The sequence below is a fragment of the Hevea brasiliensis genome, chromosome 10 (assembly GCF_030052815.1).
Source record: "Hevea brasiliensis isolate MT/VB/25A 57/8 chromosome 10, ASM3005281v1, whole genome shotgun sequence".
In the NCBI taxonomy this organism is placed as follows: Eukaryota; Viridiplantae; Streptophyta; class Magnoliopsida; order Malpighiales; family Euphorbiaceae; genus Hevea; species Hevea brasiliensis.
In genome coordinates, this window is record NC_079502.1 from 99,034,062 (window position 1) to 99,106,150 (window position 72,089).

The following is a 72,089-nucleotide window of genomic DNA, read 5'->3' on the forward strand; positions in this document are numbered from 1 at the left end:
TTTATGGTCAGACTCTATTCATTTGTCTTCTTGAAATTGGATTACAATGAAGGGCCTTAAGTTTGGGCTTAGAATAGTTAGGCTTACTATGGGCTTTGGGGGCCTTATGTTGACTCAAGTTCTAGTACTAGTCCAGCCCATACTTTCAGTCATGACAAAGTTGGTATTAGAGCTTAGGCTCTAGGTTCTTGGGAAAGAGTGTATTTGGGAATGTAAAAGGAGTTTTATTAAGAGTCACATGCAAAGTATAGGATCCATATTCGTCCTTGCACTGTCATCCTTGCATATAGTTTCTGCTTTTTGTACCTGTATGTGATTATGAGTTGTAGAGATGCTTAGTATACTGTTTTGGATTTTTGTGGGCCAATGTTGCTAAATTTTAGAAAAAAAAGGTGTAGAGGTAAGAGAGCTGCCACAGCACCAGAACGAGAAGTGCCAGATGAAGTATCGGCAAAAGATGAGGCACCTGCCCCAAGTAGATGAGCAGTAACCACTAGTACAAGAACAATCCTTTATGACCCAGGGTCCTATGGATCCAATGGCAACTACCCTAGTTGGTCTACAGAGGACCATTGACATAATAGAGTAGTATATGGTCTACCCTCCACAACAGCAGCAACCCTTAGTATAGAAAGTGAAACCTTATAAACAGATAATAAATTTCAAGAAGTTAGTCCCTGATACTTATGATACTACAGATGATGCATATCAGTTTCTAGACTCTTGGAAATAGGCAAGAGTGGTGCTGCAGTTAACAGACAGGAGACTAATAGAATGTGTGCAGCATGCGATGGGACCTATGCCTAGACAGTGGATGATAGATCATGTGCTCCCTCGCATTGAGGGGTATCTTGGGCATAGTTTGTTGAACTATTTATAAACAGGTTTGTGCTAAAAAGTTTCAAAAATTAGAAGTAATGGGCCTTTAAAGCCCTAAAACAGAATTGTAAATTAGTGGATGAGCATGCTTCGGAGTTGTTGGAGTTACGCAAGTATGCCACTATTGTAATGGCCACAGAAAGCATGAAGGTAAAGAGATTTTTGAAGGGGCTGGACAGGAGGTATGCAAACTTGGCCATATTGTCAGACCAATCATTTGATGTAGTAGTTGATCAAGCTCGACAGATTGAAATTAGTTATATAGGAGATGTTAAAAGCAGAGCAAAGAAAAATAGAGCTAAAGGGTCATCAAGTATGCCACATATAAGCACCATGGGAGGTTGCAGCTAGAGTCACCATAGTGGAAAAAGCAAAGGGAATAAGAAAGCAGGCCTCAAACATAGAGCTAGAGGGTTTAGGTCGAGCTATGGTTCTACTAGTGGACAGAGTTTGGGCTATAACAGTTTTCAATCTGGTTTAGGGTCTTCCTCGGCCCCATGCACATAGTGTGGAAGAGTACACTCAGGGCTTTCCTTGGTGAGCTCTAATGGGTGTTTCAGATGTGGCTAGTAGGGCCACTTTGCCAGGAAATGTCCCATGTTCAGTGAGCACATGATGGGGTCACAAGGTTTAGTTGCTAATGTAACCCATTAGATACACACTAGTACTTCCAGCATGGCGGGAAGCCAGTTTAGTGGCCAATAGAGCCATGGTAAGGGAGGATGCGATTTTGGAGGTAGATCTAGAGGCAGGAGTCAACTTCAGGGTTCTACAACTCAGGGCAAAGGTCAAGCTTGGGTTTTCACCGTGTCACACTAGGATGCTCAAGCTTCAAATGCAGTGGTGGTAGGTATTCTTCCAGTTTGTTCTTTTGAGGCACATGTTTTGATAGCCCCGGGTGCTACGCACTTGTTTGCTTTCCCTATGTTCACTTTAAGATTAGGTAAGAATCCTACAGCTATAGAGTGTCCCTTGTCTGTAGCTACCCCTCTTAGTGATAACATAGATGTAAGTATGGTTTTTTCAGGTAGCCCAGTGTAGTTAATGGAAAGATCCTCCTGACAAACTTGGTTCCTTTACTAGTGATGGATTTTGATGTAATATTAAGAGTGGATTGGCTGTCAACTTATTATGCCACATTAGATTATAGAAATAAAAAGGTGTATTTCCATATACCTGGAGTAGAAAAGTTTAGTTTTGATGTTGATAGAAGCGTAGCTTTGTACAACTTAGTGTCAGCTATTAGCGCTAGGATGATGTTGAGGCATGGATGTCAGGGTTATTTGGTACTAGTAAGGGACACATCTGTTAAAGGTGTCAATGTGGAACATGTTCCTGTTGTTAGGGAATTTGTGAATGTATTTCCTAAGAAGCTTCTAGGGTTGCTGCCAGATAAGGAGATAGAGTTTTGCATAAACATTGTGCTAGGTACAAATCGCATTTCTATGCCACCTTATAGGATGGCACCAGCAGAGTTAAAGAAATTGAAGGAGTAGCTGCAAGAGCTTTTGGATAAGAGTTTCATCTGGCTTAGCACTTCACCTTGAGGTATTCCTGTTCTGTTTGTGAGGAAGAAGGATGGATCTTTGAGGTTGTGTATTGATTATAAACAGCTGAACAAAGTGACTATTAAGAACAAATATCCACTTTCTCGGATTGATGACTTATTTGATCAGCTATAAGGGACCAAATACTTTTCAAAGATAGACCTACGATCGGGCTATCACCAGCTGAGGAACAGAGGTGATGATGTGCCAAAGACAGTGTTTAAGACTAGGTATGGTCATTATGAGTTCTCGGTGATGTCTTTTGGACTCACTAATGCACCAGCGGCCTTTATAGGCTTAATGAACAGGGTGTTTAGGCCGTTCTTAGATCACTTTGTCATTATATTCATAGATGACATTTTGGTATATTCTCAAATCGAGGAAGACTATGCATGGCATCTGAGGATGGTGTTACAAACACTAAAGGAACATCAGCTGTATGCTAAGTTTTCAAAATGTGAGTTCTAGCTGAAAAGCATTTTATTCTTAGGACATGCAGTCTCTAATGAAGGAATTCAGGTGGATCCTAAGAAAATTGAAGTGGTAACTGATTGACTTAGGCTTACTACAATCACAGAGGTGAGGAGTTTTTTAGGCCTAGCAGGCTATTATAGGCACTTTGTGCAAAATTTCTCCAAGATAGTAGCTCCTCTGACCAAGTTAACTCGAAAGAATGTCCCATTCTTCTGGTCAGACGAGTGTGAGGAAAGCTTTCAAAAGTTTAAGGAATGCCTAATCACAGCCCTTGTGTTAACATTGCCTATAAGTGGAGAAGGATATATGGTGTACTATGATACTTCCAAAGTTGGGTAGGGGTGTGTCTTAATGCAACATGGTAAAGTAGTGGCTTATGCTTCAAGGCAGTTAAATAGGTAGGAGCAGAACTACCACACTCATGATCTAGCGATGGTGACTATAGTTTTTGCATTAAAGATTTGGATGCACTATCTGTATGGTGAGGTGTGCGAGATGTACACAGACTATAAGAGTTTAAAGTATATCTTCTAGCAGAAAGATTTAAATCTAAGGCAAAGAAGATGGATGGAGCTTCTGAAGGACTATGACTATACCATCTAGTACCACTCAAGTAAGGCAAATGTGGTAGCAGATGCTTTGAGTAGGAAATCTTCTAGCAGCCTAGCACATATATTAGTGGAAAGGAGACCATTGATTTGAGAGATACATGAGTTGATGGATCAGGATCTGATCTTGGATATGATAGATGTAGGTGCACTTTTGGCACATTTTAAAGTAAGGCCAGACCTGTGGGATAGGATTAGAGTTTCACTGCATAGGGACCCTCAATTAATGAGGATTGTGGAAAGGGTATAGTAAGGAGAAGACTATGAATTTGGGTTTGGTACAAATGGTACCCTTATGTAAGGCTCCAGGGTATGCATGCCTACTGTGGACAACCTCAGATTTGAGATTATGCAGGAGGCACACCATACACCTTACAATGTCCACCCAGGCTGCACCAAGATGTACCATGATGTAAAAGATAGGTACTGGTGGAATAGCATGAAAAGAGACATAGCAGATTTTGTATTCAAGTACTTAACTTATCAAAAGGTGAAGTTTGAACATTATAGGCCATTAGGAAAGTTGCAGGAGATTCCCATTCTAGAATGAAAGTGGGAAATGATTACTATAGACTTCATGACTGGGTTGCTTTGTACCATACGGGGATATGATTTTATATGGGTGATTGTGGATTGTCTGACTAAGTTGGCTCACTTTTTGCCTGTGTGGACCACCTATTTTATTGCCCAATACACCAGGCTATATATTCATGAAATAATCAGATTGCATGAAGTTCATGCTTCCATAATATCTGACAGGGGGCCTTAGTTCACTTCTCGATTTTAAAGAAAGCTGTAAGAGACACTTAGAGCACAGTTGAACTTTAGTATTCCTAAAGGTCTCCCTTATGAAAAGGGTCATGAGGTTTGGAAAGAAAGGCAAGCTGGCACCCCGATACATTGCCTGTGTGGACCACCTATTTTATTGCCCAATACACCAGGCTATATATTCATGAAATAATCAGATTGCATGAAGTTCATGCTTCCTTAATATCTGACAGGGGGCCTTAGTTTACTTCTCGATTTTAAAGAAAGCTGTAAGAGACACTTAGAGCACAATTGAACTTTAGTATTCCTAAAGGTCTCCCTTATGAAAAGGGTCATGAGGTTTGGAAAGAAAGGCAAGCTGGCACCCCGATACATAGGGCCTTTTGAGATCACGGACAGAGTAAGAGTAGTTGCCTACCAGTTGGAGTTACCACCAAGCCTTTCTCATGTCCATCTAGTATTCCACATTTCGATGCTTAGAAAGTATGTTCTTGATCCTTCTCACGTGCTGCAGCCAGACACACTGGAGTTAAATGAGGATTTGACCTTCGAGGAGCAGCCTGTTGCCATAGTGGAGTATTAGATGAGACAGCTTTGGTCAAAGCAGATCCCTATGGTTAAAGTTTTATGGATGAGCCAATCAGTAGAGGAATGCACCTGGCAGTCAGAGTAGGGTATGCGCAGCAAGTACTCGTATTTATTTAATATGTAATCTTGTATCTTATTCTGCCTTATGCAAAATTCGAGGATGAATTTTCTGTAAGGGAAAAAAAATGTAACACCCTAAATTTTTAAATAATTATTTTATATGTAAATTATAATATTTTATTTTATTAAATATTATGAAAATTGAATTGGAATTTTCTAGATTTTTAAATCGGGTTTGATTTTCTTAAGACAATAAATTTCATCAATTTTTAAAAAATTAATTTAAAGACCATGTGGTAAAATTAAAAATATATTTGGATTTCACAAATTTTTCTGAGTTTTTGGTAATTTTTTTAGAATTTTTGGGTCTTGTTTTAGGTCCTAAGGCAAAGTGAAAATTTAATTTTGGGTACCCTAAATCGAATCGGCTGACTTAAACTAGATCGAATCGGACCGATCGAATCGAACCAGTCTATTTCTTCTTTTTCTTCCCCTCACTCACGCGTTTCTGTTGCCCCTCTTCTCCTCTCATTTTCTCTCTCCTCTCCCCTCCCCATCGCCAGCCACCACCTCCCCTGTAATGCCCTCACTTTAGGTAGTTCCGCACATTCTACTGTTCCGATGACTAATGTCCATTCGGATAGCCAGAATGTCTGGAACCACACTTAAATTAGAGTGAGAAGCCATAAATAAACTAAATAATGATCAAGTAAAGTTAAAGAGAAATAAAAGAAATGAAAAAAAAAAATGAGTATTTTTTTTTTGGGCAGACTATTTCACAACCTGTGACACAAGGCGCGACACAACCGATTCAGCTTGTGTCATTTTACTGAAGATGGCTGATGTGGCACTTTCGTTCCTCTGATTTAATACATCACTTTCTCTAGAATCTTCTGCCTTTTTACCCATTCTGGGATAGACCTCTGAACCATATAAAGGCTTTTTTTTCTCTTCTTTCCATAAGGAGAAAGAGGGAGAGATTTTTGGCAAGAAAGAGAGAGACGAAGAGGAGCACGTGAGACCATTTTGTAGCAACAGCAAAAGATGTTTTCTGCAACTCTCCAGCAACAGAATCTTCATCATTGTACTGGGTTTTTCTGTTCCTTAGCTTAGATTTTCATTATTTCTTCATTTCTATACTTGGGTTTGTCTTGAAATCATGATTTGTGAGTAGATCTTTGAGATTCTAGAGATGGGTTTGTAAATATTACTTTGTATTGTGATTTTTGAACTGATTTAGTCATTTAAATGAGATTTGCTGCATTTTGATTTATTGCTTGTGAGCTTGTTGCCTTGCTTGATGAATGGGCCCTCATTAAGTTAAGTTTTAATCCTTGACAGATGGACTGAAAAGTGAATGTTTGGGATAGATAATCTTGCAATAAACTTAGTTTTCTTGGTGTTAGAGATAAGCTAAGAGGATTAAGAGGACCTTCAAAAATCAATTAGAGCTTTAATTGGGTTTTTGTTAGGTTTGAAATACCATGAAAACAGGGTTTGATTTGATGAATACCAACTTTGAAATGCTTGAAAAAGGTTTCAAAGAATAAGAATTGATTTCCCTCAAAATTGTAATTCTCATGTGTTTGGCTAAATTGGGGATAAACCACATGCAAACAATATTGAAAATCCTATCTCTAGAATCACTTTAATTTTTATTGAATTTAGATTTAATTCCTCCCAATTTCATAATTAGCAATTTCAATTTAAATTTTGGTAATCTAGTTTAATTAATTTAGTTAATTGTTTGATTTAGCTTAAATTCCTCAAATACCAATCTTAAATTTTAAATTTCATTTTATATCTTTAAATTTTACCATTCTAATTAGCTTATCCTTTTATTTCCAATTTAAGCACAATTCGCTGTGAAAACGATATTATTTTTAAAACTATACTACTGTGACCCGTGCACTTGCGAAAGCTTTTTCATAACAAGCACATCAAGTTTTTGGCGCGTTGCCGGGGAATTATTTGTTTTTAAGTTGGATTTTAATTGTTTTAAGCTGATTAGAATTTTTATTTTCTTTTATTTTCACTGTTGTTCCTTGTGTTTTTCAGGTACTTTTCTTGTTTATGAGGAGATCAAAAAGCACAAGTGATACTGAATTGTTGTTCAACCCTGAAATTGAAAAATTCTGTTGAGCCAACAAAAAGGAATACAATAGAAGAAAGGAAGCAGAAAAAGAAGAACAACAAAGATTTGAGCAAGAGGAGACAATTGAAAATATGAAGAATCAAAATAGAGCTATTGGTGGAGACAATGGAGGAAATGAGTAAAACAGGAAAAATGAAGTTGTTAATCAAAATGATCCTCAGAGAATATCCATGTTAGATTATGCTTTTCCTAGATGTGCAGACGTGAAAGATAACAGACCTATTATTGGAGCTAATCAATTTGAGTTAAAGACTAGTCTTATTCAAATGGTTCAGAATTCACAATTTGGAGGTAGTCCACTTGAAAATCCTCATTCTCTTTTGAAGAAATTTTGATGATATGTGGTACACAAAGACAGCCTGGAGTTTCAGATGAAGTGATTCAGCTCACCTTCTTTCCATTCTCTCTTTGAGATTCAGCATTAGAGTGGTATGACTCACTTCCACAAGCTACTATAGCTACTTGGGAGCAGCTATCTCAAGCTTTTCTATCTCAGTTTTTCCCACCTGGGAAGACCACTGATTTGAGGAATTTGATGGTAGCTTTTAAGCTAAGGGATGATGAAACTTAGTATGAATCTTGGATGAGATTTAAGGAGCTTGAAAGGCAATGTCCTCATCATGAAATACCCAAATGGATGATTGTTCAGAATTTCTACACCAGAGTTACTCCAGCCATAAGAAACACAATTGATTCACAAGCAGGAGGAGATTTCATGAGAATGACAAGTGAAGAATGCTATGATTTATTAGAGAAGATTGCTCATAGTACCCATTTGTGGGGAAATCCTAGAGCACTTGGGCCAAAAAAGGCTGGGATTTATGAACTTGACTCAGTTAGCTACATGAATGCAAGATTTGATCAGTTGACTCAGCTTCTTAGTGATTTTTGCATAAAGGCAATAACCTCAACTCCTACAACTATGCAACAAGTTGCCTACACAAACGGAACCCAAAGTTGTGGAGTTGATTACTCTTCTTATGGCGATGATTATTTGCAAGAACAAGCTGCTTATGCAGGAGGTTATCAATAAAAACCTATGGGAAATTCTTACTCTAATGTAAACAACTCAACATGGAGACCACAAGCAACTTTTGCTCAACAAGGTCAAAGCTCAAATTATGCTCATAACCAGCAGTATATGCAGCAGAATAGGCCTCAGTTTCAGCCTCAATTTCAGCCCACAAGGCAGCCACAACCTGGATATCAAGCAAGAGCACAACAATCCCTTCCACCTCATGAACTGAAGCCAACCTTGGAAAGCATGATGGAGAAATTTTTTGCTGAACAAAGCAAGATGAATAGCAAATTGGAGGAAGAAATGCAACACATGAGACAAACCATGGATCAATTACAAACCCACAATCGTATGTTGGAGACTCAATTGGCTCAACAAACAAGCTCATCAAGAAGTAAATCCTATGGCAAACTACCTAGCCAACCACAAAACCCTCATGAACAATGTAAAGTTGTGACCTTGAGAAGTGGTAAGAAAGTTGGTCAAGAGAGTGAAAATAAGAGAGAAGAAAAAGAAAGCATAAAAGAAGAAAATTCAATTGAGAGCAAGAAAAATGAAAAAGAAGAAGAAAGCAAAAGTGAGCAAGATGAGGGAGAGAAACCATACATCCCACCTGAGCCTTACAAGACCACCCTTCCCTATCCCCAAAGATTCATCAAGCATAAGCTAGACAAACAATTTGGCAAATTCCTTGAAGTGCTAAAGAAGTTGCATATCAATGTGCCATTCACTGAGGCACTATCCCAAATGCCAAGTTATGCCAAGTTTTTGAAGGAGATTCTTACCAACAAGAGAAGGCTAGAAGATTATGACACCATCAACTTGGGAGAGCAATGCAGTGCTATAATTCAGAAGAAGTTACCTCCCAAACTCAAAGATCCGGGTGTGTTTTCCATCCCTTGTCATATAGGTGATAATTGTGTGGCAAATGGCTTATGTGACCTTGGAGCTAGCATCAGCCTAATGCCTCTTTCAATATATGAGAAGTTGAATATGGGAGAGTTGAAGGCCACAAACATGTATCTTTCATTGGCTGACCATTCAATTAAGTATCCAGAAGGCATTCTAGAAAATGTGCCTATCAAGGTTGGGAAATTCTACATTCTGGTGGACTTTGTTATTTTAGATATGGAAGAAGACACAAAAATTCCTATCTTACTGGGAAGACCCTTTTTGGCAACAGCTGGTGCATTAATTAATGTAAAGGGTGAGAAATTGACACTTAGAATGGGAGATGATCGAATGATATTCAACATCAATCCAGCCATGAAAAGGAAACATGAAGAAGTTGAGTCTTATTTGCGGGTAGACATTATTGATGAGATTGTTCAAGAGCATTTCAAAAAAAGCTATCTACAAGACCCTCTTAAAAATTGCTTAGTCCATGGTAGGAGCATTGATGATGACAATCACAACATAGTTGCTTTTGCACAACACTTGGAGAGCTTTCCACCACATCCTGAAGCCACAATTTTTCAGCTTGAAGAAGTGCAAACTTTGGAGATTAAACCACCATCATTAAAGGTAGACGATGCCCCAAAGGTAGATCTTAAAACTCTTCCTTCCAACCTTAGGTATGCTTTTCTTGGACCCAATGGAATATATCCTGTTATAATTAATGCATCTTTGACTGATATTGAGAATGAAAAATTGTTGAGAGTTTTGAGAGAATATAGGAGAGTTTTGGGTTATGCAATTGATGATATAAAGGGAATTAGTCCAACAGTCTGTATGCATAGGATTTTCCTAGAGCCAAATAGTAAACCTTCTATTGAAAACCAAAGAAGATTGAATCCTATAATGAAGGATGTTGTGAAAAAGGAAATCCTGAAATTACTAGCTGCTGGAATTATTTACCCCATTTCTGACAGTGAGTGGGTGATTCTTGTGCATGTTGTACCAAAAAAAGGTGGGGTGACAGTTGTTAAAAATGAGAATAATGAATTGATACTCACTAAAACTGTTACAGGCTGGAGAATGTGCATAGACTATAGGAAGTTGAATAATGCTACAAGAAAATACCATTTTCCCCTTCCTTTCATGGATCAAATGTTAGAGAGATTAGCCAAGCATTCTTACTTTTGTTACTTAGATGGATATTCTGGTTTCTTTCAAATTCCAATCCATCCTGATGACCAAGAAAAAACAACCCTTACATGTCCCTATGGCACCTTTGCCTATCGAAGGATGCCATTCGGATTGTGTAATGCGCCTGCCACCTTTCAACGTTGCATGATGGCCTTTTTTTCTGATTTTATTGAAGAAATTATGGAGGTCTTCATGGATGACTTTTTAGTATATGGCACTAATTTTGATTCATGCTTGACTAATTTGTCTAAAATCTTGCAGAGGGCGCTGATAATGATCTGGTGTTAAATTGGGAGACATGCCACTTTATGGTCCAAGAGGGGATCGTTTTAGGGCATTTGATCTCAAACAGGGGAATAGAAGTAGATAAAGCCAAAATAAAAATTATTGAAAAAATGCCCCCTCCAACCACTGTCAAAGGAGTACGGAGTTTTCTTGGACATGCCAAATTATACCGGCGATTTATTCAGGATTTTTCTAAACTTGCTAAACCCTTAACAAATCTTTTGAATCATGATGTTAAATTTTATTTTAATCAGGATTGTATGGTTGCTTTTTGCAAGTTAAAGATGGCATTAACAACAGCTCCTATCACGCAACCCCCGACTTTCCCATTCAAAATCATGTGTGATGCAAATGAGTTTACTGTTAGAGCTGTCCTTGGCCAACAAAAAGATAGAAAACCTTATGCCATTTACTATGCAAGCCGAACCCTTGATGAAGCTCAAGTTAATTATGCTACAACTGAAAAGGAGTTCTTTGCGGTAGTATTTGCGCTCAATAAGTTCCATTCTTATTTGGTCAACTCAAAGGTAATAGTTTTCACTGATCATGTAGCAATAAGGTATTTGATGAGCAAGAAAGAAGCTAAATCTAGGTTGATTAGATGGATTTTGTTACTTTAAGAATTTAATTTAGAAATAAGAGATAAAAAAAGGTGTTGAGAATGTGATGGCTGATCACCTTTCTAGGATAAAAACTGAAAAATAAAGATGATGATATTGTGCCAATTAATGAGTTTTTTATGAATGAGCAGTTGTATGTGTTGAAATCTGCACTTCCATGGTTTGCTGATATTGTGAATTATTTGTCTTGTGGTGTTTTGCCACCTGATTTATCTTGGCAGCAAAAGAAAAGATTCTTGCATGATGTTAAATATTATTCTTGGGAAGAGCCTCTTTTATTTAGGAGATGTAATGATGGAATAATTAGGAGATGTATACCAGAGGAAGAAATAAATGATGTTATTTACCATTGTCATTCCTCTGAATATGGTGGTCATTGTGGTGTCTCACAAACTATTGAAAAAGTCTTGACATCAGGTTTCTATATGCCTAATATGTTTAAACATGTGAGAGACTTTGTAAGCAAGTGTGATAGGTGTCAAAGGGTAGGCAATATTTCCAAGAGAGATGAGATGCCCCAACAATCCATATTAGAAGTTGAATTGTTTGATGTGTGGGGAATTGATTTCATGGGGCCATTTCCATCCTCTTATGGGAATAAATATGTCTTGGTAGGGGTGGACTATGTATCTAAATGGGTAGAATCTATTGCTACACCTACCAATGATGCAAAAGTTGTGGTGAAATTTCTGAAAAAATTTATTTTGACCAGATTTGGTGCCCCATGTGCCATAATCAATGATGGTGGCAACCATTTTTGCAATCACCAATTTGAAAAATTGATGAGAAAGTATGGGGTAAAGCATAGGATTGCCACACCATATCACCCTCAAACAAATGGCCAAGTAGAAATCACAAATAGAGAACTTAAGCAAATCTTGGAGAAAACTGTCAACAAGTCTAGAAAAGATTAGTCTCTTAAATTAGATGACACTCTTTGGGCATATAGAACAGCGTTTAAAACCCCCATAGGAACTACACCTTATAGGTTAGTTTTTGGGAAATCATGCCATTTGCCCATAGAGTTAGAACATAAAGCTTATTGGGCCATAAGAGCAATCAATTTTGATTTATAAGCTGCTGGACACAAAAGATTTTTGCAACTTGATGAGTTAGAAGAATTGAGACTTGATGCTTATGAAAATGCTAGGATCTATAAAGAAAGAACTAAAAAATGGCATGATAAGCATATCAAGAAAAAGGACTTTAAAGAAGGACATTTGGTGCTCTTATTCAATTCAAGGTTGAAATTTTTCCCAGGAAAATTAAAATCAAGATGGTCAAGTCCATTTAAAGTTGTGAAAGTTTTCCCTCATGGTACTGTGAAAATTTTTGGTCAAAAATCTGATAATTTCAAGGTAAATGGGCAAAGGTTGAGGCATTATTCATTCGGTGAGCCAATTGAGAGGATAGCAACCTGCTATCTCTCTCATTCTCCATAAAATTTTGATTGAGTAAGGTCAAGCTAAAGACCTAAACTTAGCATTTCTGGGCATAACCCACAATTTTTCATTAATTTTTTATTTATTTCATATATTTGTTTTAAGTTTTTCTATACTCTTTATTCAGAGTTTGACATTGTTCTAATTTTCTTATGCAGATGGGATACAATTCATTACAAGCAAATGAGCATTAAAAATTCTGTTTTAGTTCTAGTTTTAAATTTCAGCTTTAAATTTTAGTTTTAAAATTTGTTCACTTATACTTTTCATCTTTCTATTGTTGATTATTTACTAGTGGATTTTGCAGGACTCATTGCCCTTTGTGTTAATTTTAAGAGCAATTTTTTTTTTCAAACTTTGACATCTTGGTTTAAAAAGAAAATTATTTAAATGTGGATGTGTGAATTGGTGCTTTGAAAATTTTTTTTTATGAGTGTTTGATGAACATAGCAGGTTGAGCAATTAGAATTCATGTTATGAAGGTCTAATCACTTGAAATCTAATTTGTTTCAATTTTTTAGGTACTATATAATTTTGTCAAATTTGGGTAGAATATTTCACAACCTGCAGCACAATTGATTTTGGTTGTGTCGTAGCTTGTGTTCACTGGGCGCAATTTGGGCAGAATATTTCACAACCTGTGGCACAATCGATTTTGGTTGTGTTGTAGCTTGTGTTCACTGAGCGCAATTTGGGCAGAATATTTCACAACCTGCGGCACAATCTCCATTCTTGTGTTCTAACTTGTGTTGTTTATTTGATTTTACAAGTTGACAACCCAATTCACCAGGATGGGCCCGCAACAAACCCCATGCTAAAAAAGCCCACTAACCCATGATAAAAAAAAAGCATTTCATGTCTTTATTTTAGTTGTTTAATTAATTAGTATTTTTAGCGACTTGTTTAGTTAATATTTTGCTTGTGTTGCTTTTCTTTTATTTGAAACATTTGCTTATTCAGTATTTTTTTAGTTGCTCATAAGTATATTTTTCTTTTGAATCTTTAATGCTTTGCTCACTTGCTTTGATATGCTACTTCGGAATTTCACTTGATGAGTGGATATCTCATGGTTATATTTTTGAGCTTAACCTCTCTATTTCAACTTTTTGAGTTTAATTGCTTTAATGGATTCCATTCCATTGTTTCTTTTGCAATGAGTGCAGCAGCTGTCCAAATTTTATTTAATTAAATTGGCTGCACTTTCAATGAGGTAACAATTCTTATCTCAGCTTGTGTCATTTTCAGCACAAGTTGTGCTACCACTTATGAAACAGGGTACCCTTTATCCACTTTAGGCTTACATATCCATTCTTTATGCACGAATTAGTCACCTATTTTCTGCATAGTATTTGAGTGAGCCCATTGAATTTATAGCCAAATTATCCCATTCCTTACAATCTTTTAACACTGAGGACAATGTCCAATCTGAGTATGGGGGAGAGGGTAAATTTTTTGCAAAAATTATTTTTCCTTTTCATTTGCATATAGTGACATACTCATTCATTACTTCATACTTGTACATATTCACTTATATATACTGCATATAGCTTCATGTACTTAGTTATGCATACTTAGTTGCATATAGGTTGATTATATATTTATAGATTCATGCATTTCATTTATTCATTTAAAATTTTTAGATTCTTAAACCAGTCTTTGAATTCCAGAAGTTGCTTATTCAAGCAATCTAACTTGCCTTTAGATGGTTAGTGGAATGAAGTTTCCAGTTGGGTACAAAGTCTTAAGCATTATTCTTTCTCTTACTTAATATCTGAAAATTAATATATTCATCTAGGTATGCAAATTCTGATTAGTTATTTTGAGTTTTTGAGTGTCTGAATAAGCCTTTAAGGAAGAAAATGGTCATTGTCGTCTCACCATTCCTAGAACAAACATCTTAGATCTTTCAAAGCGAAATTTTTAACTTGTATTTGATAAGAATATGATTTAGGCATTCCTTCATATTTTAAACCTCATATTTAGCCTTAACCTACCTTAATTTCATTTCAACTCTTGCAAACCCCCTTGAACCTTAATTCCCTAATTTCTTTGGAACCCAAATCATTTACCTTGCCATAAAACCTAAACACTACCACCTATTTATGAGAATAATATTTTAGCAATTAAGTGCACATAAAAAAATAATAAAAAAAAACTTGAAGGATTGAAACATCTTGAAAAGTGCTAGAGTAACTGTGAAAAGTTTAAAAAAAAAAATTCACCAAAATATCCCAAAGGTAATTTTGGGTGTGACATAAAATAGGAACAAATGCAAAATCAAAAGAGTATAAAAAGTAGTTCCTTTATATAATAATTGTGATAGCACTTAAGATTCATTGTGAATTTCTTTCCTCTTGATAGAAAAAAAAAATTATTATAAAAAAATTAAAAAAAATTAAAAAAAAAAGAAGAATATTGGATGTACTTTGAGTTTTATGATTAATATTATTCTCATATTTTATTTTCCTTATTCCCTTTCTTTGTTAACCACAATTTTACCTTATTTGACCCCCATTACAACCCTTAAAAAGACCTAATGATTCTTTGAAAAATGTTTATTACATTAGTGGAGTTAGATCTTTTATGCTTGCATATGGGTTTGGCAATATAATCTTCCATACATTACTCACAATCTATTTGAGACACATTGGCTCTCTATTTCATTTAGGTTTGTTTAGGCACAATTAACTCTTGTAGCTGTTTGGTATTTGTTGCCTGGTTTGATTGGTTAATTCTTAGCTATTCGGTAATTGTTGAGAGTGATTGCTTCATTCTTTGTGCTTTGCTAGTGGGAAATTTGGAATGTTGGTGGCTAGCGGTAAGTTGGTGGTTTGAATTAATGATTTTGTGTTTTCAAAGACTGATTCTATTCCCTTCCAAATGAGTTTTAATGAAATTTTGCTTGGGGACAAGCAAGAGTTTGAGTATGGGGAAATTATGTACATTGTAATTAAATATTAAGTTTGTAATGTAAATTTTTAATTGTATAATAACTTGTACATTTATTTGTACATTATGTAAATTAATGAATTTAGTAAACTTCATGGATGAAATGAGTATGAAATGTTGATTTGGATTTTCATGAAGAAATGAGTGGAAATTATCAATTGAGATGAAATTTATAGATTGTCTATTATTGTGATAAATTTAAATAAGTAACTATTTTAACAGGTCAAATGCCAGTAAAACAGGAGAAACTCTGGCGGTTTCTTTATTTAAATATTATGATTTAATTAATAATGAGATTGAAATTAATAATGAATAAAGCAAGATAAGATAAGGTGCTTCGACACAAAATGTGGCATTCTTTGCTCGGCTACACTGTAGATCGGGTAAAGGGTGTTACATCTCCTTCCTTCCCCAGTCATTGGTGCCTCACCTGAAAGCCTCCCTACTGCCAGCCATCGCCTGAATCGTCAGAAAAATGTCCCCAAACCTCCCTTCACACGCAGTGTGATGCTTCATCTTCCCAACCAAAATTCAGCAAATCTAGCCAGCAATCAAATCAGGTTTAGTCCCAATCACTTTTTACACTTTAAGAGCATTCCAAAGATACTAAGAACATGAATTTTCTTCGAGCGATTTTTCCGAATTGAGCTCAGGAAGTTTTAGCCCATTTTGACTTTTGAGCTAAATTTCTTCCAAACTGGGAATCCCATAGAGATTCTAAGAGTACTAGCGTGCTCTACTTAGCGAGAGCTTTACGATGATATAAATTTCAAAAATTTTCAACACCGAGAATCCAACGAATCCCATGAACTTTGCAGTGCTTTGTTGAGCCTTTAATGAGCTTATTTAATTAAATAAAAATTATATTCTAACTCCTAGTGTTGTGGGCTTCGCATATGTACTTTTGTTTCACGAAAATTCCACCAGCGCTCGGATCTGTATTTTCGGACCGGACAGGTAAGCTGTTGGAATTACCTCAGAAGCAAGCCAATATTATAGTCTTTGCCACTATTTTCAAATGCTCTGAATGTTAGTAGTATGCCCTAGAGCATATCATTTAGTATGTATCTTGTACATATTTTATTAATAAAAGGCATTTTCACTTTTCCATTTACATAATATATTTATGTGTAATAGAAAAGGTCTTTTGATATTTTGTTAGAAATTCTATTCTTAGGTTGTTAAGAATATGAGTGACAGTATTTCTAGCACAAAGTATTATAAATAGGTTCACAATCGATGATACTTCACAATAAGGACACGACTTATCCAGAAAGATTGTAATCATGTTTGTTCCCAAGTTATTTATATGAGATGTAAATAAGATGGAATGGTGAGTCTCATGATATATAACAAACATGATAGGCACTTATTCATGATAAGTAGGTCGAACCAGTGACACTTATGACAAGCACATGGAGTTTACTCTTGTCAATGCATTGTCATAAATCATATCAGTGCATATAATCTTTAGACCTGAGATAGCACAGTTATCTTGTATATAGGTGGTTTGAGTTTGATACTGCTTTCATACTTGTACTGTGTATGGGTATATGGGCATGTGTTGGCTCCTACTAGTTATATATAGAGGTAGGTGTTGATCAAGATGGAATCTGTTCCTTTAAGTAAATAGGGATAAAATCCTATGTTCATTTAATTGTTCTTGATGTTTCAAGTTCCTGGCCAGGACAGATAGATTTATTCAGAAAAGAGTTTCTGATAAGAAAATCTTTTTAATCAAGAACTGGAATTAAAAGAGAACATAATATTCATAGCAAATGTAGTTTGACATAAACCATAACTCCAGCTCGAATTGGGATTTTATAACAGAGAGATTCTAGTGCATGGTAACATATGATTATAGGTTTATTTAAAGTAAACCTTATTACTAATTGAGTGGCCATGGCATGCTATGCTAGGTATTAACCATGGTCTATGAGGTGCATAAAATGATTTAGAGAAATCATTTATGGTAAGTAAGAGTTCTGATGATATTAAGAGTTGATATCATGTCTCATTGCCAATTAGTGATGAGCCTAGTAAGTCACACACATACACAAGTAATCACCAAATTAAATATGATTTAATTAATTAATTAAAGAGTTTAATTGATTAATTAAATAGGTTTAGTTTGCAATTAGATTGCAAAGTCTCTAGTGTGGCTTGAAACCAAATCTAGATTATTTAATGTATAGTATAAGTTAAATTTATATTTAAAGTGTTTAAATATGAATTTAATTAATGAGAAATTAATTAATGAAGATTAATTAATTAATTTATATTTGATATAAATTAATTAGAAGAAGAGAAATAATTATTTTGGGTTGAGAACTCAAAATTAAGACACAAGAGTATTTTGATCATTTCACAGGGGGACATGTGGCACCATGAGATGGTGACACATGGCACTATACATAAGCTTGACATATGTCTTTTAATCATGTAAATGATCAAAGTCAAGATTAAATAAAGGTTTGACACTTGGCACAATGTGATTGGGTCAATTAAACCTAGAGCCAATTAGAAGGTGACATGTGGCAAGGGTTTTATGTGGTGACCTAGCTATATAAGTGTAACGATGAAAGAACAAAATTATAGGCTGCTGTTCTCTCTTTGGTGCTGCCACCCTTGGCTGCCTCTCCTTCTCTTCTTCTTCATCTCTCATCATTTCAAAGAGATTAGACAACAATCTCTTAAATTAAAAAAATGCTAGAAATCGTTTCTAGTGTCTTGTTTATATCTGTAATCTCTCAAAAGGCAAAACCTGATTTTCTAATTGATTGGAAAAGCTTTAGAAGCTCTTCAAGGGGCTGCCAATGGTGATCTTCGTATGGACAAGCTAGAATCTGGTGTCCTAGGAGCATCCTAAAGGTGTCAAACACTCTGCAGTGCATCAAAAAGGTTAGTGCACTTGTTCTTGATCTAATCTAGGGTTCTAATGAATTAATCTATTAATTCTAAAATCTTAAATAGCAAATGTAGATCCAAAAACATATTAAAAGAGTTTTAATATGTTGTTTATCATTGAAATCAAATAGATAAAAATGAATCTTGCATGATGCATGTGACTGTAGATGAAAAATTCTTGAATTCAATGATCTAAACTTATATTTTTTATGCTTCCGCTCCTTCAATTGGTATCAGAGCCACTATATTTGCCATTTAGATTGTTGATTATATGATTTAATTGTGTGATTTGATCATGAGATGATTTTTTCATTGCTGTTTAGACCAACAAAGGTGGCGGCTTGAGGAAGAACACCATGGTGCGCATGGTTTGATCCTTTCAACCATGTGCATGGCTATTTGGGTTTGTTTGTGGGCTTGGTTCCAAGACCCATAATGAGGCCCATGACTAATTAAAGTGTTTAATTAGGAGTTTTAATCACACAATTAAATTTTGATTCAAATCTGAATTTTTAAATTTATTTGAATGTAATTCAAATCTGAATTTTTAAATTTGTTTGAATCATATTCAAATCTGAATTTTTAAGTTGAATATGAAATATTCAATTTAATTTAAGTATGTATGTTTTATTTAATTATTAAATAGTGATATGCATGATGGATGATCATGTACTATAAAAGACCAATGTGATTGGATTTTTTTCTTTTATGTTTCTTTGGGATGTAAATTAATTAATTTATTTTAATTTATTTTGGGCATGTATTATAAAGGTTGTCATATTTTTTTTTTGGTTTGTAATTTCATTTATTTAGTTCTTGTAAATTCGCCTTGGTATGCCAAGGATTACTATATAATTGGATTACAAGAAGATAAAGGAGGTCAAGAGCATTGGTGGGACCAGTGGGAGGAATTCAAGATCAAGTGTTGATTATGTACTCATTCAGTAACTCTTATAATATGAATGAATGAAATGCACCTAGAAATGCCCTGATTCAATTCTTAGTGGCTCAGAATTGAATCCCTTAGAAAGTCTATGATCATACCATATTTATTATTATCCATGAATGCATGAGAAGTATGGGAATGTACGCAAGTATATGATATATGCATGCTAATTGGATAATGTGCAAAGTGAGACCTTAATAGTAATTAGGATGACCACAAAATCTTCCAAACAAATGATTAAGTTGGAAATGGTATAATTAAAGTAATTATAACATGGGCCCTCCATTGAGGCAATTATTTTAAGAAATTTTAAATACTTGCATGAGATGCCATTAATTTAAGAGATTTTCTTAAGAATAATTATTAAGCATGAGATGTTGTAAATATGTAAATGGTTTGGTGGCCAATATTGGATGTACTTGAGGATATTAAAATTATTTGCATAATTACTGGCTCAATGGGATCAACTTAACTAATGGAAGATAAGTCAATAATGGATGTACCTGAGATTTTGAGTATTAGGGGCTAGGTAAAGGAATGAACCTCACATGAGATGTGATGGGCAAGGAGTTGCTCACTTATAGTTTATTGTAATTCCAATAATGGATGCACCTGAGGATGACCAATAGAATTATAAGAATTCAATCACCCACTAGAAATCCATCCAACTAGGATTTCCGTTTTCTACTTTGGAAGTGTAGGATTCGCTAAGTTAGTGGGAGGACCAATTTGATTAAAAGACCATAATCATTTTGGTTAATTACATGATACATTTACTAATTAATCTGGTTATTTTCTGCAGTTAATTTTCTGATAATAATGAGCACAGAACAACCACCACCATCCAATATCCTTGCAAGCATACTTGATCGCAATAGGTTGACAGGACCTAATCTATCTGATTGGCTAAGAAATTTGAAACTTATCATAAACCTTAAACATATTGGATATGTTCTAGACTCATAGGTTCCTGCTCCCTTACCTCCAGAGGCTACACAAGAGGAACATGAAACTTTGGACTAGTGGAAGGAGCATGATATGAGAGCCAAGTGTTACATGCTTGCTTCTACGAGTAATGAGTTACAGAAGCAGCATGAGAACATGCAAAGTGCGAGTGAGATCCTCCTTCACCTTTAAGAGTTGTATGGTGAGCACAGCAGGAATGCTAGATATGAGATATCTAGGCAGCTATTCCGCATGAGGATGTCTGAGGGACAGAATGTTGGGGATCATTTCCATAAGATGATTGGGCTGATTGAGCAGCTAGAACATCTTGACTTCAACATGGATTTCCAATTGCAAATGGATTTGATGCTTCAGTTCCTTCCTGAGTCTTTTGGGAATTTTGTGACAAATTTCCATATGACTAAGCAAGAATGCACCTTGGCTGGTTTACTCAACATGCTGGTTATTACCCAAAAGAATATACCAGGCAATAAAGGAAAAGAGGTAGCTTTGATTGCATCTTCTTCTGCTGGAAAGTCCAACAAGAATAAGGGCAATAAGAAAAAAGAAACCTCAGATTCCTGGTCCTTCCAAGAAAATAGCTAAACAGGAAGGGAAGACTAAAGCTGATGGAGGCAAAGGAAAGTGTTTCCACTACCAGAAGGATGGGCACAGGAATAGGAACTGCCTAGAGTATAGCAATCTAAAAGAATGCAATGCCATGATGAAAATCAACTCAAGTTCAAAATATATTTAGCACTTAAGATTAGGTCATGTTGCAGAAGATAGGATTGCAAAGCTGGGGAAAATGAGGATTTGATCCTCTTGGGTTTTGGACCTACTCCAACTTGTGAATCCTGCCTTCAGGGCAATATGACTTGATCACCCTCTGTTGGACAAGGACTAAGAGCTAAAAATATTTTGGAGCTAATACATTGTGATGTATGTGGTCCATTTAAAGAAATGGATAGAGGCGGTTTTTATTATTTTATTACCTTTACTTATGTTAAATCAAGGTTTGGGTATTTGTATTTGATGAAATACAAACATGAATCCTTTGAAAAGTTCAAAGAATTTAAATCTGAAGTAGAAAATCAAACAGGAAAAAGTATTAAAGCTCTTCGATCAGATCATGGAGGTGAATACTTGAGTACTGAATTTGATGAATACTTGAGAGAGCATGGCATTGTTTCTCAGCTGACTCCTCCAGGAACACCACAGCTGAATGGTGTATCTGAAAGGAGAAATCGTACCCTATTGGATATAGTACGTAGTATGATGAGCTATACTGATATGTCAATCTCTTTTTGAGGATTTGCATTAGAATCAGCTTTGTATATTCTGAATAGGATTCCATCAAAATCAGTTTCTTCCACACCTTATGAGATATGGCATGGAAGAAAACCAAGTCTTAAGCATGTTAAGATTTGGGGTTGTCCAGCTTATATCAAAAAGATGAACACTGATAAATTGGAAACCAGATCAGAAAAGGGTCGATTTGTTGGATATCCAAAAGATAGTTTTGGACACTTTTTTTTTTTTTTTTGCCTACATCACAAAAGGTTGTGATAAGTAGAGATGTCATATTTCTTGAACAACAGTTTGTTCAAGAAGGAGGCAAAGGAAGACAAATAGAGTTAGAATTAGAGAATTTTGACCAACCAACAGATCAGATGGATATAGATCCATCTAGTCAACCTACACCTATTGATGAAACATCTATAACTGTTCCTTGTTGAACAACCAGGGTATCTCACCCACTAATGAGATATGGTTTCCTTCATGAAGAAGAACAAGAGTTGTCTACTCATGAAGAAGTTGATCATGGAGATGATCCACTTACCTATGAAGAAGCCATATTAGATATAGACTCTTCAAAATGGATTGATGCCATGAAATCCGAGATTGATTCCATGTATAAGAATCAAGTTTGGGATCTTGTTAACCCACCTGAAGGTATTGTACCTATAGGGAACAAATGGGTTTTCAAGAAGAAAATTGGTTCTAATAGAAAGGTGGAGACCTATAAGGCAAGGCTAGTAGCGAAAGGGTTTCGCCAAAGGCAAGGAATCGACTATGAGGAGACTTTCTCACCTATTGCCATGCTTAAATCAATTAGGATTCTATTAATAGTAGCCGCATACTATGATTATGAGATTTGGCAGATGGATGTCAAAACAGCTTTTCTCAATGGATATATTGAAGAAAAAATTTTCATGGAACAACCTAGGGGTTTTTAATCCCAAGATGGTTCCAAAGTATGCAAGCTAAAGTGATCCATTTATGGGTTGAAACAAGCTTTGAGGAGTTGGAACATTCGCTTTGATGAAGCTATTAAGTCATTTGGCTTTATCAAAAATGAGGATAAGCCATGTGTATATAAGAAGGTTAGTGATAGTGTTATCACTTTTCTTGTCTTATATGTGGATGACATTCTATTGATGGGTAATGACATAGGTATGTTGACAACTATAAATGTATGGTTATCAAATACATTCTCCATGAAAGATTTAGGAGAGGCAACCTATATTCTTAGGATTCGCATCTATAGAGATAGAGCGAAAAGAATAATTGGTTTATCCCAAAGTCTATACTTGGAAAAGGTGTTAAAGAGGTTTAACATGCTTGATTACAAGAGAGGATTGTTACCAGTGAGACATGGTATCCACCTTTCTAAAGAGATGTCTCCAAAGACACCTGAAGAAAGAGATAAAATGGCCAGGATTCCATATGCTTCGGCTATTGGAAGTTTGATGTATGCAATATTGTATACTAGGCCGGATATCGCATATGCTATTAGTTTGACTAGCAGGTATCAATCCAATCTAGGTTTGGAACACTGGATAGCTGTCAAGAATATCCTTAAGTACTTGAGAAGAACTAAGGATTTATTCTTGATATATTGAGGTGGTGACTTACAATTGGATGGTTATATTGATTCTGATTTTCAATCAGATATCGATGATAGAAAGTCTACCTTTGGGTTTGTGTTCATTTATAATGGAAGTGCAGTCAGTTGGAAGAGTTCCAAACAGAGTACGACTGTTGTTTCCACTACAGAGGCCGAGTACATTGCTGCATCAAATGCTGCAAAAGAGGCTGTTTGGATATAAGGAACCCCGGTCTCACCAGAAATCCAAACACATAGAAAGGCGCTACCACACTATTAGAAAGATAGTTAGGCAAGGCTATGTAGCCATGCAGAAAATAACATCAGCTGAAAATCTAGCTGATCCATTCACTAAGCCTATGTCACAAACTCAACTAGACCGACATCTTGAAAAGATGGGTCTAAGATATTGTACTGAATGACTTTAGTGCTAGTGGGAGATTGTTAGTAGTATGCCCTAGCGCATATCATTTAGTATGTATCTTGTATATATTTTATTAATAAAAGGTATTTTCACTTTTCCGTTTACATAATATATTTATATGTAATAGAAAAGGTCCATTGATATTTTGTTAGAAATTATATTCTTAAATTATTAAGAATATGAGTGACAATATTTCTAGCACAAAGTATCATAAATAGGTTTACAATCGAGGATACTTCACAATAAGGACATGACTTATCCAGAAAGATTGTAATCATGTTTGTTCCCAAGTTATTTATATGAGATGTAAATAAGATGGAATGGTGAGTCTCATGCCATATAACAAACATTATAGGCACTTATACATGATAAGTAGGTTGAACCAGTGACACTTATGACAAGCACATGGAGTTTACTCTTGTCAACGCATTGTCATAAATCATATCAATGCATATAATCTTTAAACCTAAGATAGCACAGTTATCTTGTATATAGGTGGTTTGAGTTTGATACTGCTTTCATACTTATACTGTGTATGGGTATATGGGCATGTGTTGGCTCCTACTAGTTATATATGGAGGTAGGTGTTGATCAAGATGGAATCTATTCCTCTAAGTAAATAGGGATAAAATCCTATGTTCATTTAATTGTTCTTGATGTTTCAAGTTCCTGGCCAGGACAGATAGATTTATTCAGAAAAGAGTTTCTGATGAGAAAATTTTTTTAATCAAGAACTGGAATTAAAAGAGAACATAATATTCATAACAAATGGGGTTTGACATAAACCATGACTCCAGCTCGAATTGGGATTTTATAACAGAGAGATTCTAGTGCATGGTAACATATGATTATAGGTTCATTTAAGGTAAACCTTATTACTAATTGGGTAGCCATGGCATGCTATGCTAGGTGTTAACCATGGTCTATGAGGCGCATAAAATGATTTAGAGAAATCATTTATGGTAAGTAAGAGTTCTGATGATATTAAGAGTTGATATCATGTCTCATTGCCAATTAGTGATGAGCCTAGTAAGTCATACACATACACGAGTAATCACTAAATTAAATATGATTTAATTAATTAATTAAAGAGTTTAATTGATTAATTAAATAGGTTTGGTTTGCAATTAGATTGCAAAGTCCCTAGCATGGCTTAAAATCAAATCTAGGTTATTGGATGTATAGTATAAGTTAAATTTATATTTAAAGTGTTTAAATATGAATTTAATTAATGAGAAATTAATTAATAAAGATTAATTAATTAATTTATATTTGATATAAATTGATTAGAAGAAGAGAAATAATTATTTTGGGTTGAGAACTCAAAATTAAGACACAGGGGTATTTTGGTCATTTCATGGGGTGACATGTGGCACCATGAGATGGTGACACATGGCACTACACATAAGCTTGCCATATGTCTTTTAATCATGTAAGATGATCAAAGTCAAGAATAAATATAGGTTTGATACTTGGCACAATGTGATTGGGTCAATTAAACCTAGAGCCAATCAGAAGGTGACATGTAGCAAGGGTTCTAAGTGGTGACCTAGCTATATAAGTGTAAGGATGAAAGAACAAAACTATAGGCTGTTGTTCTCTCTTTGGTGCCGCCACCCTTGGCTGCCTCTCATTCTCTTCTTCTTCATCTCTCATCAATTCAAAGAGATTAGACAACAATCTCTTGAATTAAAAAAATGCTAGGAATCATTTCTAGTGTCCTGTTTATATCTGTAATCTCTCAAAAGGCAAAACCTGATTTTATAATTGATTAGAAAAGCTTTAGAAGCTGTTCAAGGGGCTGCCAATGGTGATCTTGGTGTGGACAAGCTAGAGGGACAACATCTGGTGTCCTAGGCGCATCTCAAAGGTGCCAAACACACTGCAGTGCATTAAAAAGGTTAGTGCACTTATTCTTGATCTAATTTAGGGTTATAATGAATTAATCTGTTAATTCTAAAATCTTAAATGGCAAATATAGATCCAAAAACATATTAAAAGAGTTTTAATATGCTGTTTATCATTGAAATCAAATGGATAAAAATGAATCTTGCATGATGCATGTGACCCTAGATGAAAATTTTTTGAATTCAATTATCTAAACTTATGTTTTTAATGCTTCTGCTCCTTCACTGAATGTGTTCAAAATCAGAATTGGTGTAGGTAAACTCGAACTCTAAATTTCCTTATTTACCTAGTACCGAGTTTAGAATAAAAATCCATAAAATATTTGTAGGTGACTAGAAAATTATAATTCCTTTTGCAAGCCTTATAGCATTGTTAAGGACCTCATGGCAAAATTTTAGAATTTTTAGAGCTAATTTGAATGATTTTTATGGAATGTCAGTTTTAAGGACTATAACTGAATTTTCTGAGTATGTGAGTTTTGCTTGGTTTATAGGGCCCGGGAGGGGCCATGTGATGTTGTTAAGATGTAGGTTTGAGACTTGTGATTTTAGAAGTATGATTTGAACTACTTTATAAGTTGAGTAGGTCTTAGGTACAGAGAAAATTTTGTTGGATTTTCGGCATAAATCTTGTTATAAAGTTAGTACTGATAAATTTATAATATAATTGTTTAGGTGATTAAGGTCAGCCATCCTCCTCCACTCAGCCACCACAGTAGCTTCTGGTTCATCTGTGAGTAGATATTGATTTTATATAATTTCAATATTATTATATATTCTAGGCATGCCCATGCATCATTTATAAGTATATGTATATAGCTATTAATAGACACGCCTTGTGTTACATTCTTACTTGATGAAATCGATGTGGGTGTCACCTTAGGGTAATTTGGAGCTCTGTGTGTGTGTTGACGTGCGTGTGGTGTGGTACTAGATATGGGTAGGACGGGCAGACTGGTAGAGCTAGTCTCACTGGGGCCCAATCCTTTTTGTGATAAGTCGAAGTGAGTATGGCTTTGAGTTGATCTCACTGACCCTCACATTTGGATTATTAAGGGAAAGTCCGGCTTAAGTTGATCTCGCTAGCATGCATTAGATTAGGAGAGCTGTATAAGGAATCAACTCCCATATGTTGATGTGACATACGGGTGTGTGAGTGCTCCAAATTATTCTTTGTGCAAATATTGTTTGAATTTGATTGAATATGTTGGTATTTGTTGCATTTTATCCTTAGGGATGCATTAGTCTTAGATAGTTATAGAAATTATATTTAAAATTAATATCTTACTCTATGAGTCGAACGCTCACTCCTATTCACTCTATTTTTCCAGGTTACAGGAGGATCTCCTTCTTGTGATTTATCTATTTCCTTCCTCACAGGTCTCTTAGCAACGATATCAATATTTCATAATATTAATTAAAAATCTAGAGCTCCACATATACTAAAAGTATTTTATTTAGATTGAAACTATAATAATTTATTTATTTTGAAATTTTAAACCTATTATTCATTGATGTGTAGATATATGGGATGGGTATTTATCTTGGATGAGGGAGCTGAGCTCCCTTTTGATTAAATTGCCATGTTGAGGATTGTTAGGGTGAACTGAGCTTCCCAAATTGATATATTTTGTGATTATAGGTCAAGTGAGCTAAAAACTCCCTGTTGGATAGTTCAATTTATAACCGAACTCTGTCCGTTTGTCTTCTTAAAATTGGACTACAGTGAAGGGCTAAGGGTTTGGGCTTGGAATAGTTAGGCTTACTAAGGGCTTTGGGGGCCCTATGCTAACCCAAGTCCTAGTGCCGGTCCAGCCCATAATTTGGGTTGTGATAGATCTTTCGCCTCATTCCACAATAAGTAAACACTCAATGAGTGTATTCTAGAATTTGTCATTAATGGCATTGCTCCATAGAAATTATCACGAATGATCTAACTATTATCGTTAATTAAATTTCAACATAATATGTTTGCTAATTATTATATATACTGAGAATATTAAAAAGTATTTTTTTTTTAAATATAAATTGATATAGCTCTCCAAAATATATATATAATTAATTCAATAACTCGAATTTTTAGATTTAATGGTTGAGCCATAAGATTCTTTTAATCAGTTCAACCGCTATAAGACCCACTTAGTAAAAGGAAAGAATATGGATTAAAGATAAACAATCTTGGTAGGATTGCCAAATATAACAATACTTGTAATTATACACTATAAATAAAAATATAATCCTATAATTATGCTAGTTAATAATATCTATATAATTACATAGCTGACTTAACATAACTAACCATTGTCTATATCTTATATAAAGAGATTAGATCATCTATAGAAGTATGTTCTTCTCCCAAATCAATCTGATAAACGATTCTCTCATATCAACTCTAACTTGAGCTTCGGAAGATTCTCATCAGGTGGTGGATCTCTGAATCATTTGTTATCTGTTTTGCAGGTCTATATCGACAAGGAATTTTTGTGAACCGCATCAGTGACATCGTCTGTAGGAATGACATAAAAAGTTGTGTCTCTCCCCTCTTTATAACTGCCAAAAAAATAGCTCCAACCACTTTTCTACTTTTTATGTTCAAGAGCTCAAAATGGGAGAAAAGCACCAAATAGTGGATAGTTTGAGGTTTTGTAACAACCCAACTAAAAATTTATTATCATGCTCAAGATGTGTTCTAAAACTTTTCCAAGATATGATCTAAAAAACTTATTTGCAAATATATAAGATTTGCTTTAGAATTTTTAGTTTTCAACATTCATGAAATATTGATTGTCAAAAATATTAAAGCAATATCATATATCGGAAAAAATTGTCCCGAAGCCCACTTGTTTGAACAGCAGAGTCAGTTGTGTGGTTCTGCATACATAATGTGGGTACAAGGGGAATAAGAAGGCCTATCTAAAAATATTATACCGTCATTATGTTGAGCCACTGGTTTGCTTTGATTTTATTAAAAATTATAAAAGGATCAATTGGTTGTCATTTAATAAGAATGCCTTTGTCCCTGATGAATATACATTTGCCTTTTTCTTGCAAATATAACTGCCTTAGTTTTATTTAAAATTATAAGTGAGCCATTGATTATAAGAGGACATAGTGTTTTCATCATTTTACAAGCATTGTCTAGAATTGCATGACATTACAAAAGCACCACCAATTATAGATTAAAAGAAAAGGTTTTTGATTTCGATCTTTATTACAAAAATATCAAGGTTCCCTTAATGAAAGAAAGAGTCCTAGAAAGTGACAACCCATTTTTAGAAATTACAATTATGACATCATTATTTGCCGCATGTTTTCTTTCTTGCAATGACAAATGCACTAATTTGTGACTAAAAGAAAAGCTTTAATTTTGGTTGAAAAGCTTTAATTTTGGTTTTACTTATAAATGTGCCACTGATTAATGGAAGTTAAGATTTTATTAAATTGGCACCATCTTTTGTTTTGAAAAAATAATTGCCACACTAAATGAAAATTTTATCATTTTGTATATGTTTGCCACCATTTAGTGGCTAGTTGAACTTTGTTTTAAATTACAAGAATACCATCTCTTCCCTACATTAAATGTCACCTGTATTATGACACTGGTTGTTGGAAGAAAAACTTTAGTCTTTACTCTTTTTATAGATATGCCATTGATTAAATAATGCTTTATTGGCACTTGCTTGCGCAATATAATCAACATGCCACCCATTGAAAATGGAGATATACAGATTCCTTTTGGAGCTAAATTCAAGTTCTTATATTTTGGAGAAAATCAATTATAATCTCATTTTTTTGAATTCAAATGGATAAAAGTGTTTAATTTAAGAAATTAATTTTTAGAATTAATTAAGGAAATTATATAAATTTAATAGGATTAAATTATTTAATTTAATATCATTTTCTGTGATAAATGGCAAAGTTGGGGCATTTAAAATTATTTAGAATTTAATTATTCAATTTCTTGTCCCAATATTGCCTTTAGTCTTTCATTTTACTTTTATTTATAAAGCTATAGACATTAGCCTTTGAATAAATTTATGCATGACAAAATATTTCTGACAAATCCTCATTATATATAAAGGCATTTATTATTGGTCAAAATTAGCATATAAACCTCCCTATGTAGCGTGTAATACACACTTGACATGTAATTTTATTAAGAAATCTTGGATAAATTTACAACATGCCTTATCTGGATTATCTTCACAAATATGTTTGTGTAAGAATTATTTTGCATATATCAAAAGCTAAACATGTTCAAAATAAAGGCCAAAGGCCTCTAGTCAAAGGCCAAAAACCTCCAAGGCTCTTAAGCCATGAAGACTAAGGACAAGCTCGGAGCCCTAGTTCCTGCCTCCATCATAGGCTTGGAGCCCTTGCTCCTGCCTCCATTACAAGCCTAAAAGAAGCTCATTAGAGCAATCTTCATTCATATGAGACCTGAATAAGGCACCAAAGACCTCAATGAGGCATCAAAGACCTGAATAAGGCAGTAAGATCTAAAATATGTAGTGAAACTTGAATAAGGCACCAAAGACCTCAATAAGGTAGTGAGATCTAAATAAGGCACCAAAGATTTGAATAAAATAGTGAGTCCTGAAAAGGAAGTGAGACCTAAATAATATAAGATACCAAAGGCCTAAATGAGGTAGTAAGACTTGAAAAAAGGCAATGAGACCTAAATAAGGCACTAAAGACCTTAATATAATATCAAAGACCTGAATAAGGCAGTAAAACCTGAAAAAGGCACTAAGATTGGAATGAAGCGCTAAAAACCTCAATGAGACACTAAAGACCTGAATAAGGCATCAAAGACCGCAATAAGGCAGTAAGGCCTAAAAAAAAGATAGTGAGACCTGAATAAGACATCAAAAAACTCACTGAGGCATTAAAGACCTGAATAAGATAGTAAGACCTGAAAAAGGCATTGAGACCCAAATAAGGCACTAAAGACTTGAATAAGGCAGTAAGACCTAAAAAGGCAGTGAGACCTGAATAAGGCATCAAAGACCTCAATGAGACACTAAAGACCTAAAAAATGCACTTAAGACCTGAAAAAAAAAAAACATCTAAGACTTGAAAAAGCACCAAAGGTGATTGTTGCCACCAAAGACCAGAAAAGGCACCTAGGCAATATTTGCCCAAAAAGCCCTCAAGAGGCTAATAAAGCGATAGTTTGCTAAAGATGACAAGTTTTAGTAGCCAATCAAAAGGCAATAGTCTACTACTTGAAAATTATTAAAGCAATAATTTGTCATTTACAATTTATCAAGATGATAGTCCACACTCAAAAAAATTTTAGGGCAATAGCCAAAACTTCAACATTTAAATAAACCTAAAGATTTGTATTCGAAGGGGACTAATGATATAGCTCCCCAAAATATATGCATATAATTAATCTAATAATTCAGGTTTTCAAATAGCCAATGATCCTAATCATATTTAAATGGTTTAGCCATGAGATTCGTTTAATCGATTTAACCAGTATAAAACCTATCCAATAAAAGGAAAGAATCTTGATTGAAGATAAGTAATCTTGGTAGGATTGCTAAATATAGCAATACTTATAATCATGTACTATAAATAAAAATATAATCCTATAATTATGCTAGCTAATAATTTCTATATAATTACATAATTAACTTTCCATAACCAATCATTATTTATATCATCTCTAAAGAGATCAGATTATCTTTGAGGGTATGTTCTTCTCTCTAATCAATCTGATATATTATTCTCTCATATCAGCTCTAACTTGAGCATCAAAGGGTTCTCACCTAGTGGTGGACCTTTAACCTGTTTGTTATCTATTTTGAAGATCCATACTAGTAAGAAATTTCTGTGGACTGAATCATAAATATTCAAATTTTCCATATTTATGGGAAATGATACCCATGTTTTTCCATCGAGAAAATGTGCAATCCAATAGCACCTAATGATCCCTCTAATATACGTGCCAAAAATAAACCAAGAAGTGAAGGAATTTTAAATGCCTAGCTAGGCCTGCATTGATGGGCTTCATTTAGTTTAGACCCTTTTTCTTTCCAACCTATAATATTTTTTGTTTTAGTCAAGCATAGCATTTATATTTACTGAATTTGTTTTTAAACTAATGTTGCTTGACAATATTCTAAATTTGAAAATAAGATAAAATAACTAAATGATGATAGATTTGTATAACATCATGCTTTTGAATCAATTGCTCTATCATTCCTTGCAATCTAACCCACACTGTATTATTCTCTTAATAAAAATAAATATTTATTTATCTATATTAAAGTTAAAATAAAGAGAAGGTGATCCTCTCTTTATTTAGTATTTTTATTTTTTTAAGAAATTTTTGAATTTTTTTTTATTTTTCTATATTTTGATTGAATCAATTAATATATTTTTTAAATTTAAAAATTAATATTTTTATATAATTATTACTTATAACAATGGAAATATAACTATATTAATTATATTCATTGTATATTACTATTTTTTTTAGTTGTGTTAATATTTGAAATTTTAATAGGAATTTGAGTTTTTTTTCCTCTGTTTTTCTACAATTTGATCAGATCAATTATTATATTTTTTTAATATTATGTAGTTAATACATTTTTTAATATAAAAAATATGTATTTGCTATATATTTCATATTAATTTTGTAAAAAACTGTTTTTTTTTTTTGAGATACCTATTTTTATTAGTGTTAAACTACTTTTAAAAAATAATAATTAAATATTTTATTTCACGCTTACGTATAATTACGAGTAAAACATTGTATGATATATATAAAGAATGAATAGCAAAAAAACATAATTAAATTTAGTAATAAAAATAAAGAAGCATATGTATAACATAAAATATATCGGATTAATTACTAAAAATTATATAAGCATATATATATATATAGATTTTCAATAAAAAAAATATAGCTAAATATAGACAGCAGATAATATTTTAATATCAATTAAATATGAATTATTGATGATCGATATATTTCAATAAAATTTGCGTTAATAATATATAGTGCTTTAGTTCGATTATGTTCAATTTAAGAAGAAAGCCCTAATTAAAATATTTTTAAGTTTAAAATTAATATTTATTTATAATTAATTATGACTTAGAAAATATAATCATATTAATAATATCATTAAATATTAAAAGTTCATTATATAGGATCAATTTTCTTTTTCTGGGTTTTAATATTGAAAATTTTAATTATTGTATTATTTTGTTTTTTAGAAATCTTTAAATTTTTTTATTTTTCTAATTTCAATTTGATAAATTGATATTTTTTAAGTTGAAATATTAATATTAATTTTATAAATGATTATGACTTTGAAAATGTATTCATATTAATCATATAATTAAATATTGAAAGTTTATTATGTTAACTTTTAAAGTGTTTTGTACTTTTAATATTTTAAAATTTTACTTATTATATTATTTTTTGTATTGCATTTACTACTTATAAATGCTTATTATAACTGAAAAAAATAACTCAAAAAAGCAAGAGATAAAATAATTTAAAAGTATTTAAGAAGAATATATTTATATATTTTATATATGAGATTCAATTATTTATAATACTATTGGAATAAATTTGGATTTCATTTAATAATATTTAACAACAGTAGTTATATATAATTGTATGTCATTTAAATGGATGAATTATATTTTTTTATTTATATAATATTTTCTTTCGACATTGAACTTAAAAGAAATTATTAATTAGACATTATTGCGAATACCTTCTTTTTTTTTATGTATAACAGTATCACAATAAAAAAATTATGAATAGATCAAATTTTCTATTCAATGAATGAATGACAATATAGCATATAGAAGGAGAATGGACATAATTTTTTATTTATATTAAAGTAAGTGCATTAATAAAAATAAAAAATAATAAAATGAAAGATAAAACTTCAAATATGTGAAGAAATAGAATTAAAAATTTATTTTTAGAATTTGACTCCACATCCAAATAATGGAATTAGTCAAAATTCAAATCCATAGGACCAAACCCATAAAACTAAACATAGCGTAAGGTTTTTCAACAAAATACTCTTGATTTACGTGCTTGGCATAGAAGGAATGATGGACGATACTCGACAAGTCTCTTAAGGAAATTTAGTTGGTTGGTCGATCGCCTCCTCCAACAGGTTAGGTTAAACTCAATCCAAGCGGTGCTTTACGTGGCAACTCTACAATCTAATAAAAGTTATAGCAAATAAAACCGTTAATTAATTAATTGTTGTTTTCGGATGAACATGAAGGAATATGGTGAGGAATGAAGGAGACTCAAGAAATAATACGTTGATGTTATTCCAAATGACTATCTAATGTTTTGAAATTAGAATTTTAAAGGAATTTAATTTAATTGTTTTTTGTCAATTGTTATATTTAAAATGAAAAAATTTAATTTTTTAATATAAAAATATTTATTTTAAAAGAAATAAAAATTAAGTATAATTATATGAGAATTTAAAGAAATTCTTCTCTTGTTAATGATTTGTTTTAAAGGCAACCTACGTAAACACTCCCATAAATTTCTTGTAATTTTTTGGATCGGCTTTTGCGTGTGATTCTCATGAGGGGAAATTTTGCAATAATTGAATTTTCTATTCAAAATTTTCTGATTCACAGCTCTAAATATATGTATACAAATCAATTTACTTTGTTAAGTGAAAAAGTTATCGCTAAACAATAGGAAAAAAGAAGAGAAATTTACTATTTAGTCTTGGAGTTTTGATCAATATTACAATTTGGTCTTTATATTTTGAAAATTGAACGATTTAGCCTCTTATTTATACTTTTGTCAAAATAAGATGTCTTTCCATCTAATATTACGGTTCAAGTGAAAAAACAAATATACCTTGTATTCAATTAAGGAAAATTTACTATTTTGCTCTTAGAGTTTGACCGATATCATGATTTGATATCTAAATTTTAAACATTGAACATTTTAGTCACTCACTAATGTTTTCCTTTAATTAAAATTAAATGTTATCAAATAAATTATTTTTTTATATTCTATTAAAAAATTCAAGAAAAATTTTAATAAGAACAAAGTTATGGGAAAAAAAAATTCAAATAGTTTTATATAGAGACTAAATCGTTAAATTTCTAAAGTGTAAGGGCCAAATTATAATATTAGTTAAAATCCAAAAATCAAATAGTAAATTTTCCTTAATTGAATAAAAGATATATTTATCTTTTCATTTAAATTAACTACAATATTGGATGGAAAAGTCTCTGATTTTGATAGAAACTTAATCAAGGGACTGAACTGATCAATTTTAAAAATAGAGAAATCAAATTATAATATCGACCAAAACTCATAAACTAAATAGTAAATTATCCAAAAACAAAAAAGGGAGGGATAATCTTGCATAAATAATAAGAAAAAATATGAGAGAGTAAATGACCTGGAAGTTGACTCAATGAAGAGACCGGGTGAATAGGTCAATTATTCAATTAATAAGTCACTAAAAATTAATTAAATATAATATAATTAATTAAATTTTAATTACTTAAAATAAAAATTTAACATTTATTAAGTTATATTTAATAAATTTTAATAGTGTATTAAGTTATATTACGTTATGTAAATCTCATAATAAATATGAATATATTCAATTATTTTCAATGTAATTGCAATTGATAGTGCAGTTTGTTTTTGTGAATTTGGTTTCACATTTTACTACTCACTGTTTTAATTTGTATTGTTTCAAATTAATTGAAAATGTATTAGTTTGCATGAAAATGATAATTAAATTTATTTTTTATAACATTTAAATTACTTTGTAATTTTTATTTTTTGATTATTGAATCAAATGAAGTTAGGCAGTTCGTAATTTTTTTTAATTATTTATATAATATGGTATTATGAGAATTTTTATTTAAAAAAACAGACATAAACTAACTTAATTTTAGTGTAGACTCAAGGCCTTCATGTTGCTATGAAGCACATAAGGAAAAAAGAAGAAGTCTAGAAGACAATTATTAACTTTTGTTTCCAATAAAATTCACATATGCACTAGCCCACTTTCTAGACAAGCCTAGAACCATCCAAGGAAAGTAAATTTTATTTCTTAAATTTCTAAAATTAATTTTGGAAAAATTAGGTTATATAATACAACATATGTAAATAAAATATAAATTATAAACCGCATATATTGTTTAAATATCATTAAATTTTAAGTAAACAAACTCATTTGAATTACGCAAAAAATATGAATGTATTTTTTAAGATTTATAACACTATAAAAAAATAGTATTTTTTAAATATAAAAATTTTTGAAAGGTAAGAATAATTTATTTGGAAATGATGAATGGCTCTGATAATCTAAAGAGAAATCAAAGGCTACGTGAATGTAAGCCAACTTCTTCAGTTCTTTGGAAGATTCTTTTCCCTTTTATCCTTTTTTTCCCTCACGCATTTTAGTCAGCTAATACGTATTAAATAATGAAGGATTAAAACAAAGCTCACCCAATACTTCATCACTCTAGCCAGCCTAAGCAAGTACCTTCCAAGATCCAATTACCAGTCTATATATATATATATAGACTGGCACATATCCCTCTCACCCATCAACAAAAGATTCAAGCTTTAGATCTAAGTTTGTAAAGGAGAAAAATGGTAGCCAAATTGCCAGAGGAAGAGCATCCCAAAGTGGCATTCGGACGGGCAGCTAGAGATCAATCTGGTGTCTCCTCTACTTTCAAATTCTCCAGGAGGTTCAATTCTTTTTATTGTTATATTCCATAAATCTGTTTTTCTTGAAGTTCTGAGAATAAAATTATAACGCAGTTCTTGATCCTGATAGAAATAAATTTGTGCAGAGCAACAGGAGAGAAAGATGTTTCTTTTAAGGTCCTATATCGTGGTATGTGCCACACGTTCATTCAAATGATCAAGAATGAATGGGGCAATTCTACTTACCCTCTCGTTCCAGTATATATATATATATATATATATATATATATATATATATATATATATGTATATATATTGGAGCAGTTTCATTAATAATGTACCGCTTCTGTGTAGTTCGTATACAGAATTGGCATGGAAATGCAGGCATGAGATTGTGGGGGAGCAAGGTGGAAAAATTCAAGGTGGGACATAAAGTGGGTGTGGGCTGCATGGTGGGATCATGCTACTCCTGCGATAATTGCACAAACGATCTTGAAAATTATTGCTCTCAAATGATACTCACCTATTCTGCCAAGTACTACGATGGAACCATCACTTACGGCGGCTACTCCGATATCATGGTTGCTGATGAGCACTTCGTTGTTCGTATTCCAGATAGCCTGCCTCTTGATGCAACTGCTCCTCTCCTTTGTGCTGGGATCACAGTATATAGCCCCTTGAAATATTATGGACTCGACAAACCTGGATTCCATATAGGCATAGTTGGCCTTGGAGGTCTTGGCCACATGGCAGTGAAATTTGCCAAGGCTATGGGTGCCAAGGTTACTGTGATCAGCACCTCACCTAACAAGAAGCAGGAGGCTATTGAGCGTCTTGGTGCCGATTCATTTTTGGTCGTATAAACTTGTATACTTTACATTGACTTTTGCTTATTCTAATATCATTCTTGTTAAATATTGCTTCTTTTAAATAATTGAGACAGTGTCTGCAAGTCACCGACTTCTGCCTTTGACTGGTCTATTGAAGTCCCATGGAAAACTAATTTTGGTTGGTGCACCAGAGAAGCCATTTGAGCTACCTGCCTTTCCCTTGTTGATGGATAATGAATTGACAATTTCTCTCTACTCAGTTCTCACTCACAATTTACTAAACTAAAAGCTAACAACTAATAATAGAATGAGTGCAGGGAGGAAGGTAGCGGATGGCAGTAGCATTGGGGGAATTAAGGAGCCACAAGAAATGGTTGATTTTGCAGCTAAGCACGGCATAACATCAGATATTGAAGTGATCCCAGTGGAGTATGTATTTGAACACTGCAATGGAGCGCATGCTGAAAGCTGATGTTAGATACCGATTAGTTATTGACATTAGCAATACAATCAAATCTAGCATTTAATTCACATACCCATCAAAATTTGTTTGTGGATTTCAGAGTCTTTATATTATGATGCGGAATGTGTGCTATAAATTGAATTTGTAATAAATTAGATTAATGAAATTGATGATGTGGGATTATTCAGTGCATTCGAAATTCATATGCTTTTTTTAAAAATCATGTATTGTTATTAATAATTATATTTATATAAAACAGAACAAGACTCATCTAGCAGGCCACAGGTACCTAAGCCACAGGTGTTGGAACCTGCGGCACCGATGTACGAAAAGAACCAGGGGAGTTGTCCAAGTACTAGAGAAGGTAGATGTCATCGTAATAAAATCCAAGTGCAAAAGCCACATCAACAAGTCCCCCAACACATCCAAAGTGCAATTCAAGCTCAAAAATTGGCGAGTATCATAAATTATTCTAAAATGTCAAAGATTGATAGGAACCTACAAATTTCTTCAAAATTCTTTAAATTGACAACAAATTCACAAAACCCACACAAGACCCAATGGTTTTAGAGCAAAACTAACTCCAAAGGAATTGTGAATGATCTAAAGAAGCACCTGAAAATCAAAATTGATGATGAAGAGTCAAAACCACATGAAAATGGGTAGAGAAACATTGTTTGAAGAGGAAGCTTTGTGTCTTTGGACCGAAAGTAGGAGTGCCAGTTAGGAACGGTGCTAGATGGTTGGCCACGATGAACGACAACGTGGCAAGTGGCTCGATGGCACTTGGTCACTAGTGAAGGAACAGTAGCGGCGCTGGGTCGCGCCAAGGAGGAACATGCATTGGTGAAGGTCGACCAAAAAGAAAGGGAAGAAAGGAGAGAGAGAGAGAGAGAGAGAAGAAGAAGAAGAAGAAATATGATGTGGGTATGGTAATTTTGGGTGAGTAGAAAATTTTGAGAGAATGGAGGAAGAAGAAAGTGGAAAATGAATTTTTATGGTGAGATTAAAAGAAAAAAACAAAAAAGGTTAGGAACATAAAAAGGTGATTTGGGTGGAGTGAAAAAATAAGTTGATGTAATGTGATAAAGGTCTAATTACCTTGGAATTGGGAAACTTCTATAACAAGAGTCTTCATTTGAAATTTAAATATGAAGATAAGGTAAGGAACCTGCTGTTAAAATGCAAAATATTGAGTTGATACCTATGATCTGGGTTGGCATCTGGATCTGAGTTATACTTAGAGAAGTGAGCCCGAAAAATTCAAATTCATGTGAAATGGCCTGTTCAACCAGTCCATGTGTGGGAGGCATTGCTTGCACCAAAAAAGTAATTTTCTTTTTTTCACTTTTAGTTTCAAGATTAATTAAATTGATATTTTATAAAATTAATTTAATTAATTTTATTTCATTGATTTAATTAATTAAAATGCCTAAAGATAAATTAATATATAATTATCTATGGTTAAGAGATAAATATTTAGAGAAGTTAAAAGATAATGGGTGGTTAATTGAAGAAGAATAGTTATGAGAGGTTGTAAGAAGTTAAAGGAGTTACAAGTTGTTGGCAGTTAAGAGATAAATATCTAGAGAAGTTAAAAGATAACAGGTGGTTAGCTGAAGAAGAGTAGTTTTCAGAGATTGTGAGAAGTTAAAGGAGCTACAAGTAGTGGGTAGTTAACTGTCAATAACTACAAAATGTAAAAGTGGGTCTTCTAAATTATTTTAGGTACCTGCAAAGAGAGTTATAAATATGAAATGAGCAGCAACATGAAAGCACCCAACAACTCAATCAAACAACACAAATCAAACTCTATCAGTTTTTTATCTTTATTTTTATTTGTCTTTTATTTTTTAAACTTTTATATTTTAATTTCTAGCTTTATATTTTTCGTTGCAATTAATTAATCAAAACATTCAATTTCTGTTTACTTACTTTCAATTACTTGTGAGATTAATAAAACTGTGTATTGTATAGTCAGTTCTCACAGTTATTTAATTTAGAAGTCAGAATGCAAATTAGGGAATACACTCAATATCTAACAAGTGCGCAAATCATAAGCTGTGAAATAGCCGAAAGTAATATTCAAAGCAAACAAGTATAAACTAAGTATTTATATTAAAAAAAATATTTATAAATTAGTAATTAATTATAGATATTCATAAAACACATGTCATGAGAAAATTTTATATATATAATTGAAAAAATATATATTAATATTTAAAGATGGCTGGAAGCATAGTTACTAAATGTGGACTCAATTAGTGAATTAGACTCTAAATCAATTCGAATTTATAATTAAACCAGATAAAAAAATGACACGATATAAGCCGGTTGACTCAGTGATCAGACCAGTGAACTTATATGACCTGATTAGTTCAACTAATCAATTGGAGATTTTCCTTTAAAACAAAAGCCAATTCAACTAGATTAATAGTTACATGTTTATTATTTCAAACTATATCTATTATTCCATAATAATATAATAAATTTTAAAAAAGAAAATTTTATATTTAAATATATACTTATATTTCATAAATATTAAAAATATAGTTGCAGATTCATAGAAATTTTTTATATATTACTTGAATACTTTTATATAAAATTTAAAAGCATTATTAAAATTTATATAAATATAATTTAATAAATATTAAAAGTTTAATTTTAAATAATTAAAATTTAACTAATTTTATTTATTTATATTAATTAGTATTTTTTATTTATATTCATTGTGTTTACTTGTAACTTAATTTTCTTTTTATGCAATTGATAATTAATTAATAAACCTTCATAGTTAGTGCAATAATTCAATAAAATTACATTTTTTTAATTCAACTTTAAATACTTATATATTGAATACTTAGATAATAATATAAAACTTGTTTAAATGAATAAAAATTTGAAATGAATGAGTATTTAAATTTGATATTATGTGATTTTAATATTATGGTATTTTATAATATTTTAATATAAAGTAAAAAATTTATTTTTATTTTAAATCATTAATGATCTAAATAAGTCTAAATGACTTTTATTTTTTAATTTTTAATAAATTTATAAATTAAAATATTTAGTGACAAAATAAATCAAAATTTATTTGAAAATTGAACTAATTAATAAAAAACTCTGAGTACCTTTTCAATTTTATTTAAAGTATTATATTTAATTAATTTATACATATATTTATTTAATTTTTTAATAACTTACAAATTAAATGGTTCATTCACTAATTGAATTTAGGCTAGGTTTAATAACACTAGTCTATATTTGGGAACTTTATTAAAGAAGAAAGAAAATAAAGAAGAAAAAATTAGAAAGGAAAAAAAAAATGTATTTTGCTCTCTTTATTTGGATATTAACAGAAAAATAAAAAGAAAAAATAACTTTTTAAATAATAAAATATTTATTTTATTATTTTTATTTAAAATTAAAATAAATAATTATAAAAATAAAAAAAATTATTTATTTTACACTTTAAAATTAAAAAAATAAATAAATAATAACATCTATTTACAATCATCAGCTCTTATTTTTCTCCTTTCTTAATTTTTTTAAATTATATTTTTATTTTCTTTCATAAGTTTTTTTCTTTCCTCATCTCCCTCCATCCAAACAAAGCCGAAGGACTGTTAAAAGCTATCTTGAGCCCAATGTCAAACCTTCGAAACTCGTGTAGGTGACAGAGACACTTCACAATATTTACTCAACTGTTTAGTGCTTTAAACGACCAAAGCAGCCCTCCTGTCTCCAGTTTTACCACATCCACTGCCCCTGCATTCCTTATTTTCTAATTTTCCCCATTTTTCTGGGAGGAAGAAAAAAAAAATTATATAATTAATTGCACTTCATTATTTATGACGTGAAAGCGATATAACATTTGACCAACCTTGATTTTGTTGTTGCCAGAAAGCCCTTTTCTAGGACAGAATTACGATGTGCAGGCCCATGAATGGCATGACTTTCGCTTGGACTATCAATAGGCCCATGGAGAGCAAACACTTGAAAGCATAGGCCTAGCTTTTAATCCAATCAACTGAATCCTTCTTTTTATTATTAAAAAAAAAAAAATTGAAGTATATATAAAGTGGTTTGGCCTAAACTCTCACGGGAATCCAGCCACCCCTCTGTTCAGTGATCACGTGCTTCTCTTTCTCTGCAATCTAGATGTGTGTATGTACATGTACGTGGAGTCTGGACTAGGGATGGCAAGGGATGCCAATGTGCACATCAGGTATTTGTATAATTTTAATATGATGAATTTAAATAATATATAATCTAACTTAGAATGAATTTAGATTTAAAGTATAATATTCATAATAAGATTATAATTTAAATTTTGAATATTTATTATTTAAATTTATTTATATAAATGATTGATTAAATATAAAATATATATTTTTATAATAATATTTATAAATTTCTATATTATTATATTTATATAAATAGAATTTAAATATTTTATTAAATTTTAAAATATAAATTATTTATAAAAAGATATTTTTTATGTAAATTATTAATTAAAATATATAATATAAATAGATTCAAATATTTTTTGAATAATAACAATTAAGTTTGGGATAAGTTCGGATAATTGAGAATAAATTTTAATTGAATTTGTAATGGGTTCAAGTATTCAGAATATAAATCAGGTTAAAATTTAAATAGGGTAATTTTTACGAGTATTATAACCGTTATCATCTCTAAGTCTAGATAGTGGAAATAAGTGGTTTTGTGGAGAACAAGTGATTTATGCTATTGTCCTATCCACTTTGCGCGGTAATAACCCTAACTCATGCCTTGTTGATGAACAAAGAGAGAGAGGTTCCATTGCAATATTGAGAAAAAAATGGAGAGAAGTGGTCACCTTGCCTCTGCCCATTACCCATTTTGAACTACTTACAAGGCATACTAATGCTATTAGTGGTCTCTGTGGTCTTGACCTTGATGATACGTAGACCAGCAATAAGAAAGAAAGATGAGGTAGATAGCATTCTGGTAGGCCACTATATTTACAATTCTCTGTTACTAAAGGATTTTCTAATCTCTCTCTGAAGAATTAAGATATCTGATTTGAGCATCGAAGTGGCCTACCAGAAAACCATTTACCTCATTCTTCTTTTTTATTATAGATTTATGTGTTATCAAGGTCAAGACCATAAAAACCACCGGTAGCATCACATACCATTTATAAATTTGGAAACTTTTGATGAATACATACAAGATTGGAGCCATTGCCTCCATTTAACTCTAAAATCCATACTATTTCAAAACTGAATGTATATGCTCTCATCAAACTGAATCAAATTCACTTTCAAAATCAATTTTAAAAAGGAAAGCACTTTAGTTTGATTCACCAATTCACAAGTTCATTAGCAATTAGAAAATTATCAAGAATTTGCCTTCTGCTAAGAATGAGTTCCTAGGGATCTCATTGAGATGTTGTAAGTATAGAATTGGATTGTTATCATAAGAATGTCCTCTACGAAGGGCATTTAATTTAATTGAAGAAAATTGTTATAACGAGTTCCTCCATGTGAAGATCTTGTAAATTGTCCTCTTTACAAAAGAAGAAGAGAAAATACCCGAGAGGCTTACACCCAAGCCACATTTATTGTGCAATACTCTACAAGTACATTCTTAATGGCAAAAAACTTTTAAAAAAAGGTTGCATTTGTTATAGGCTTGTACTTCTTCTTTACCATCTCTTTGTTGTAGTGCTGCAAATTGACCTTATTTTTTTATTGAAAAAGAAAAATCAAATAGGATATGGATAATCTCTTACAGTAACAGTAATATGAGACTCATTGTCTATTGTTATATTATAAACAGAGTTTACTTTTTATGAGAGAGAAAATATTTTATGGGCATTGAAATTATTTTAAAATATTATTTTAACATGAATTTAAATTAGAATTTCTTGACTTGAGCTTGTATTACTCATGGGCTTTCTCCTTTCATAATAATAAATATTACCTCATGTTGAAAAACTCAAATTAAGTGCCTCCGCATATAATTTATATATATATATATATATTATATATATATATATATATATATATATATATATATATATATATATATATATATAGAAGGTCTATTATAGACTATTTTTAATTTTATTATATTTTTTTATATTGTAACACACCATTTTTCACTTCTTTAATTAGATTGACTAAAACTAAAATAAAATAATATTCTCTATTAAAATTATGCAAGAGAGCATATTAAAATATTAAATAAATAATATGTTGATTACATTCTATTCATTGGCTGAGATTTTGGATTATGCATTTTAATTAGGGTAAACTGTAATTTCATCTCGAGGCTTGAATAAATTTATAATTTAATCTCTATAATTTTAAAATTAAGTAATTTAGTTTCTAACATTTTAATAAATTCACAAGTTAGTCCTGACTATTAGAATTTTAATTAAGTTATTGTTAATTCTGGTAAAAATACTAAAATATTCTTAAATCTATTTTTAATTTAAAAATAATTTAATCTATAAAATTTTATTTTATTAATAATTTAGTCTCTCATTTTGTTTTATTAATAATTTAATCTTTATATTTTTAAAATTTTGTTCCATTAAATTAAAAATTTTAAATTTAAATTATAAATATTAAAAATATGGATTAATTACTTTAGGGAACTTAAAAATTTTTGGTTAATTACAAATCATCCACATATTTTATAAATTGATTCTTAAATATTATAATTATTTACAAATAAGCCCTTATAATTTTATAAAATTTTATTTGTTATTATTATTTTAATATATATATATTTATTTCAGTTTATAATATTTTTATAAATTATATTATATTGTTATATATATAAAAAAAAAATATATGAATCTAGAACCAAATTTTTAATGAAATAAAAAATCAGGACTAAATTATTTTTGGATTGAAAATAAAGTTAAAGTCAGGTTGGTGATTTTTGCTCAATTTAATGAAAAATTAATAGTACGGCAGAAACTAATTTATAAGTTTATTAAAACAACAATAACTAAATTATTTAGTTTTAAAATTATAAAGATTAAGTTGTTGGCTTAACTAAATTTTAAGAATTACGAGTATTTTAATCATTTTCATTAAAATTAATGATAAGTTAACTGAACTTCTAACAGTAGTAACTACCACGTAAGTTTATATATATGAACTAAAAGTAATATATCTATATATAAACGATTTACCATGTCATGTTCATAGGTGCAGCCCTCATATAGAAGATGTTATATTGGGAGAGAGATGATGAGCGAAAAACAAAAAGAGATAAATGAAATACCGTCTCTCTATCTCTATCTCTATCTAAGAGTAAACTAGATCTCCGGGTTCCCAGAAAAAAGTCGACAATGCAAAAAGCTGTAATAAGAAAAATCAGGAACCCTACCTCATTAAACACTGTTAGAGCACTGGTGATGATAAGAACTGCCAATGGGGCATCTTTGCAGCATTAAGGCTCTTCACTTTCGTACTTTCACTGCATCCATCTATGACTTACACATCGGGTCATCATTTCCTGGCCTTGTTTATTTGTCTCTATAGACAAGGCTGCAGGCATGAGTTGCCGCTGCAGAGCCCCACTTCAGCAACCCTTTACCACCCTAGTACTCTGCCTGCTCTGATTTCAGTTAAATCTACATTCTATAATATCACATCCATGCTTACATGGATCTGCTCATCAATGCTAGCTTATCTATTCATGGATGCGTCCCATTTAGAAATCTCACTAGATGCGTGTATAAAAGAACCCATTAGCTGCTATTGTTTTGTGAACAAAAATTAATAGATCTTCATCAGTCTAATGATTATGTGTTTTTTTTATGTATATAAATGGCTGGGTACAATTTTGGCGTATCTCTCTCCCTCGTTCAGTCGACAGACACAAGTTGATGGCTGGGCACCTCCAATTTTTATTTTCAAAAAAATGAAATATATTATAATCGTAGAATTAGAAGGCATATAAGTAGGTCCCTGGCCCTCAAACTTTCTTTTTTAAAAAAAATTAAATATATTATAATTGTAGCACATTGGTTCTATAATAATAATAATAATAATAATAATAATAAATTTATGAAATTGAGATATTATTATGTTAAATATATTTTAAAAGTAAACAAAATAGAGATAATAAAAATATCAAAAATAAAGATATAGAAAGAAAAGAAACAAAACATTAAAAGAGGAACTACTTACCTAAAACCTATCTAATGAATAACTGATATATCATTAAAATAATGGTAAACTTTAACACAAAATATGATGAGTTATATTAAAAAAACATAATTTTTTAATTTCTGATTAGTTGAATGTATAAAATAGTTTATACATTTTGATGCAATTAAAAATTTTTTGGAAAAAGAATGAAAGAAGAAAGAAAAAGTAAAATTATACTTGTTTTAAAATTTGTATAGATTTTTTTACTTATTTATTTTCCCCCTTGATTTTAACAGGGTTAAATAATCAATTATTTGTTGATTAAGGTAAATATTTTTTCTTTATCTCTCTTTATTTGATTTGCTTCTTGACTACGTGATTTTATTCTCATAATTTCCAACTTTAGTTTATAAATTGGGGTTTGTAATTTTTCACATCTAAAAAGAATTCAATCATTTTAGATGGAATTTAAATATATATTTTATAATTTTAGATGTTGATAATTTCATAATGGTGCAGTTGTTAATATTCTAATATCAAATTGAAATTTTAATCTATATATTTTTTTAAATTTTTTGTCGTCAACATGTTCGGTAAAATGTTTCAATGAATTTATGCTTTTATATGCTTCGCTAGTTTCATGAGAGAGGAGAGCAACAAGAAAAGGCACAAGGAGAAAGAGGGGTTTGGGGTTCGTGGAGATTAGAGGGGCTGAGAAAGTGAGGTAAGGATAGTGCGGCTGAAGAAAGGGAGGACTGAGTGTATTAATAGGGAGGATATTTTAATCTTTTTCACTTGCTATTAACAGTTAAATACAAAAAAAATAAGACAAAAAAAATTTAAAAATCTCTTAATGTAAATATCAAAATAGATAACCAATGAATTTTAGGGATTAGTCTCCAATACTGCGAAGTATGGAGCTTAATCTCTTCAAAATTTGTGGGCTTTCTCTAAAAGTCAAATTTGAGTTTCTCTGTGGATCTCACCAATGCATCCAAGTTACTATCCAATTGTTTGTTTCACTACGTAGTTGCTAATCTCTCTCTATTCTTTCTGCCAGATCTGTTTCAGATCATCTACTTTCCTCTCTCTATCTCTTACTTCATGTATGTATTATGTAATGTACCAAACTAGCTTCTTTAATTTAATTTTATATTTTAGTGAGATCAGATAGGCCAGCTTTCTTTATCCTGTGGCCTTATTTATTCCGCCAGATCTAAACTCTAAACCCAGCTGCTTATATACTTGTATTTTTCCATTCCATCAACTCTCTCTTGATGAATATCACAGGACCCCATCAACATCCACTCCCACATCTCTCTACCCCATGCATGAAACCATTCAATTGAGCATCATTGCCTCTGCAAAAAGAAACTGAACTACCCATAACATAACCCCCACCTCCAAGAACACCCATTCTCTCTCTCTCTCTCTCTCTCTCTCTCTCTCCCCCTTCCCATGATGTCCGCGAATAATATTCAGGGAAAGCAAGCCACCAGAGAAGAAAACCAAGGCTCCTGTAACCGGAAAACAACAGCAACAAGGCCACAAGAGCAGGCGTCCAAGTGTCCAAGATGCGACTCGCCCAACACAAAATTCTGCTACTACAACAATTATAGTCTAACACAGCCCAGGCATTTTTGCAAGAATTGTAGAAGGTACTGGACTAAAGGAGGAGCCCTACGCAACGTTCCCATCGGCGGTGGCTGCAGGAAAAATAAGAAGGTGAAGGCATCTTCAAGGTTTTCTTGTGACTCCAAGGACTCCAGCGGGTCCTCAGAGATCGGTAGATTCAAGTTCTTTCATGGTCTCGCTCCAGCCATGGATTTTAATCTTGGTGGGTTATCATTTCCTAGGCTAAACCCATCACCGAGTGGCCTGTATAATCAGTTCTCTTCATTTGGGGATATTTCTGCCACCTCCGCAGCTGCTATTAGTGTTACCAGTCCATGTTTCAGCCTTGATCCGACTGGAAGCTCAGCTGGTTCATTGGTGGGATTCAACTATCCAATTTCTTCTCTTGCAACTGGGTTTAGCGGTGCAATTCAGGATATGGCTGGTGGTTCGATGAATGTTCACACTGGTCTTGCATCGTCAATTGAGTCTTTGAGTTCTATAAACCAAGATTTGCACTGGAAGTTGCAGCAGCAGAGATTGGCTATGCTTTTGGGGGGAGAAGATCAGAAAGACAGCAGTGTTTCTTCAGTTCCAATCCAAAGCCAGACACAGAAGCCTCAACCCATTTTGTTTCAAAATCTTGAAATTTCAAAACCAGAAGTAAGTGGTATTGGCAATTTAAGAAGAGAAGGTGGAAATGGGGGTGATTCAGCAACAGACTGGTTCTTTAGAAATTCTTTCGGGCAAGTGACTCCAACCCCAGACTACGGTAGCGGCAATGGCAGCAACAACGCAGCAGCTGGAAACTGGAATGGGATTCAAGCGTGGGGTGATTTGCATCAATGTAATGGTTTGCCCTAGACCAGAATCATCACCATGAGGTAGACCCTTTAATGAAAAGGGAAAAAATTTATAGAGAAATGAAAATATTATCTAAACCCATTTTAGGTATATGTTTATTGTTCTTAATGGCTTTTGTTGGGTGCAGATCAACTTGTAAAAGTTAAGAAAAAGGAAAAAGTAATTTTTTGTTTTTGTATTTTGTTTTAGAAAGATGTTGAACACTTAAATAGCTCTAGTGTTTGTTGTTGCCATTGTTGGTGCAGATGACGATCCTATATATATAGTCCGTTATTTATGCATTAAGTTTGCATATTACGATAAAGATACAGGACTATTGCTGTTTATGGTAGCAAGAAAAAGCTAGCAAGCTAGTTCCAGATGAAAATGAAAAGAAATGGATATAGTAGCTTTGTCTCTACACATCTCTCTCTGAATCAAAGAAGATATGGATTGTATATACATGATTTGGATGAATGGGATGGGAGACAGAGATTGCTTTTTTTCTTAATTTCTTGATATTATTATTATTATCATTATTATTATTATTGAGGAGTTTGATTCTCTCAATCTTCTCAATGACTTTGGGATCTGTGATGAATTTTGTACGGTTATTAAAAGGGCTTGATTTGTTTTATGTTCAGTCATTGTCAAGAACTCTCACTGTCATAGTGTGAGTTTATGTATCTCTTCTATATTATCTCGGGGAGCTGCGTCTCAGGATTCCCAGCTGCTGAGCAAATAATGTCAATCTGTGAAACACCATATAATATCAGTAGCTGGGTAACGTTTTCTCTGCTCTGCTTAGCCCCTCCATAGGCCTGCAATGCTAAGCCCGGCTCTTCTCTTTCTCACTCTCTCTCTCTGAGTGCCTTCGTCGTAATAATTAGTTGAGTGTGGTGTGACTTGGTGATGTCTGAAAAAGTGGTGGTTTGAAAGTTTATTGAATAAAAGACTGTCAACATTTGAATGTATTAGATCGAGAGAAAGAGAGACATTGACAGAGACAGAGAGATGGCAACTAAAGCTTAGGGTTCGTTCTTTTGTGTAGCAAAAATGTTTTGCTTAGTTTTTTAGGGTCTTGGGTAGTGAGCCCTCTCTCCCTTCTAATTGCTACTACTTAGCATCCCCTTGTGATTCTGTTTGTGACTATAGAGAGAGAGATTACACACACAGAGAGAGAGAGAGAGAGAGAGAGAGAGAGAGAGAGAGTTTTACTTTTCTTTCTTTGATTGCTTCTGCTAGACCAGACATGGTTTGATTCTAAACTGGAATCCGAAATCATTTAAAGCTCATTTAATCAAATCAATCTTAAATCATTGGCTTAAAAAAAAATCAATCTTAAAATTGATTGATTCGGTTTAAAATTAACTTCTTAAAAAAATTCAACTGTTAAATTTATTAAAATTGGAATCAAACTGAAATAAATCTTTGTTGTGGTTTTAATTTTGATCTCTGAACAGGAACCTGGCTAGCCCTAGCTTCTGCCATCTTTATTCTTTTATTGCTTTCTTTCATTACCATTTATGTGTCTAAGAAAAAGCACCCACTTACATAAAAACAAAAAAAGAGTAGACTTCCCATTACATGTTAATTAATGTGGCTTAATCATACATGTCCATGCAAATAATCCTTGTTTCAATAATTATATAAACTTGCAATTATGTGGCTAAAGCTTCTTTTAGCTTCACCTTTCTACTCTTAAAAGGAGAACATACATACATATATATATATACACACGTACTGTATTCTTCGAGCTTTCTTTATACTTGTCTTTTTGCCAAGATCGCCATGGCAACTAACATCCTTTTCTTCCAAGACCATGTATGATTTTTCCTTTTTGGCTTGAGCCACTAATATCTAACATGCTTTCTAGCTGCAGCTAGCTCTAGCTCAACATTCCATTTGTTAATAAGAAAGCCAAATTCTAATTCTATGGATCCCAACTCCCAACGTAACCTCACAAAATAGAAAAAGGTTTATATGCTTCCCCACAAGTTCATACATCTTAGAGACTTGTGATGCTTTTTCTTACCTAATGTCAGTCACACACACATGTATATATTGCAAGCACAAGTTCAATAAAGTTATATGCTCATTTAAAAGCTAGGCAATCATGTGTTTGATAGTTTGTATCCTTTTCTCCAAACTATATATAGTTTACATTATCTCTTTCTATTACTTTTGTTCCAAAATTTGGCAATGACTTTTTGTCCGATTAAAAATAAAATTTAATAAATAATTGAATCAGTAAATATTCAACAATAATACTGTTTGCCTCGTAGTGTAAGAAATGGAGAAAGTACACACCTTTGTCTTAGCAAAGAAAGGAAGCAGGTAGAGAGAAAGAGAGAGAGAGATTGCCAGTTATGGACGCAAGAAACTGATGGAAGAAGAAGTTGCGTGATTAACGTGAAAGAGTAGTACACTAGGAGAAAACTTTTGTTTGGAACTACTGGTTTTGCCTTATATTAACTGTCCTTTTCACAAGTTATAACCTGCGAGATGCTCATGACATATTGAGATTCTGTATGGTGCTCCTCATCATCCTCAATAACAGTAACCCTAGCTAGCTCTACCTGCCTTATTATTAGTTCTCAAATTTCCGGCCCCCACCCTGCAACTATTTGCACATACTCTCTTCTCGATCCCACTATACAAATATGGTCATAAAATCAAGATTTTTGGTTGCTAATTAATTATTGCACTTGTGACTTGATGACAACAATCTAAAATTTTATGGAAACATTTAATTTATGAAACCATTAATATATAATTTTGAATTGTGGAGTTTCTTGATTTATCGGTATGGTGAGTCGTGGGATGTGAACAAATTTGGTAACTTAGTGGGAGGAAGAAAGAATCTTGAGAAGGTAATGCTTAAATGGCATATAACTAATCACACATGCCATCATCACATAATGAAACGAAACGCATCTCTCTCTCAAATCAGAGTTTGTAGTGAAGTGTTAGAAATGACATGTGCAGAAAATTGAAGAAACTTACTCAACTCAACCCTAAAACGAGAAGAATGCTTCCTTTTCCGTCATTCTTTTTGGCATTTTCTAGCCTTTAGATTAAAAAACAAGACACCTCCCCACACCTTCCACCAACCCATCTCATCATTTCTTGTTTTTGGCTTCTACTGCATGCAGTTTTCTTTGCTGTTCTTTTTTCTTATTTTAATTTTTCCGATTTACTAATGAGTTTTTCAAAGATTTTCTTTTTCATCCTTTTGGAAACGAAAATACCTTTTGTTACAATTTCCTACGTCCAAACATTTGGTCAATTTTGACATCAAAACAAGGTGATGTCCTTTTGAAAGTACGAGAGCCAAATCTATGTATATAGAATTCCTATTGTGTGCTTTTTTTCTTAAAAGAACTCATGAAAAGACTTTCTGAGTTTCAACAATATAATAATTGATTGGTTTAAACTAAATTTATTATTTAATTTCCATATGATCACTAGATTTCAATTTATATTAATAAAATCACTTAATTTAAATTTTGCCTTATTATATAGGATTTAGGCAAAAAAAAAAAATTCTATTGATACAATAAGCTTTTTAATTTAATGGTACTGAAATCCTATTTAGAACTCGAAATTTTAAGTTTGAATTCCAATTAAAAAAAAAAAAAACCTCTATTGTGTTTTCTAATTGTAAAATTTTTATTAAACTACTTTTATGTTAGAATTAAATCAGAATCTATAGAGATATAATGAGTTTTATCAAAATAAAATCAATATTAAATAATTTTATTGATACAAAATTAACATCAATAAACATGGTGTTGTTGATTTTTCCCTTTATATATGTTTCAATTTCCAAATAATCATTAAGTTTACAATTCACTATTCAAATTAATGTTCTTTTCCTCTCTTTCTATTTTTTATTTTTCAAGAAATATCTTTTTTTTTATGGGCTAAATGATCTTTGGTTTCCATTTTCTGTTGCTAATTTCCAATTGGGACTTTAGCTCAGCTAAAAAAAAAAAAAAAAAAAAAAAAAACAAACGAAGAAAGGGAACTTAGCAAATATAGCATTTAATTAATCCAAAATTTTGCTAGACTGAGATTGGCCATGATAATTCATAATGTGCTCGAAAAGTTGGAAATTGTAAACTTTTCAATTCAATTATTTTGTTTGATTAAAATTCATATTTAGAAAGTATATAAGTGCTAGAATTCATCTATGTCAACTTAAAGACTTCATTATTAGAATTCAATTATGTTTACTTAAAAAATTAACTCTTTTTTTTTTTTTTTTTAATTTTGGAAGATATGAAGTCAAAGAAAAAAGTGTGTGTAATTTTGTAAGAATTTAATTTATTTAAGGAGACAATTACTATTAAAGCTCAAAACTGTAGCCAAATTAAATTTCTCTCTTCATAAATAAGGATATAGTAAAATGCAAAAGCAAATACATCTTTTTATTTTTTTTTTAATTGTGATGTTTGGTTTGGTGACTTACTTTTAACTTTTGATTTAAAATATCTTTTTTAACTTATGAGTCAAATTAAAAATAAATAATTAATTGTTTAGTAAAATTACTTAAAATAGCTTTTAAATAGTTTAAGTGTTTGGTTAAATGTGCTTAAAAGTAATTGAATTTATTGAAATTACTAAAAATGATATATAATTAAGTGTTATAGTTGTTAAAATGAGGATAATATTGATATTTTTAAAAATTATTAGGCTAATATAGTCTTTTATTTCATCAAAGAGTGATTTTAAAATAAGTAAATAAGTTATAAGTAAGGTGTAATGCCCTAAAAATTTAAAGAAAATAAACAATTACTTGTGTTTGATTTAGCTTATAAGTATGTCAAACCTATTTATAAGTAGAAAATTATGAATAGATTAGTGTTTGGTTTGGTTTATAAGTTAAAAAACTACTTCAAATAAGTTAGAAGTCACAAGTAAGATACCTATAACTTATAACTTATCTACTTATTTTAAAACTATATTTTGACCAAGTAAAAAACTATATTATTCTAGTTATTTTTTTAAATATCAATATTATTCTCATTTAACAACTACAATACTCAATGATATATATTTTTTTGGTAATTTGATAAATTAAGTTACTTTTAAGCATCTTTTAATCGAACACTTAAACTATTAAAGTTAATTTTAAGTAGTTTTATCAAATAATTAACTACTTATTTTTAAATTAAATTTTAAGTTAAAAAATATATTTTAAGTCAATAGTCAAGCCAAACATAATTTTATTAATTACATTATTTTAAGATTATTTTATTATTTAAAGATGCTCTTATGAAATTATTTTGAAACTCTAAATTCAAGTTTTGAATTTTTATTTTGGAACGTATTTAACTTAGAATTTTATTAAAATATTATTTTATACTAATAGCATAAATGATAAATATATTGTTACACTCCAAAATAAATAGTATCTTAAATATATGAAATTGATTTTGATTAAAGTTTTATGATTCATGCATTAAATATATTTTATATTGCGTGTGTTATTATTATTATTATTATTATTATTATTATTATTATTATTATTATTATTATTATTAAATTTAATTTAATGGTGGTATAATGTTTTAGACTACATTGAAAAGAATTTTGGACCTTGTTGAAAGAAAAATAAAAAGTCAAAGGATTAAATATAAATCAAAGTTAAAAAGAAAAAAGAAAAAAAAATCTCAAAATTAGAGCAGCGTTTCTCTCCCCTCTATCATGTTCACCGTGCAACCGTCCCCTCCCCCGTTTCTTCTCCTTCTCCGATCATCCAGTAACACCAGTGAGGCTTCACAGCTGCCCCAAGCACGTCTAGTTGTCCTCTGGCAACTATGGACGCTAGTGGAAAGCTCCAGCAGTCGTGGTGAAATGCCCTCACCATAGATAGTCCGTACATTTTACTGTTTCGACGACTCATGTCTGTTCGAACAGTAAAAAATGTATGGAACTACACTTAAACTATAGTGAGGAGGCATAAATTGAAGAAATAAATGTTAAAAAAATATAGGAAAAAATTAGAGATTTTATTAATTGGTATAAAATAATAAAAATAACCCGATGAGTACCATGAATGGCATTTTGGTCATTTCACCCCTAGAGGTGAATTTTAACCTAAATGTCAATGTTACACCCTACTCCTCGTAAGATGTAACATGCTCTCGTAGTACACCTAATAAATTACCATACTTCGCCTATCGATAACCCATTAAATATACTATAAGGGATTTTAAAACAATTTTCATTCATTTTTAAATTGGTGGGTAAATTTTTTTCAGATATTAAAAACCTTTATTTAAAGTCCAAATATAAATCAAATTTTTAGATATTTAAAATCTTCGCAATTTTTACAATAATTTCGGCAGAGTACCATCTATATTTTGAGAAAATAGTTCTTTAAAACCTGAAAATAAAGACACTCCTAATATTTTTCTCAATCACAACTCCATTATTCAATCTCATTTCACAAATCAACACAAGCAACTCAATACACAGTTTAAATTAAATCAAACATTGAAATCTCTCATTAAGGTAACAAAATTAATATTTACATTCATGGGATCATAAAAAATATTTAGTTGTGCAAAACTTTATAAATATATAAAATCTCAAGATAACCTTATAATAATTTGTATTTCATTACAATCCAAAAATATATTCCAAAAAAAGTTGGTATAACTTCTCAAAGTAAATTTCATACATATAATTACAGAATTACATCAAAATCTAAAGTACAAGGGTATACCTATGATATACCAGAATATAGTCTCACTATGTCTTTCAGAAATTTTGCTCAGCTGCTTTATTATTCTTTTCACCTGCGACATCATACAAAGCTATCGCTGAGTGGTGAACTCAGTGGTGCACAAACTAATAATTTAAAACTTAATACAAGTTATGCTTGTCAATTCATAATAAATAAAAATTTAAAATTTCTAAATTCTTCAAAATTCATAACATTCAGAAATCAATATTTTCATTCATGCAAATTATTCATTTGAATAACATTTTGATCAAATAGTAACTATTTATCTACATTTCTTTTAAATCCCGAAACAATACAAAAATATTTTGAATCACAGACAAATTATTTATTTCAACCACAATTTATCAAACTATGCATAATTTAAAGGGGCGTTGCAAATAATTCACACAGTTAAACCCATGACCCAAAATTCAAATAGATGCCGTGTTGTACACCACAACATTTCACATTCTCCCAATAACCGAGGCTAAAAGGGAGAAATAAAGACTAGCTAGTATATATGAGTACTCATTCACACTTTTCCCCAACTGGCAAGCCAGAGAGGAAGGAACTCGCCTCATCTAGTGGAGGAGATATCTTACTAGACAAGCTAATGAGAATTTACAACATATTTTGCCATGTCAACTGTGGTTTCAAATCATATTTAAAATAATTTCTATTTACAAAGTGTTTACAAATCATCAACATATTTAATCATCATAAATTCATGCTCAAGGTTGACAACACATCAAACTTAAAATTTACAATCCTCAAAACAATGCAATAAATCCTTAAATGCATAAGAAAATTTATATTCAAATTATACAATTTTATTCTATAAGTTAAAATTCTCAGCACAACAAAAATCATAAATCATACTATAAATTTATTTCAAATCAATTTGGAATTAAAAAATAACAAAAGAGTTAGTTGTGCACAAATCTTAAGCGAGTCGCCTCTTGGCCTTGACTCGATTCCTCGGGTTCTTTCTTGGTATTCTTTTCAACTAAAACACACAGTTTCACAGTGTTTCAGTATCATAACTTATTATAAATCCAAAATAAATTCAAATTCACTTTTATCTAGCTTATATATGCTAAACTCGATGTTCTTCAAAATTTGTGTTTCGGGGTTACTATTCACTACACTATTCAAGTCAATTTGTTGACTTTCTAAGGCTTAATAGGTATGAGAATTCCAACTTTACCCACATACTACATTTTGGTCACTAAATTTGTTGGTTTTGATTGTTTTCTCAAATTCTAAGTCTTTTAGGCAAATTTGCAAATTTTCAGTTTTGGTGTCTTAAGTTACACTATTCCATTAGTCATCTTACTGTTGGAATTTGGCAAAATTTTCTTCATAGAAAATGTTCCCTATTGTCTTAAGTTTATTCTCCTTTTTGAATCACTCCAATTGGAGTTTTGTAGCTCAAGTTATAGCTATTTGAACTATGGCTGCCGGATTAGACTTAACCCAGATTTTTGAACAATTTTTGGTTCTGGCAGTTTTAGGTCACCATATTTGGGTAGCCAAATGACTTGGTTAATGGCATAGTTTGGGTTTGTGTTCTTCATGAAAGTTTTAGGTCTATACCTCAACTATCCACTGGTAAAATTTCAGATCATTTAGACTTGCCTAGCTCAAGTTATGGCCAATCATTTGGTCAGTTTGTACAGGGCAGACTGAGATTTTTTGGATTTAGTCAATTTATTCACTAGGTTTTGGTCACTTTTTAGGCATGGTTCCTAAATGAAAATTGTGTCATTTAGTGTCTATTTTCATTCCCAATTAGTCTCATACCAATTGGACTTGTAAATTTTCAGTTTTGGTCCCTCAAAGGGACCTTGGTCATGCTGCCAGCAGCATGACCACACTCAATCCAAATTTAATCTCAACTCCAACACTTCCAACACACTTCATTTGGTCACCATTGACCATTTTCCACTTCAAGCTAGGTCAAACATATCATTTACCCATTTCTCATATTTTTGTCTCTAAACCCTAAGTGTCCAAACCCTAGTTTACCAATTCTTTGTATTTGACTGATTCAATGCCTATATACATGTTTCTTCATCTCAAACAAGATCACATACACTTTTAAATCTATCAAACTCATGCAATAATACCCCCATACACATGCTGGCCGAAATTTAGCTTGGTCCCTCAATAATTTATTTCATTTCATTTTAAGTTTATTTCTAAGTTAATCAAGTTATAAACACAACTAATAAACTAATTTTGTAACTTAAATCACTAACCTCAATCTTTGATGTCCAATTCTTCAATTCTCTTCCTTTTTCTTCTTCTTTGCTCTTTCAATCCTCTTCTGAGGTTGAGGTAACAAGCTTTGGTGAAGTGTTTATGGAAAATCTTAAGGTTAAGTGAGGGAATTTGAGCTTGAATATAAGCTTCAATGGAGGTTTAACAATGGAGAGGGAGAGAGAGAGTGAGGGCAGCACATGGATGAGGAAGAAGACCAAATGAATTTTTTTTCTTTTCTTTTATGTATTTTGTCTTATGGAAGACCAAAAAAATCAATTTAATTAAATTTATTAATTATAGGATTTATGGCATCATGCATGATGTCATGCATGATGTCACCTCTCTTCACTTTTTCATTTTTTTTTCTATTAGTTCTTTAATTTAATTCTCGATTTCGAAATTTTCTTTTCTCTGATTTTATTTGTGATTAGGTCAGAGTCACTCTGGTCAATTGACCAAATTGCCCCTCACCAGTTCAACCCGATTTGTAAATAATTTAATATTTCTTTCGGCTCCCTAACCTAATTATTTGACTGGCTTAACAATTCTTTTTCGTGATTTTCTCTTTTCCACTGTGTTCGTAATGGTCCTAAGGACCGCAGTGTCACATTTTACGGTTCAAAATTTGAGTTTAAATCGACTTCACAGTCGTTCCCGAGAAGGTCACCCATCGCTGTGACTCTCGGCTCATTTAACTTCTTATGTTCTGTTTTTCTTATTTATACTTAACTAATTGACAATTACTAATTATTTGTATTTATGATTTATCTAGTTGTCTTAGATGTGGTTCTAATCTCCTTAATTATCCGGACCGACACCGATCACCGGAATAATAAAATATATCAGGCTATGCAAATAGGGGTGTTACAGTTAAATTAAAAATTAGGAAATAAAATAATTAACGTAAATTAAATTTATGAATTTGAATTTGAAAAATGAGAAGAGAAAGAAGAAGAAAAGAAAAGAAAAGAAAAGGAAAGAAAAGAAAAGAAAGGAAATAGATTTATGAAATTTAAAAATAATAAGGTACACATAAATGTATATATATATATATATATATATATATATAAATACCCACAAGAGACAAAACCCCACCAACTATCTTCTTCTTCCTCTTCTCTCTCTCTCTCCTTGCCGTCTCCCTTGGTCTCTCCCTCCCCACCATTGTTATCAAGCTTAAAGCTTGATTTCCTCTTCATTTACCCATCAAAACCCATAGCTCTCTTCACAAATAATTCTCCCCACTCCATAAGGAAGCTTTAGATACCCATTTAAAGAAGAGAAATTAAAGTTTGCAAGTTGGGTCATAAGGTAAGTGCAAAAATACCAGTCCCTCTCTTCTTTAAATCTTCTAAGAATGATGAGATGAGTGAGTATTCCATGAAAATGAAAACAAATAAAAAGGAATTGAAGAACCCTAATTTTAGCAGCCATGAATCTTGTGAGGTTTGCTGTTTTTAAATGATGAAAAATGGTTCCATAAGGATCTTTGAATAGTTGATATGATAAGAAGTGTAAAAGAGTTGAGTTTGTGTAAATTGGGTGATTGGAATTAGGGTTTATGTATATGATGTGGGGACTTTATGTAAATGCTTGAAATTGACTTGGTTGAGTTGAGATTGTTGCTTATAGAAGTGCTATGCATGCCAATTGAAGTAAGGAAGATGGAGGAAATTGAAATTGGGAGTGCTTGTTTTTTGCAGGTTTTGGGACTCATGAGTCCAGCATGAGTTTTGAACCATAACTAAAAATATGTGACTCCAATTGGTATGAGGCCAATTGAAGGTGAAACTAGACCCAAAATAGCCCATTTTCCATGAAGAAACCATGCCCAAATTCTGTTCAGAACTTGACCTAAATACTGCCCAAATCCGGATTACCCTGCACCAAACCCAAAAAATAACCAAATGAATAGTACGTGTTCATTTGGTCATAAATCTCTCTATACTAGTCCAAATGACCTAAAATTACATCAATGGAAAGCTTAGACATAGGGCTACACTTTTCATGAAGACCACTTGATCCACTTTTGCTTTTAACCAAATCAAATTGTTAGCATAAATTGAGTCACGAAAACTGTCAACCCAGAAAATGACCAGATGAACAATACGTGTTCATTTGGTCATAACTCTCTCTATACTAGTCCAAATGACCTAAAATTGCATCAATGGAAAGCTTAGACATAGGGCTACACTTTTCATGAAGACCACTTGACCCAGTTTTGCTTTTAACCAAATCAAATTGTTAGCAAAATTTGAGTCACTAAAACTGCCAACCCAAAAATTATCCAAAATACTGTTCCTTTGGTATGCTTGACCAGTTTTGGCAAAAATGCCATAACTTGGTCTCCAAAGCTTCAAATTGAGTGAAACTAGTGCCAAAAGTTTTATAAGACATAGAACAACAATTTTTATGTTTTGACCAAGCTCTAGAAACCATTGCATCCTAGGGAAAATATTAGCCAAATTTAGGAATTGAAATCTGGAAAATGTTAAGTTGAACCCAAAATTCCATTTGATACCCGTGTGTTCATTTGACCATAACTCCCACTAGGAGATTCCATTTGAGATGTGCCAATATGATCTGGAAACATGACACTTAGGGCTACAACATTAATTTAGACACCTTTGCCAAATTCTAAGTGTAAAGACCCTAAAAAGAGGGTCAAACATACTGCCCTGAAGTTTGGTTATTGCCTTTATAGGATTGAGAGTCCAGGTTAATACATTGACTATAACTTATTATACCAAGCTTGAAAATTTATGAAATTGTACCTAGGAGTCCCTAAGACATAGAGGAACATATCTTGTGAAGGAACCTAAGTCTAAAAATGACCATAAAATGATCAAATGACTGGTCAAAGTTTATTGACCAAGAATTGTAAATTCTGGACAGCTTAGAGGCAAAGGGACTAGTTATGGTATTTTGACCATAACTTGAGTTCTATAACCCCAAATTCAGTGATTCAAAAACTAAAATTCAAGTTTAAACATAGAGGAGCAATTGTTATGAAGGAAATGTGACTAAATAGACATCTTAACCTAGTCAAATTCCTAGATAAGGATAACACATCCAAATGAACCTAAAGAAAGGTTCATGGGAAAAATACTATATATGATAATTAAAATACTCATAAGGATAATTAAATATTAAAAATGATATGAATATGTAAATTGGGACTAATGTCCTATTAATATGAAATTAATGGTACCAATGAACAGTACCAGAAAATAGTAACAGTGAATAGTACTAAAATAATTAAAAATGTTTAATTGCCCATAGTATACCTAAACTTATTGATTTAGTTTAGATAAATTGATATACCAATTAGGGACTACAGATAGTAGTACTGCCTGTCGAGAAAATTATGAGCTGACAAAATATGTCTGGTATGATTGTTCTACAGGCTATATGCCTACTTATTGGTCATTGTGCCTAACTTTATTTCTGGCTTTACAAGCCTGACAGCGGGTCTCGTGCCCGACAGCTGGCCTCGTGCCTGACAGACGTATACTGGACAGACATATGGCTGTCTAACCAGTATACACCCATGCATCCAGCTTTTATAATTTGTTATAGATTTCTTGGGCATTGATAAAAATTAATTAAGACTTAAAATACAATAAGTAATCATAAAAGATCCCGATAATGTTAATTGCTTCCAAAGAGCAATAAAAATGTAAAAGACCTAGAAATTATGACTTGCAGATATTATTTCAATTGCTAAATTATTGTTATTATAAATTATGCACCACTAAGTATTGTGCTTAGTGCGTTGATTTTCCATTGCATAGGTACTAGAGATTAGTCCCAGTAGCAGCACCAATAGTGCACTGACAGAGCTCTGACCAGATCTGCCACTGTCCAGAGTCATCTCATCGGTCTTTTGTATTTTGGTAGGGCCCATGTATAGACTAGTATTTTGGTTCATTATGCCTAGTCATGATGTATTTCATTTTGGACTTGTAATTAAACTTTGAGATTGAAATGAAAACTTGTAATTTATTATCTATGAATTTCTATATGAATGTAATAAATGATACTTCATTTTTAGATCTCATAAATAATTATAAATGATATGATACCAGAGAATATGATATGAAAATATATGAAATGAAAATGGACATGTTAATAGGTGATTAGTGGAAACCCGCCAGATGCTAATAAAACAGGAGAGGCTCTGTCCGGGTCTCCACAGAAATAAGATATAAAAAAAAAAATTTCTACACATAGAATACATGTTTTAAATCAAAAGTTTACAATAGATAAAATAAAACAAGATAGGGTGCTCCAGCACCGAATGTGGCACTTCTTGCTCGGCTATACAATAGACGGGTAAGGGGCATCACATTTAGTGGTATCAGAGCAGAGGTTTAGGCAGTCATAGACCTAGATAGATAGAAAAAAATAGTTGCATCACATGCATGGGCCTTTAGATAGAGTTGAGGTGACACTAATACAGATATGTTCTTTGTCTATTTTATAGGATCGATGACATCTGATCCTTCAGAGCATGGAGGAAGTAGAGAGTCACGCACCCGCACCTACTCCTAGTCGAGGGAGAAGTGGTAGTAGAGCAGAGTCATCTCAAGGTACTGCGAGTAGGGCACAGCAGGCCTTCTATGAATAGATGACACAGCTATTCCGTCAGGTTGCCGGAGCCATTCCTCAGCCACAACCACCACTAGCACCACCACCTGTACAGCCACCTCCACCCCCACAGCCGCAACTTGTACACAGATCTTCACTAGAGAGACTGCGGAAGTATGGGGCAGTTGACTTCAGAGGTAAGAGGGATGATGATCCAGCCAAAGCAGAGTATTGGCTGGAGAGGACAGAGAGGGTATTGTAGCAGTGGCACTGCACCCCAGAGCAGTAGTTGGAGTGTGCTCTGTCACTGCTACAGGAGGATGCATATAGATGGTGGGTGATAGTATCTAGAGTAGTACAGCCTGCACAGATCACTTGAGAGTTCTTTTTGGCTGAATTCAGAAAGAAATACATTAGTCATGTGTACGTGGAGGCCAGAAGGAGAGAATTCCTAGCACTGAGATAGAGGCAGTTGACAGTCTCCGAATATGAGCGGGAATTCGTGAGACTTAGTGGATATGCATTAGAGCTAATGCTTACAGAGGTTGATAAGTGCAGAAGGTTGAGGATGGACTAAATGACAACATCCGACTGATAGTTACATCTCACCACTTCACCGACTGATAGTAGCGTCAGCTCTGGATGTGGAGAGAGTCAGAAATGAGGAACAGTCCAAGAGGGACAGATAGCGTAAGAGAGGTCCTGGACAGGGCCAGTTTAGTGCACCAGCTACTAGCAGTAAGAAGCATAAGGGTTCACAGAGCCAAACACAAGGCCAGAGGGGCCAGTCTGGAGTATCTATAGCTAGTTCCCCGGGTACAGTAATAAGAGAATCAATTTTAGTGCCAGAATGTACCCACTATGGCAGGATACATAGAGGGGAGTGTCGACTATTGACTGGTGGATGTTTCAGATGTGAGTCTATGGATCATTTCATACGAAGTTGTCCATAAGGGAGTGCTCCCACTGCACTACCACAGACAGAGAGGACTACCCCAGGAGCACAAAGGGGTAGAAGACCTGTGAGGCTTGAGACAGCTGGTATATCACAGAGAGCTTCTGAGATTACAAAACGGCCCAAGGCTGGAGTAGCACCCCATATGTACACTATGGCTCAAGAGGAGCCAAATCTGGTAGACGTTATCAGAGGTACATTTCCTAATTATAATACCTTTAAGTATGTATTGATAGACCATAATTATATTCACCCCTATATATACATTGTATCTCCTATTAAAAAGAGGATATCGAGAGATGGGTTAGAAGATGACATGCTTGTCACCAACCCTTTGAACTATAAGGTTATGATAGATTATCAACCGAAAAGGATCATATCAAAGATAATAGATGGAAATGAGAAGGAGGTTGTATATGAGATGAAAGAAGTTGAGTACAGAACTAGTTGAAAAAAAAAAAGAGTTTGTCTATTGGGATTATACCGTGGTGACTATGCAATGCTCTTGATGTTTGTGCTGTAAGCTGCAGATTATAGTACCAACTTGGGACTATTGTATAGAGCTACGTATTTCCAATAATAAATCGAGATAAGGATAAGATTGTAGAACTAGGATTAATAAGATAGACTAAAGAAAAAGTAAAGTATTATAACACAAAAAGGAGAAAAGACAAGGAGATAGCGGTCCCTCGATTACTTACACTGTGTAAATTTTGAGGACAAAATTTTATTTAGAGGGAAAGAATTGTAACGCCCTCACCATAGATAGTCCGTACATTTTACTGTTTCGACGACTCATGTTTGTTCGGACAGTAAAAAATGTCTGGAACTACACCTAAACTATAGTGAGGAGGCATAAATTGAAGAAATAAATGTTAAGAAAATATAGGAAAAATTTAGAGATTTTATTAATTGGTATAAAATAATAAAAATAACCCGATGAGTACCATGAAGGGCATTTTGGTAATTTCACCCCTAAAGGTGAATTTTCACCTAAATGTCAAATTAAAAATTAGGAAATAAAATAATTAATGTAAATTAAATTTATAAATTTGAATTTGAAAAATGAGAAGAGAAAGAAGAAGAAAAGAAAAGAAAAGAAAAGGAAAGAAAAGAAAAGAAAGGAAATAGATTTATGAAATTTAAAAACAATAAAGTATACATAAATGTATATATATATATAAATACCCACAAGAGACAAAACTCCACCAACCATCTTCTTCTTCCTCTTCTCTCTCTCTCTCCTTGCTGCCTCCCTTGGTCTCTCCCTCCCCACCATTGTTATCAAGCTTAAAGCTTGATTTCCTCTTCATTTACCCGTCAAAACCTATAGCTCTCTTCACAAATAATTCTCCCCACTCCATAAGGAAGCTTTAGATACCCATTTGAAGAAGAGAAATTGAAGTTTGCAAGTTGGGTCACAAGGTAAGTGCAAAAATATCACTCACTCTCTTCTTTAAATCATGTAAGAATGATGAGATGAGTGAGTATTCTATGAAAATGAAAACAAATAAAAAGGAATTGAAGAACCCTAATTTTGGCAGTCATGAATCTTGTGAGGTTTGCTATTTTTAAATGATGAAAAATGGTTCCATAAGGATGTTTGAATAGTTGATATGATAAGAAGTGTAAAAGAGTTGAGTTTGTGTAAATTAGGTGATTGAAATTAGGGTTTATGTATATGATATGGGGACTTTATGTAAATGCTTGAAATTGACTTGGTTGAGTTGAGATTTTTGCTTATAGAAGTGCTATGCATGTCAATTGAAGTAAGGAAGATGGAGGAAATTGAAATTGGGAGTGCTTGTTTTCTACAGGTTTTGGGACTCATGAGTCCAGCATGAGTTTTGAACCATAACTAAAAATATGTGACTCCAATTGGTATGAGGCCAATTGGAGGTGAAACTAGACCCAAAATAGCCCATTTTCCATGGAGAAAACATGCCCAAATTCTATTAAAAACTTGACCTAATCTCTGCCCAAATCTAGATTACCTTGCACCAAACCCAGAAAATAACCAAATGAATAGTACGTGTTCATTTGGTTATAACTCTCTCTATACTGGTCCAAATGACCTAAAACTACATCAACGGAAAGAATAGACATAGGGCTACACTTTTCATGAAGACCACTTGACCCAGTATTGCTTTTAACCAATTCAAATTGTTAGCACAAATTGAGTCACTAAAACTGCCAACCCAAAAAATGACCAAATGAACAATACGTGTTCATTTGGTCATAACTCTCTCTGTACTGGTCCAAATTACCTAAAATTGCATCAATGGAAAGCTTAGACATAGGGCTACACTTTTCATGAAGACCACTTGACCCAATTTTGCTTTTAACCAAATCAAATTGCTAGCACAAGTTGAGTCACTAAAACTTCCAACCCAGAAATTGTCAAAAATACTGTTCCTTTGGTATGCTTGACCAGTTTTGGAAAAAATGCCATAACTTGGTCTCCAAAGCTGCAAATTGAGTGAAACTAGTGCCAAAAGTTTTATAAGACATAGCACAACAATTTTTATGTTTTGACCAAGCTCTATAAACTATTGCATCCTAGGGAAAATATTAGCCAAAATTAGGAATTAAAATCTGAAAAATGTTAAGTTGAACCCAGAATGCCATTTGATACCCGTGTGTTCATTTGGCCAAAACTCCCACTAGGAGATTCCATTTGAGATGTGCCAATATGATCTGGAAACATGACACTTAGGGCTACAACATTGTTTTTGACACATTTGCCAAATTCTAAGTGTAAAGACCCTAAAAAGAGGGTCAAACATACTGCCCTGAAATTTGGTTATTGCCTTTATAGGATTGAGAGTCTAGGTTAATACATTGACTATAACTTACTATACTAAGCTTGAAAATTTATGAAATTGTACCTAGGAGTCCCTAAGACATAGAGGAACATATCTTGTGAAGGAATCTAAGTCTAAAAATGACTATAAAATGATCAAATAGCTGGTCAAAATTTATTGACCAGGAATTGTAAATTCTGGACAGCTTAGAGGCAAAGGGACTAGTTATGGTATTTTGACTATAACTTGAGTTCTATAACCCCAAATTCAGTGATTCAAAAACTAAAATTCAAGTTTAAACATAGAGGAACAATTATTATGAAGGAAGTGTGACTAAATAGACATCCTAACTTAGTTAAATTCCTAGATAAAGATAACACATCAAAATAAACCTAAAGAAAGGTTCACGGGAAAAATGCTATATATGATAATTAAAATACTCATTAGGATAATTAACTATTAAAAATGATATGAATATGTAAATTGTATTAATATGAAATTAATGGTACCAATGAACAGTACCAGAAAACAGTAACAGTGAATAGTGCTAAAATAATTAAAAATGTTTAATTGCCCATAGTATGCCTAAACTTTTTTATTTAGTTTGGATAAATTGGTATACCAATTAGGGACTACAGATAGCAGTATTGCCTACCGGGAAAATCATGAACTGACAAAATATGTCTGGTATGATTGTTCTACAGGCTATATGCCTACTTATTGGTAATTGTGCCTAACTTTATTTATGGCTTTACAAGCCTGACAGCGGGTCTCATACCCGACAGCTGGCCTCGTGCCTGACAGACGTATAGACAGACATATGGCTGTCTAACCAGTATACACCCGTGCATCCAGCTTTTATATTTGTTATAGGTTTCTTGGGCATTGATAAAAATTAATTAAGACTGAAAATACAATAAGTAATCATAAAAGATCCCGATAATGTTAATTGCTTCCAAAGAGCAATAAAAATGTAAAAGACCCAGAAATTATGATTTGCAGATATTATTTCAATTGTGAAATTATTGTTATTATAAATTATGCACCACTAAGCGTTATGCTTAGCGCGTTGGTTTTCCATCGCATAGGTACTGGAGATCAGTCCCAGCAGCCGCAGCAACAGCACCAATAATGCACTGACAGAGCTCTGACCAGATCTGCCACTATTCAAAGTTACCTCACCGGTCTTTTGTATTTTGGTAGGGCCCATGTATAGACTAGTATTTTGGTTCATTATGTTTAGTCATGATGTATTTCATTTTGGACTTGTAATTAAACTTTGAGATTGAAATGAAAACTTGTAATTTATTATCTATGAATTTCTATATGAATGCAATGATACTTCATTTTTAGATCTCATAAATAATTGTGAATGATATGATACAAGAGAATAAGATATGGAAATGTGTGAAATGAATATGGACATGTTAAGAGGTGATTAGTGGAAACCTGCTAGATGCTAATAAAACAGGGGAGGCTCTGTCCGGGTCTTCACAGAAATAAGATATAAAAGAAAATTTCTACACATAGAATACATGTTTTAAATGACATTAAAAGTTTACAATAGATATGATAAAATAAGATAGGGTGCTCCGGCACCGAATGTGGCACTTCTTACTTGGCTGTACAGTAGGCAGGTAAGGGGCATCACACGTGGAGAGAGAGAGAGAGAGAGAGAGAGAGAGAGAGAGAGAGAGAGAGAGAGAGAGAGAGAGAGAGAGAGTTGTGTTCTGGCTAACACCTGGTGACCCTACCAATCCAAATCAACTCCTCACAGCTTAGGGAAGCTTTTTTTACCAGCCTCATTACCAACAGTCACCAGATTCATGCAAAATGAGAACAGAGAAAAATGGGTCTTTTGCCATTTTTTGGTATAATTTCGGCCAATTTGACCATTAGATCGAAGATCCGATAACACCATTAAACTCAGCATGCCAAAATCTTTGAGATGGGACTAACCTAGCTCATATTAAGCACTATTTGGAAAAGGCAATCATCGAACAATCCAGATTTCTTGGTAAGATTTTCAAGCCTTTTCAATTCCCATAAATTAAAAATAAGTATATAATAATTATTAATAATTTGTGGGTTTCATTTAGGTGCGATTGGATTGATGATAGCTCACCGGCACTAGGAATCGAGTTTTCGGCTTGATCCAAACATCCAGCGAGCCATCGTGAAAGTTAGTCATGTTTACAGTCAATCCCAGTTTTTTTGGACGTTCCAAACACATTCTAGATATCAAAATTTACAAAGGTAATTCTGAACTCAAGTTGTGTAGTTTTTATTCTAGTTAGCTAGCTGATTAAATCTATAAAATATTTTTGGCTAAGTGAAATTAAATAAAATGAATTTAATTAAAACAAGGACATTGTGGAGGACCTCAAAATGAATATTTTCATAATTTTTGAAGTATTGAAATTAATTATTTTGGACTACAGATGAGTAAGAGACCCGAGCTAGAGTTTGAATGATAAAACTTAGATTAGGTTTCTTATAGGCTCTGGATGGGCATTATAATTATTGTTATGTGCTTAAGGCCATGTGTATTGTTGTTGCTGCATTTTATTGTGAGGGGTTAGGTCTTGTTACAGAGGAGACTCTATCGAAATTTTAAAAAGACCTTAGAATTTATTTTTGCTTCTGTAGATTTAATTAATTGATTAATTCTGTTAGTAAATTGATAGAGGTCGGCATGTCAATACAAGTGTTTAGAGCATATCGTCTTTTTTCTTTCAGCCAGACCAGCTACTGTCGGATTGATCAGTCTATGAATTAGTTATTAGTTATTTTTGTGATTTCAATATTATTATATATTTGGCTTGCTCATGCATTTAATATGTATTTATCTATGCATGGAATTAGCTCAATGAATATATATATATATATATATATATATATATATATATATATATATATATATATATATATATATATATATATGGCCATTTTTCTTATTGCATATTATTATTGTTAATTATTTGTGTTTGCCACTCTAAGGATAATTTGGAACTATGTGTATTATATATACATGGTATATGATGGATATAGATTAATTGACTAGTCGTGGCTTAAACTAGTCTCACTGAAATTTGATCATTATGGATATGAAAAGTCGAAGTGAGGCACAACTTTGAGTTAATCTCGCTAGCCATGCTCATAGATTTAAGTGAAAGCTCAACTTGAGTTCAGCTCATTGGCGGGATTTGGACTAACAAAGCTATATAAGGGATTAACTCCCATTTTTATGTATCGACATGATACACTGAGTGCATGCATAACTCCAAATTATCTTCTCATGCAAATATTGGATGAATTATTTGGTTAATTATTAAAACTCCATTGTGACAATAGTGTATAAATATATTGTATTACTTAATGAAAATTAATGGTATTAAATGGTTTATGCATGTTGTGGATTCTAATAGTTTTTAGGTTGAGCTGACCCATATTGATTTATAATATTGATTTTATTTTTTTTAGTATGCTAGGCCTTGAAATTGAGCTTAGTCATAGGTTGAAAACAATGAGGCTTGCTATGAGTTTTGATAGCTTTAAGCTAACTCAAATTCTAATGCCGGTCCGACCATGAAATCGAGTCATAACATAAGGTATCCTTACATATGATTTTTTACTTATTTTAATTTTTTTTTAAACTTAGAAGCTAAACCAAATGCTAATATACTTATAAGTAGATTTAATCGACTTATAAGTCAAACCAAACACCCTCTAAGTTATATCACTTCAAAATTTATTTCAAACACATGAATTATATTATAAAATTATTGAAATTGAATTTTATTGAAAAAAAAAATTTGAATTGAATTCTATTAAATGAATGGTTACAAAGAATATAATTAAAATGATTTTATAGTTTTTCCATTTGTAATTTATTGGATTTTAGAAACTATAACATCTAACTACTCATCGACTCTCCATTGATTTGGTATTATGATAACAGTCATTAACGAGGAAATCACTTTTTTATTTGTAAAATATGAATTTAAGTGTATATTTTATAAAATCTTATAAAGATTATCCTAATCTACCCTACACTTTGTGCTAAAGCATTATCATTAAATTAAATTCTCAATATGATAACATATATACATATATATTAAAGCTAAGCCTTAAAAAATATTTTATAAGAGTATACCACATAGACTAATGAAGACTTAAAAAATTGTCATGTAACATCTCTTTTATCTTTATTTTAAAATTTCATCTATTTAAATTTTATCTCAACTATTAAATTTTAAAATTCTTTTTAGTACATTTAATTTTTTAAGAATTTTAAGTTTACAAATTTAAACATTATAAAACTATATCATCATATTATATATGCCTACAATTATTACATTAGAAAAAAATATGAATTATTTTTTAATATATATATATTCACTAAAAAATTATTTAAAAAATTTAAATATATAGTTTTAAAAATATATGTATTTTTTTTATCTATTTTATTCATTCTTTTGTTGGTATATATCAAATAATTTAAAGAATAATGAAAAAATAATATATTAATCAAATTATATATTAAATTTGAAATAAAAATATAATTAATTAAAATTTATAATATAATTATGAAAATATATTTTACAGAATGTAGTAAGATATATATTAAATTATGTTACTAAAATAAAATAATAAAAATTTGCATAATACGCTGGCAAAATAGCTAATTATTTTTTTATGCATATACATATTTTTTATTATATAAGAATAACATTATAATTAGTTTCATTGTTATTTATCAATAATTTCTTATAATTATAAATAATTTATTGATGTAAAAAATTAATTTAGGGTAAAAATTTTTAATTAATAAATTAAAAAAAAATAATATAGTCTTATAAAAAATAAATGATTAGGACTAGAATCAACTATTAATAACTCATTTAAATCTCAAGCTTATTCACCTTTTAGCTCATCATCAACTAAAGTGTATCATATTGGATAATTCTCTTACCATTAACAACCTAAACTTTTTTTTTTTTAATTTGATTTTAATTAGAATTTAAATTCAAAATCTTATATCTTAGGGTGCGTTTGGTACAAGGTTAAAAAATTGAGGGTTAAGTGTTAACCGCTTAAAATTTAAGGGAGTAATTATTAAGAGAGTAAAAGATAATTAATAATGCAATAATTAATAATATTTGGTACAAGGTTAAAAAATTGAACTCATATGAAAATATATAAACATCTATTTTTATATTTTAATAACAAATATCAAAATTATTTTTTTATTTTTATTTTTGGTAATATTATTTTTTATTTGTAAATAATTTAATTTAGAAAATTTATTAACTATATTTTTATTATCTATCATAATATTATTATGTTCTCTTTATCTTGCCAACTTATATACATGTATACACACAATGGACAATTTGACAAAAATCTGCAAAACACAAAATACAGTTTGGAAGTTTGATTGTCACACTTTACCCCTCTGTAAGGTATAACATGATCCCGTAGAATACCTAATGAACTATCGAACTTCACCTACCGATAACTCATTAAGTACCCTACAAGGGATTTTAAAACAATTTTCTTATTTTTTATAAGTGGTGAGCATTTTCCAATAGATATTTAAAACATATGATTAAAAGTAAATCTAGTTAATATTTTTGGTCTATTTTGTTTTTACGCAAATTTTATAAAAATTTTGACAGAGTTTCCTCTGTATTTTGAGAAACCAGTTCTTCAAATACCTGAAATAAAAGCACTTCCAATAATTTTCTAAACACATCAAATTCATACTCAATCTCAACCAATTTATCAAATTCACAAGTTCAATAATTCTCAAAATACTGTCAATCAATATCATCCATATTTCATTAGAAACAAAACAATTTAGATACATCATTACAAGAAATTTACATTAAGAAAATCCAAATTAAAATTTATTACAACTTTATACAAACTTTATACAAGCTGCTCAAGACCGATTTTACATGTCCATACAATTACGTGCAATATATACATCAAAATGAATATTTACAATCAGGGTATAAATTATACCCGATAATTTCTAGCAGGTAGCTCCCCTGTTCTCAGCAGCTCAATCTGCTGCTCCTCTAGTCTCTATATCTGCGACAGCATGACAAGCTATCGCTGAGTAGTGAACTCAGTGGTGTACAAACTAATAATTTAAAACTTAATACAATTTATGCTTGACAATTCATAACAAATAAAATTTTAAAATTTCTAAATTCTTCAAAATCCATGACTTTCAGAAATCAATATTTTCATTCATGCAAATTATTCATTCGAATAACATTTTGATCAAATAGTAACTATTTATTTACATTTCTTTTAAATTCCGAGACAATGCACAAATTTTTGAATCATTGACAAATTATTTATTTCAATCACAATTTATCAAATCATGCATAATTTAAAGTATGCTACAACAATACACCAAATGAACCCATGACCCAAAATTCGAATAGATGCCGTGTTGTACACCACGACATTTCACATACTCTCAATAACTGAGACTAAAAGGGAGAAACAAAGACTACCTAGTATATATGAGTACTCATTCACATCATTCCCCAACTGGCAAGCCAGAGAGGAAGAAACTCGCCCCATCAAGTGGAGGAGTTATCTCACTAGACAAGCTAAT

The 72,089-nt window shown here is 32.0% G+C and overlaps 1 protein-coding gene, 1 non-coding gene and 1 pseudogene across 2 annotated transcripts; 2 read left to right on the top strand and 1 right to left on the bottom strand.

Moving 5' to 3' along the window:
• Positions 1–7,599: 7,599 nt before the first annotated feature.
• LOC131169953 (small nucleolar RNA R71) lies at positions 7,600–7,706 on the bottom strand. The gene has a single exon (XR_009140898.1). It is a non-coding gene; the product is annotated as a small nucleolar RNA R71 (small nucleolar RNA).
• Positions 7,707–36,130: 28,424 nt separating this feature from the next.
• On the top strand, positions 36,131–37,547 carry LOC110657298 (probable mannitol dehydrogenase; annotated as a pseudogene).
• Positions 37,548–46,896: 9,349 nt separating this feature from the next.
• On the top strand, positions 46,897–48,539 carry LOC110657299 (dof zinc finger protein DOF5.7-like). Its single transcript, XM_021814453.2, has one exon. The coding sequence runs from the start codon at positions 47,104–47,106 to the stop codon at positions 48,121–48,123; it is 1,020 nt and encodes a 339-aa protein (XP_021670145.2). The 5' UTR covers positions 46,897–47,103; the 3' UTR covers positions 48,124–48,539.
• Positions 48,540–72,089: the final 23,550 nt, after the last annotated feature.

What these genes read in the sequence shown, in the direction of transcription:
- LOC110657299 (XM_021814453.2), top strand. Translation starts at nt 47,104, where the DNA reads ATGATGTCCGCGAATAATATTCAGGGAAAGCAAGCCACCAGAGAAGAA.